General features: G+C 45.3%; 1 long non-coding RNA gene and 2 pseudogenes across 1 annotated transcript; all 3 read right to left on the bottom strand.

The window, feature by feature from the left end:
* Positions 1 to 4,632: 4,632 nt before the first annotated feature.
* On the bottom strand, positions 4,633 to 4,752 carry LOC116568291 (annotated as a pseudogene).
* Positions 4,753 to 12,325: 7,573 nt separating this feature from the next.
* Positions 12,326 to 15,465, bottom strand: LOC116600770. The gene is made up of 3 exons (XR_004289803.1): positions 15,392 to 15,465; positions 13,824 to 13,945; positions 12,326 to 12,539 (listed from the first exon to the last, which is right to left on the bottom strand). It is a non-coding gene; the product is annotated as an uncharacterized LOC116600770 (long non-coding RNA).
* Positions 15,466 to 41,026: 25,561 nt separating this feature from the next.
* On the bottom strand, positions 41,027 to 41,792 carry LOC116568176 (annotated as a pseudogene).
* Between the last annotated feature and the right edge of the window lie 30,297 nt (positions 41,793 to 72,089).

Raw genomic sequence — 72,089 nt, 5'->3', positions numbered from 1 at the left:
AGAGTGAGCTGGGGAGAAAGTTGTTGGTGAGGAGCCTTGAGGCATGGCCAGGAGCCAGGCCACATAGGGCCTTGTGGGGACATGCTAAGGAGTTGTTCCGAGTGTATACTAGGATGGATGCAAAGTTACTGGAAGGCTTGGGTCAAAATATGGTTTATGTGTTTTAAAAGGACCAGTCTGTCTACTGGAGAATATGAAAGGGCAAAACAGGAGCAGAGAGACCACTTAGGGTGTTAACAAAGAGGAGGAGAAGAAGTGTAACATAGTGGGTAAGCCCCAGGAGACAGACTGCTGGGGTTTGAAGCATGCCCGTGCATTAAGGAGCAGTGTGAATGTGGCCCAGCTAAATAACACTGCTGGGCCCCAGTTTCCCAATCTGTAAAATGGAGATGATAATAGTGAGGTCTGCTACCTTGTACACCTCCAGGTGGAATGACCCCCTGGAGCCCAGTGAAGGCAGTGTAAGTGGTATCACGTGAAGCTGTGTGACACAATGGTCTTAATAATGATCTCTGGGGCGCCTGGGTGGCTCAGTGGCTTAAAGCCTCTGCCTTCTTTTGGGTAGTTCCTGAGATACCTGTCCTTGTGCCCTCAGACAGACACTCTCTAGGGCTCCAAAGGGCTCAAATAAGAACCAGCCCAACCAGAAAAAGAAGCACCCGAACATATAGAAAAGCATATGGTTCAAAGGCATGATTCATCTTGATTTCATTGATTTCACCAATCCTAGAACGCAAGTCAACCGTTTAAAGTTAAGAAATTTGTTTAGGTCCTATTCTGTTAGGGTCCATGATCAAAGGAGGGAGACTGATACAAAGCGAAGGTCAAGCAAAGCTTTATCTCGTGCCAGCACCAAGAATCAAACCGACTGGTTGGGGCCGTCCCTTATGGAGAGAGCGACCCCTCCCAGCCTCACAGACTAACTTTTATAAAGCAAAGGCCATGTGGTTGAGCCTGGCCACACACAGCTGGCCAGTGAGATTGTAACACACAGAGAAAGCTGCACAGTCATGCTAGGTCACACGCGGGTGGCCAATTGAATTACAGTTCACCCCGTAGTAGTTATTTGAACTAGCCTGTCACCTTGGTCAGAAGTGGCGCCCAAAAGGTGGGGGGACCCACATTCTTTGGTAGTTAGGGAGATAGTATGTGCGCTTTACTGATTGGTTGTCTCTACCTGGCCTCACTTGTCCTTGTATTCTGGGCTCTGTTATCAGGGACTGGTTGACCATATTTTTTTACTGGTTTCCTGGGCTTGCTTTTAAGTAAGTTTCCCTGGCGGGGAGGCAGGATCAGTTTTAAGTTTTACTGCATAAATAACAAAATCACTGTTCAACTGAGATGGAATCACTCTGGCTAAATAGGCCCTTACAGTTCCTTTTTCTCACCCACTTAGCCCTTATGAATTGCTAAAATTGGAGGTGTCGGGGCACTCAGCAGGCCCAAGAATGAAGACACTAACTCCTCCAGGGTGTTCCATGGGCAAGAAGTGTGGGTAGCTCTGGGTAGCTGCTCTGCTCCCTCAGCCCATAGGTTTCAGTCGCTTTGCTATCTGGTTACTCATGCATGAGGTAATCTCCCCACTTTATTTGTTCTTGGATGTGTGAGCTATATAATTCCTTCTTCAAAAGTTATAAAAATGGAGCCCCAGCTAATAACTCAACATAAAAAGAGGTGCCATTTTCCCATTCTCAGTCTCGATAATGATTCCTGCCATGAGCCAGTCATCATGGAAATGACTCAGCCTTTCTCTCCTGCGTTAGTAAGGTTCAACTGTGTTTGGTCCTGACTCAATCTGGCTAGGAGCAGAGCAGGACTGATAGAAACTGTGCCCTAATGTGTTACTATGTTACTGTTTACTTGACTTATCCAAGACTCTGCAAACACGGTCATACCAGCCCCTTACCTTCCTTCTGAACTGGCTGCTGTCTTAGACCAGTTCATTCAGTGGGAGTTTGTTGCCCTCTGTGCTCTCCTGCCAAGGAGCTGAGGCTAGTCCTGAACTCAAAATCAGGCATCTAACTCTCTTTGCATTTCTAGTACTAATACTTAGTATCTTCTTGGGGGCCCTAGTGTAAGAACTGATCCAGACCCAGATCTCAAGTGAAACCTCTTATCAGATGACTATTACTGGTTGAAATTATCACTCATAGAGATCCTGGCAGTTCAGCAGTGAGCCAGAGTCCATTTATCTGACAAACATTATCGACTGCCCACCCAACAGCAGGCAGTGCTGGTCATCTAGGATGGAGAGCCAGAGGCAGAGTCCCTAACATCAGGGACCCCCAAGATCTAGTGTGGCAGATGGACAAGAAAAGAAACAGTTGGAGAGCAGTGTGATTATTAGTTTTGTAACAGGTCTTCAGGTGCATTCAGGGGGTACCTGACCCACACTGGTGCCCTGGAAAGAATTCCTAAAGGCAAGCATGCCTCAAGGCTTCTAGAAAAGTACACGGAGCCATACAATTAGAGAAGGGCCAAGGTGGGGGTGTTCCCAAAGAGAAAGGGAACAGCATGAAAAGCACGTGTGACCACGCCATCTGGCAGTGACCCAGACATCCATTTTCTCCCTCTTCCTGGGCTCACAGTCCCACTCATAGTTAAGTGTGACCCTATGACAGAAGGTGTGTAGACATGATGATGGGTGGGCTGACCCAGAAGATCCTCTCAAATGTGCCCTTCCCCAGGCTTTTCCCAAGTCAGGGCACATTCATGCTAGGCCCCAGTCAGCTAACTGGTACAGGTAGGAACCAGATTGCAGAGGGCTGCCTGCAGGAACTCCCGAGCTGAGGTGTGGGTGAGAAGCAATCACATTTGGTTTTTAGAATACAGAGATGGCACGGTGTCCGTGGGAGGGTTGAAACTGACCTGAAAAACAGTGCTCCTGGAAAACAGCAATATTTAAGAAATCCCCTACCCCTTGTTTCCCCAAATCCCCTATTCTTTGCTGTTCCAAGGCTAAGAATCAAAGGACCACCCCCGCCCTCGGGTATTTTAAGATAAGACCCATTTGCATCCTTCTTCAAGGCTCCTATAAGAATTAAAGACAAAGTCCTTGTTTATCAGCCTGATTAAAACCCCAGAACCCCTTCCCTTCCTTTTTTTTTTTTTTTATGTTTTTACTTTCCTTTGCCACCATTATTCTCCCTATTGCAATCTCCCGAATGAAAACATCTCTTAACTGTCTGTACCTTTGGTCTTCACTTGAATACCGTAGTGTTGAACTGAAGCTCACTTCTACTTGAGAGTAGACCATTATCTGCTCTATTTTTCTTTAACAACTTTTATAATATATTAACTTGTCATCAGTCGTCTGTGAGACTATAAACTCCTCGAGGAAAGTGCTTGTCTTCTTTACCATTTACCACTGTTTCCCCAAAGGTATAGACCAGTTCCTGGCACACAGTAGGCATTCAGTATTTAGAATAAATTATGGCACGGTGACACCCAGCCCACATGAGCTTTCTTTCTTTCTTTTTTTTTTTTTAAAGATTTTTAAAATTTATTCTTCAGAGAGAGAGGGAGAGAGAGCGAGCACAGGCAGACAGAATGGCAGGCAGAGGCTGAGGGAGAAGCAGGCTCCGTGCTGAGCAAGGAGCCCGATGTGGGACTCGATCCCAGGACGCTGGGATCATGACCTGAGCCGAAGGCAGCTGCTTAACCAACTGAGCCACCCAGGTGTCCCCCACATGAGCTTTCTGCCAACCTCCCTGGGCTCTTCCTGATCTTCTCTCTCTCTCCCTCTTTCTCTGTGCGTCTCCTTTTCTAGCCCCTTCCTGCTCACCTGCCTCCCTCTCTGCTTCCTCTTTTTGGTCCCTTTCCTAATCCCTCTCTTCCTCTTGCTTCCCCTCTCTCCTCCCTCAGCCCCCATTCTCCAGCCAGCCAGGTTGTTCACCTGGAAGTGTGCAGGGCCAGGTGAGAGAGTTCCAGCTATGGCAGGACTGAGCCAACCAAGTTCATGTCCATATCTGCTGGGTCAGGACAATTCTAGTGATTTTGATATGTCATTTGCCCAGGCTCTCCTTGAAAGTTAAAGATTTACTTAGAATTGGCCAAGTGGGTGTTTGGAAAATAATCAGTGAGTTGTCACGAAGCCTTGCACTAAGCAGGTTGCTGAGAGCTGGGGAGGAGACAGGACCTGGGTGAGGCCACAGCCTTCCAGGAGCTCCCAGTCTAGTTAGCCAGGGAGGTGAAGGCCCACCTGTGTTCCTTGCGGAGGAAACACAGGCAGTCCCAGGGTGTAGGTGGCACAAGCTGGTGAGTTCTGGAAGCCTGTCAGCTGCTTTTACCATTGGAGCTTGTGGCCTGTATGTGAACTACGGCTGCCAGACAGACGAGACCAGGGACTCAGCTGCAGAAGAGGAAGGTCTGTCCATGATTGTGAGGCTCCTTGGGCTGCTTGGATGGGAGTTTGATGAGGATTCCTTTCTCTTGTAGAACCTCTGCACCAGCTCCTCTTCTTGGCCCCTCCCTGAGACTAAGAAAAGGAGCCCGAATCAATGCCTATGGATTTCCTAAGAGTGCAGAGTCAGCACTGGTGGGCTGAACCTTCCACCAAGGCCACAAAAAGCCTCACAAAGCCAGTGTCCTACAGCTGGGTGACCTACTCTCCATCCTCCATGGGACAATGTGACTCAGCAGAGTGAGGTACAAGCCCTCCCTCTAGTTTCTTCATAATTATCAGCTGAATTGGGTTAACTGCCCAGAAGCTAATTAACAAACTATAGAAATGATCCCTGAAAGTATAGTCTTCCAGAAGCTAATTAATAAAACCTACAGTATCAGCCCTTTCCCCTCCAGGCTGGGGAAACTGTACTCATTAGCGTCTAAAGTTCTGGAGGCGAAGGTGAGGCGGAGCCAGCAGGAGGCAAGGGGAGCAAGAAGGTGGTCAGGCTGCACGGGTGTGCCAACGCCAGGCAGCCGGCGACCCACCCAGCGCGGAAACTGTTTCTACTGCGCGCAGTATTCCTCTTGTCCCTGGAATTCCTCTTGTCCCTGCTTCTGTAAGAAGGATGGGGGACACCTGGGTGGCTCAGTGGGTTAAAGCCTCTGCCTTCGGCTCAGGTCATGATCCCAGGGTCCTGGGATTGAGCCCCGCATCCGCCTGTCTGCTCTGCGGAGAGCCTGCTTTCTCCTCTCTCTCTGCCTGCCTCTCTGCCTACTTGTGATCTCTGTCTGTCAAATAAATAAATAAAATCTTTTAAAAAAAAAAAAAAAAAAGAAGGATGGGCCAGAATCTTCCTGGGAAATGCCTGGAAGAATCTCATGACCTCCTAGGGTGGGTCCTTATAGTTCTGCAATTCTGGGAAGACAGAGGAGGGAGAGAATCTTTTCCTGAGCCCTGGCATTTCTGGATGTACTTCAGGGAAGGAAAGCAAGGAGGGCGGCAGGACTGAGTAAAGCCAGTTGGTGTGTCCCGGGAGGCTGATTCTCAGAGCAAAGAGGAATGGTGGAAGGAAGGGGTTTTAAGAAAGGAGTTAGTGTGGGTTTTTGCTGGAGCAACTGCTGACTTCGTTCAGGAAGAAAGCCCCCATTCTATAATCTTAATGACTTCTGTCCTCCCCTCCTGAACAATTTCCCTCAAAGTACCCACCGAAAATAAGCCCACAGAGCCTTGTTCACTTAGTCACTCCTTCCTTATCGGTGATGGTCTACCTACTCACACTTCACTCCCCTTGCTGACTCATAGGTTGCCTTACAAGCTGCACTTCTACACCTTGGGAAGGTCATTTTATAACACCACAGCATTTCTTTGGCCTGTGCATGGTGTGAGTTGGTGTGTTAAGAGTGTGATAACCAAAGTTCATGGCCCAGGCTAATGGATATTTAAGAGAACAGTTTTGGTTCCATTTCCGGGTCCCCTCCCCCATCAATTGGGATATTTAGAAAATGTCTAAATAGCAAAAAAAAAAAAAAAAAAAAAAAAAGACTAACTTGATTTATTTCTGTCTACCAAAAAAAAAAAACCGACAAAAAAAGATTCTCTAGGTTCCACATTTCAATATTAAGATGTCTTATGTTACTGAAATTTCAATAACAATAAAGCAACACAATGAGTCCTGGAGGCAGGGGAGAGGGAAGAGGTAAATGTTTCTAGTTTTAAATGTCTGTCTGTGCTATGCCAGGCACCACGTGTGTTTTGCATACATTTTAACCCTCACAGGAATGGGGTGTTAAAAAGTGTGATGGATCTCATTTCACAGTTGAAGTAAGTAGGGCTCAGAGAGGCTAAGTGCCATGGACAAGTTCACATGGCAGTGGAAGGTGCAGTCAAGATGGGAGTCCGCATCTGCATGGCCAAGATCCTTCCCACCACCCCAGACTCTGTCCACAAAACCTAGTGTGCCTTTGCCTTTCTTTTTAGTATAAATGCAACCTATCTCTATTTCTGTGTGTGGAAAAGCAGAATTATCTACTTAATGATAAAAAAAAATTTTTTAGATGTAATTGGTTTATGATTTACAAACTTCTTGAATCCTTATGATTTAGTTCTTTTTTTTTTTTAAAAGATTTTATTTATTTATTTGACAGACAGAGATCACAGTAGGCAGAGAGGCAGGCAGAGAGGAGGGGGAAGCAGGCTCCCTGCTGAGCAGAGAGCCTGATGCAGGGCACTCTCCCAGGACCCTGAGATCATGACCTGAGCTGAAGGCAGAGGCTTAATCTCTGAGCCACTCAGGCACCCCTTATGATTTAATTCTTACCACAACCCTGTGGTTGGGTATCTCTGTTAGGGATTGTGGTAAACACCTGTTGTTTTGGTCAGCCCAGTATCCACCTGGTTTTTTCTGACACCCTCCACTCCTTAGGGGATTACTTCCTCTACCCAAGTCCAAGGGTTTTGTCTGAAGCTGACCCCACACACTGGCTTGGGACGGGGTGAGGGGTCTAGACCCAAACCTAGCCAAGAAGGACATATCATTTCTGTTTGGTTTGGGGGTGGGCACATCAGATGACCACACTGAGCCAATCAGAGCAAATGGGAGTCAGCTCTGGAACTTCAGAAGGAGCAGTGGGGAAGAGGCACTCTCTTTGTGGTGGTTGTGCAAAGCTGTAGATGCTGTTGATTGTCTTTGCCTGATTTGAGGACAGCTGGTCTGAGAATGGAACTGATATCGGGAAAGTAGAGCTGAAGAAGGTCCTTGATGACAAGGTTGGATACTCAGGTCCACTAGTGCTCTATGTCCCAGAAGCCTGGACTTTTCAGTTTATTGTGCTAATAAATTTGCTTTTGCTTAGTCTACTTGGAAAGGGGTTTTTAATCATTTTGTTATGTATTATTCAAGTTATTGCTCTCCATCATCAAAGGAAATTTGATTGAGGTCACTGTCTTCATCATTGTCAACATCACGAGTTGCTTGTTAATTGTGAATCCCAGGGACAAAAGAAGCATCTAGCCCCAGAGATTTCCTGTTTTGTTATGGGTCAGCAGGGTGTGGTGGTGGAGCGGGTGCATAATAACAGTATAAGGTGTTACGGGCTAAAAATTGCACTTAAATCCACTCTCCCTCTTCCCTTCTTTCTCCTCAATCTCCCTCATTGGAAAGAGTATGAAAGAGCCCAGAGAACTGACAGAATTGGGGAGGTAGCGGGGAGAAGTGGTTTAGGGACATTGTCTGTTAGAAAGGAAATAGAACTTCCATGCAAAAGGCACATTAGCCGATATCAGATGTGACATTAGCTATTTGGTGAGAGATGAGAACTGAAAATGCAGCTATAGGAGTCACACATGGAGGTGAAAAAGGTCAGAAGCATATGTAAGGAACCAAGTGCCGGATGCTAGCACTGATCCCTGGAGAAGACGATGAGTTAGCACCAACGTCATTTGAGGGAAAACTCATGCAGAAAAGTTTACCTTAGAACATAGAATGTGTCTTCAAGTATATATATTGATTTTCAGAAAATGCAGATTCTCGTTTAAGTCGTAAAACGTATTATTCCTGCATAACTCAGTTCCTTTGTCAGTTGAAGTAAATGTATTTAGGGCAAAATGTCCTCAGCAATTTTGACCATAATAAATAGTTTCCATTTTGAAAATAATTTTGCAACGTTAGAGAATTACCTAATTTTTATGTGTAATTTTGTATGGACAAAACTTGGAATAAAAACAAAACAAAATGTCCACTCAAATGATAAGACTGAAGTCATATGGCAGAGCAGAGCTTGGTCAACTTTTTGTGTAAATCAAGGGTCTTATATTAATTATTTTGAGAAGTCTGTGGGCTTGAAAGTACATCACATGATTAGAGAGTACAGTGATTGAAATTGCTACTGGAAATGTGTATGTAGGGATTTTGTTTTTCCTGGCTTCAAGGAGCCAACCCTCATTTATCTAGAAGGAGAGAGAGAAAAGAAATGGCGGGGCAGGGTGGAGGAGCTGGCGGTGGCATATTACACTCCTAAATTAAATGCAAGCTTCCTGGACAATTGTAGCAGACTGATAGTTCCATTTTGAGCCCACTTGATTTTTAAATCATTTCCCTACTTTCCCTTAGGTAAGCACCTTGCCCTCCGGGTCATGGGTTCTCTGTATACATTTATTGAGGATGAGGCTGATGATGACATCCGTCCTTTTTCAACAAAGTCCTCTGAAGATAAAGCTCAGATTGGCCGTGCAGAGTTCCAGGCCAGATCCAGAGCTGGGACCTACATAGGAGTGCCCTTGACATTTGAGAGGCAACGTTCTTCATAGCGCAGAGCTGTCCCTTCATTGCAGGATGTTTAGCATCCCTGACCCCTTCATTAAATGTTTGCAACACCCCCCAGTCACTGTGACAGCCATATCTCCATCCACATTCCCAAGGGCCCTCCAAGAGGTACTGCCCCCTTCCTTAGCTGATAACTGCTAGGGGATTTCCTCTTTGAATCTGAAGATGTTAGCTCTGGGAAACTCAGAGGGTTACGTGTTAAAAGATAAACTGAGACATGGTTAAAATTTTTAAAAGTTTATTTCAACCAAAATTTATTGCAGGGGGGCAGGACCAAACCAGAAGTTGTCAAGAGTACTTGGAGGACAGGAGTTAAGGTTGTGTGTTTGGGCGGACCTATACTTAGAAAAAGTGCAGGAGCAAAGAAAGGAAATTACTTGGTTGGCCATAGCTTCAAGCCCAGTTGGATGTTGGTGGTTGGTTGTCCTTAAGGTTTGGTTTCATAATCATGAGGTACTTACAGGCTTGGGTTTTGGTTTCTCTGCGTGGGCTGCCATGACACTAAAGCCACCTCAGTCTAAAGGCTGCTCATTTAATTAATTTAACACAAGAGACCTATGTGCCTAACCCACACTTAGACCACCATCCATTTCTGCCGTGGACATGTTCCTTATATCTCTTTGGTTGTTAAGCAGAAGTAATAGGTATCTTGGGGTCCCATTCTGACCACCGTCCATCTGACTTTCTTACTAATTACATACAAATATGTGGACCTAGTAATTAGAATTAAGACTTTGGAGTTATTCCATGAGAAGAAAATTTCCAGAAAGGCAGAAGCCTAGGAAGTTGTATGGAGCCAGAAAAATATAGAGAGGCAGCCCTTCCCTGGAACATCAGGCGGCTTGCAGAACCCTTCTTTGGGGGCAGTTGTGGTGAGGTGATGACCTTGGCTGATGCATGCACTTTGTACTAGTCCCACTCTGCCTGTTCCCAGTTGTGCTGTTTTATTTCCTGGTGATCCTGCTGTCTGGGGCCCCTAATGGCGAAACTGTCATTAGCTAGGCTATTGTATTACTGAGAAAAAAACCAAAAAACAAAAAACATTTGAAGGGTTTTTTAGAGGGATAACAGAACTTGGCTTCAGTGGGGGAATACGAGGGATGTCCCAGTCCAGGTCTGCTATCCCAAGAGTGTTAAGTTTGTGTTTTCCACAATGTTTGCAAGGCCACATGGCTGTCTGTTCCACTTTCAAGTACATCCAGATGAAAACGCAGCTGTGTTAAGGTGTCTAGTAACTGCTTTCCTCAGATATAATAATTTATCTAGAATGAGTGACCACTCAGCCATCGGGAATATAATCATTTGGACCACCAAAATCACTGTAGAGGATTCTTGATGGTCTCTAGAAACTTGGAGAATGTAGTGGAATGATCAAGAAAAGTACGGTCATTGGCATTCTGGATTCAAGCCGTAGATTCATTCTCCTGGCTGTGTGACCTTGGGAAAGTTACTTAACCTCTCTTATCCTACCATTCTCAGGTATAAAATAGGAACAGTCGTAATATCATAGGGAATTAGGACAGCGGGGGGTCATTGAGATGATAACATGAAATAAAGTGAAGAATTTGGCCCGTTTCTGGAATGTATTTATTACTCAATACGTTGCAATTATGATGATGAATATCACTACAGAAAGAAGAATAGGCACTTGAGAAAATAACCTTTTGTGGGGAAAAAAAAGTAAGAGGAGAGGAGAGGTGAGGCCAAAGAAGAGTAAACTCTTCCTACAATTACAAATTTATTTGACTAACACTAACAAACTATTGTTATATTTTAATCATATAGTTTCAGAGAAAAATAGAAGCACGGGAATGAAGCAAAAAATTGTGGTGATGAATATGGAGTTAAGTGAAGGAATGGCTTTAAGAAGCAAGAATTTGAAAGCCTTTGGGTTAAGATGCTAGAATTTATAGCAGGTCTCCTGGCCCACCCAGAAGCTGTGTTAATCCAGATTCTTTAGAGATCTAAGGGATTTCTTGCATTCCTTTGGCGGCAGTGGAGTGGACCTAGCCTCCATCAACCCCATTTAAAGGCAGAGCCTCAGAAGCCCCCAGATTGAACTGTGGATAACAAAGCCACCTCCAGGATGGAATCAAAGAGATCAGGGTTTGCCTCTTTCAAAGAGCAGGAGATAGCTGCTCACACAGGGTTAATGCCTAAAGCAATGCACCTAGACTGAACTTGATTTTAACTTGACAAAAAGAAAAATCTGCTGACGTTGTATTTCCTGTTAGAAATCCCTGTAGGAGGGTGGGTCTAAGGGTTCTTAAGAATGAATGATGGACATGAGACATGCTGCGCAGAGCTGGGCGTCAAGGAGGGAATGCCATTTCTCGGACTGCAACTCACCTATCATCTGCTGAGCCCCGTTTCTCCTTCAGGGCCCTCGCCACTCTCCTCTCTTCCAAGAAGCGTTAATTAATGCTGCCCAAACTGGAAATGGTGATGACGGTGTATTAATAGTAACTACAGTAATTCCCATTCATTTCAGACCCACCAGCTGCTAGGCACTGTGCTCGGAGCTTACCACAAAATATCTATTTCTTAACAGTCCAATGTAGAAACAGTCTAACGTGCCTTCGACATATCCTCTCTAATTCTTATAATAAGCAAAACAGGCTTCATCTTCATTGTTTTCCAGACTAGGAAATGTACTTAGAGAGGTCGTAGTATGCTGGGGGCCCCACAGTCTACTGCAGATGGAGCTGGCATTTGGACCTGACCTTCTTGAGGGCAAGGCTCTTACTGTGTCCAGCTTTACCCCTCACAACATGACCCCTTTGCCCATTGTTCTGCAGAAGGTCTTCAGCAAATACTAATTTATTCAGTGATTCAAATGAATATTAGCCATCTATCCCCAGAGGTGAGACTCTGTGACATGCCTTTGTGTGTACATCCTGGGAGTGGCAAAAAAAGGAATGTGGACGTGGTCTCTGAGGGCACCCAGGCACCAGCACCCACTGGCCCTGCTCTGCTTCCTTGAAGCCCCCTCTCCCACATCTCAGAGGATGCCAGAATTTAGTGTGGGAACTGGCCTCACAAGCTGCCTGGCCCTACGCTCTTCATTTTATAGATGTTGCCATCCATAAATCTATAGGTGTAGGGCCTTTAGGAGTGAGGCCCAGAGAGGTTGATGGAGTCAACTAAGGTCACACAGCCAGGCTGTTCCAGCCTGAGTGGCCAGGCTGGAACATGAATGTAGGCCACCTCCTAAACCTGCATCTAGCCCCTTTTCCATTACACGGCAGCAAGATAGGGTGTGAGGAAACATTAGAGCAGAAGGGGTCTGGTCTTTGCATAGCTGACCGTAGTGATGCTGTGTCCTGCCGTGGAACGGAGATCAAGTGACACAGGGCACTTGCTTGCCTGCCATGGTCCACTCAGGCAGCACTTAGCTGCAGCCCAAGGTGCATCTTGGGGCAGGCAGATGTCTGTCCAGATCATTTCGTCTGCCAAGAGTCAGGCCTCCGGCAAAGGTTTATTTTCTGAAAGTTACTTGTGCATGCATCCCTCCAGACCTATTGTGATGTCCCCCCGAAACAGGCTGCAGATCTGTGATCGATGTCTTGAAATTATATTTGGCTTTACTCAACTTATGTCAGCTTCCAGCTATTATCCCCGTCTAAACATCACAGGACAAACTGTAGGTATGGACATCCAGGTAATTATTTGAAAATGCTCAATCGGAAATCATTTTATTGGACGATTGACTTTTTCACAATCTATACCAAGTTTCAAGGCTTCTCAGCTTTTTCTTTCTGGAAAGAAATGGTCCTATACAATAGAAGATCAAAGATCAGAACATTTCTGGCTATGTGTTATTGGCAAGACCTGTGGAAAACAATAAGACTGTGAGAATTAGCCTCTGCCCTCAAGGGGTGTACAGTGTAGTTGTGGAAAAATAACAATAGCAGGCAGATACTGAATACTTCAAGGGGCCAAGTTCAGTGGGCCTGGGTCCCTCCTGGAGTATGTTATCTGTGACATTGAAAGCCATTTCTTAGAAAACTTTTCATGCCTGCACAGAGAGGCATGACTAGCCTCCCTCTCTCTCCCCTTCCATTTGATGCTTCCTTTTCCAAGAACACAAGGGCGCTACCTTTGTGAGCTGGCCAGGCTGCTCTGCAGCCAGAGAACCTGGGGTCTGGCTAGGTCCCAGCAACACCACACCCAGGTCTGTGCACCCTCTCCATTTCTCTGCTTTGCTCAGGGAGGAGAGGTGAGCTTGCTTGGTGTGACTCAGGCCAAGGAAGTGAAAAGCCCAGACACCGGTTCGTCAGTTTCTCCCAGGTCTTAACCCGTGCTTACTAACCCGGCAGCATGCATAGACTCTGAGACCTCCAGGCGGTAGCTGGGAGTCTCTGGGGACCCACTCTCTGAAACCTGGGAGGGACAAATATCACTTGATTTCATTTCAAGTGTCAGCAGTCTTTTTCTCTTCTTTTCCCTTCTTTCACTTTTTAGGGACTCTTTCAGCAGAGTTCTAAGAAACAGTACTCCTCCAGCTTAGTCCCAAGCTCAGCTCTCACCAGGATTTTTCAACATCTTCCTTGTTCCCTGGCCTCCAATTATGTGCAGTAAATAAATGCCATCACCAAATATTACCACCTTGTGGGAGGGGTGCCCAAGGTGGGCTCTTTAGACACAGCCTGTAAAGAAGCCCTGCCCGCCCTGTTCACTGTTAGAGGGACAGGGCAATGCGCAGTGGATAGCTTGGCCTCCTGCCCTGGAGGGCAGGCCTCCCTCCACGCTTCTCCCCTGCAGACTGCCTCCTGGTTCCTACACAAGGAAAGAGTCCCACGTCAGCTTATGAGCTCTGCAGCGAAAGCTGACTTCTCCAGTGCTGGAGAAAAATGGGATGGCACGATGCCTAAACTGTTGCTCCGTAGGGGCTTCAGATGGATGGAAAGTCCAAGACCTTTCTCTCTCCTGGGGCAGGAAGGTCTTTGAAGAGCCCCTTTCTAATGAACTTGCCCGGCGTGAGCTCTGCCTAGTTTAGCATTTACTGACTGCCACACATGTGCCGGGCACCATAGAAAGAAGGACGAGGGTGCAGCAGTTGTGTCCCCAGGGACCCCAAACCCTGTGGTTGCTGAGACCGATGTAATTACTAACCCAAGATGGCAGGAAGAGCCCACTCGAGCAGGGTCTGCTTTTCTCCTGGATTTAAGCTTGATGGAATCCTCAAAGAGGCACTGTCTTCTTTGATTCTCCTTCTTTCTAATACTGCTCAACCCCTGTGGGTTTAAGTGGACTGATAAGCAAAAGAAGCACGTTCAAACTGCATTGAATGAGCAGGTTACCCTGCTCTCCCCACTGGGAACATCTGGGAGACAGAGTGGAGTTTGCCTGGCCTTGTTCCCCCCACACACCGGGCAAGGAATTCCCTCTACCCTGGTGGAGGGCAGAAACTCTTAGCAAGCCTGGTCTGGCCTTCCTGGGGGCCGAGCACCTCCCTGCGGACAGAGACATCCCCCAGGCAGAGTCACAGAGTGCGCAGGCCTGGGGAGAGGGTAGTGATCATGGGTGGGCGTGGGTAAGGCATCACCCTGGCTGCCTCCTCCACCCAGGCCCAGGCCTGGAAACGCAGCAGGGAGGTGGAGGCCCAACATTCCAAGGACAGGAGGAAACCCAGCAGGCTGTGTGGGAATGGCACAATGAATACCTAACCCCAGCAAAAGGAATGTGGCCCCACTGGTGTTGGCCTCTTAGTCTCTCCCCAGCAGGGCAGGGGTGTTGCTCTGTACAGCTCTCTGTTTATGAACACGTAAGTGCTCAAGGAAACAGGCTTGAATGTATGTAACAACATTTGCTCAGTGCATCAGTGGCCTGAGTACAAGCTCAGTACAGTTCTAATACCAACTTTGCATGGGGCTGGACAGGAATGTCGGTGTTGTTCCTGCTTCCCATCATCACGTAAGTGTTCTCTGAGGCCGGGGCTCTCTTGGGCCTTCTGGAAGCTGCCCCATATCTGAGTATCAGGGAGGGCTCATGCCCTTGTTCATGCCCATCTGCCAGGGAAGTTTCTTGACTGAGAGATGTGTTTGCCAGGTGGCCAGTTTGTCTCTCTAACTGTCTGGGAACAGAGGCGAGCCTCCCTGGCCGTCTTAGGCCACCCTGACTCGGCAGGGGGTTGCAGCACCCTGTGTCCACTCTGGGGGGCTAGCCTTGGCCCATGTTTACCCGTTCCCTCAGGAAGTCACTCTGCCTGCTGCCAGGGGCCAAGGAGCTTATTCATATTTATGAGGTGCTTATTATCATTGAAAGAAATCAGCTCAGAACCTGGCGGGAAGGGATGGCTCAGCTCCCCAGGTTTGTTTGTCTGTATAGGCGGGCACTTGGCCAGCCCCACACACCGCAGCGGCTGGCGGCCAGCTCCCCCGCCCCGGGTTCTGAATGCGGGCAAGGGAACGTGCAGGTGTAAGGCCCCTTCAGCCTCACACTGAGGGTAGATTGAAACCACCAGGTGTCTTTTCAACTCTCCGTTTTCAACCACATCACACCTGACTGTTTTCATCAGGAGCGTTCACAGGACAAAGGAAAGGTACATCTTCCCTTGCTGACTGAGTGCTCACTCTGGGGCAGGGCCACCACTCCCAGAGCAGGTGAAGGAGCCCAGGGACCTTTCTGAGGTGTCTCTTCCCACTCAGACATCATAAGCAGTTACTTCCAGCCCGGCCTACCGAGCCTGTGGCACTCCTCTCTGCCCTTCTTCCTCAGGCTCACAAAGTCTCTTGGCATGAGAAGGCAGCAGCTGCTGGCCAGCAGAAAGATTTTGCCTGAGAGGAAAGCAGTCAGCATTAGATCCTAAATTCTGTATCAGATCAAGGGGACCACAGCCAGCAGAGTTGAAATCTTCTTTTCCTCCTCTGCTGGGAATTCAGGCCTCTCTGGTGCTGCTTGGACTGCCTGATAGTGGTTTATTTTTAAGGGGATATAGGAGCCTTCTGGAGAACTCGTTCCAGGGAGACAGCTGGGCACAGTGGGCCAAGCTGAACAGACCCTCAGGTGTGAGAGGCCAGCCATGATTCTGACTTCAGCCTGAGTCCTCAGCCAGGTTCCCCGGACACGTCATTGAGCCACAGGGAGAAGGGCTGGGAGGAAAATATAGATATAGAATCACATGTTCTTTGTTTTTGTTTTTTTTTAATTCCAGCTCTGCCTCACCATTCACTGAGTGACTTCGGGTGAATTACCTAAGCCCTTCAAAGCCGTCTCCCTCTGCCAAATAGCCCTCCATGTGTGGTTCCTAGGTCAGAGGGTTGCTATGAGGTCATGTGAGTTAATGTTCATAAACCACTTAGAATACTGTGAGTGCAAAGTGTTGGCTAAATGAAACCCAGAATATCTCTGAGACTTAAGGGCACAAGTAGCAGGACTCTGCGACCCTTTATCAGTGCATGAGGAGAGGAAAAAAGTGCTTTCCTACCACTTTCCACCAACCACTCATGTCTCTGGTGCATCAGAGGGCCGCACTCAGAACAGTAACTATAGGTCCAGGTGTACGGTCCCCAGGGATCACCTCTGGGGACACCGACGTCTGAGACTGACGGGTGGTCACTGGGAGAAAGCCTTGTAGGAGCAAGTGAGAGGGGACAAGTGGGGGTACATTACTGCTGATGTAGCCTCATCTACACCCGGTAACTGGTGAGACCTGAGGAGCTCGGTCACAGAAGCCCTAGTGTGGCTCCACCCAGAGCCAAAATCACTCTCTGAGCAGCTGGGAGCTCAGAGAATTGGAAGAGCTGTTGCCTGAGAGGTGTCTCAGGCTCAAGGGTTAGCTTCTTTCTACCCCCAGATACTAAGTTATTGCATTTAACAAACTTGTGAGTTCTTTTCTATTTCTACTTCTGTGGGGCTGAAATTTGACTTTTATAGTCCTCACTCACAGAGAACTGCCTTGCAGAGACTCTGTCTTAATAGGGTGTGGTTGTTAAAACCAACCAAGGAGATTCCTAGAAAAGGCATCACCAAAAGGGATTTTTGAATGGCAGCTGGAGTAGGAAGATACATGGGAAAATGGAGGACCTGCTATACTGGACAAAAATGTTAGAAGCCCCTCATTCTAAAGAAGAGCCAGGCCACTCACTCCATGCTTTATAAGAGGCTTATGGCTAGCCTTGCTGACTCCCTGCAGCCTTCAACTCAGCTCTGTTCTGCAACACAAGCAGAGACCTGGGGCAGGAAAGAGAAGGATAAGTTCTCACCAGAGCAGTTTCACAGGGGAAGGTTACTTCCTCCCCAAAGTGAGGTGGAGAGCGGGCTGTGCTCTAAGATGGAGGGGCCCGGCTGAGTCCAGTGGTGTGGCAGGTCTGGGAAAGTTCTTGGGGGACACAAGTTAAGTTCCTATCATGTGGAGGCATCCACGAAACTCTGAGGCCCAAGCCCAGAGACTGCTGAAGGCAGAAGACCTGCGGGAGCAGCCTGGGCCAAGGGCTGAGGAGGTTGCTTTCTGGTTGCTTGGCAACAAGTCAACTGGCCAGGTGGGCAAGGCCCACCCAGAGGAGAGGTTAACAGCCCAGACTAACGCTGGCTGGAGGAGGTATGACTGCTCCAAGGGGGCCCCCGTTTGGGGGCTTTCTTAGAGAAAAAGGGAAAGAGAGGTTTAAACTGGATGGGAGATTGGAATTTTGATGCAGACTGGGCTGGATGGGCAAAGGTGGCGGCTGGGACAAGTGCCACCTTATTATACTCATTCCCCACTTAGGTGAGATTCCTCAAACTGGTTTTGGGGCCAAGAATTCTAGGAGCTTTATTTTCCTCCTGAAATACAAAATCTGGAGAAACCCAGAAAATGGAGCGAAGAGTGGTTGCCTTTTTGAAGCAGAGTTCTGAAGACTCTGAAACATTCATCCATACCTGGAGAGCTGTTTCTCGAATGGTTGCTGCCTAGTGTATTAGTTTCTTATGGCCACTGTATCCAGTTACCACAGACTTAGTGGCATACTATCACACAACTTTATCACATCACAGTTCTGGAGGCTGGAAGTCCAACATGGGTCTCACGGTGGTAAAATCAAGATGTCCGCAGAGTTACGCTGAGTCTGCACATTACATCACTTCACCCTCTGCCTTCCCTCCCTCTTCCACTGTTAAGAACCCTTGATATTATATCAGGTTCACCTGGATAATCCAGACTCATCTCCGGGTCTTTAAGTCAATTGGTTAGCAACTTGAATTTCATCTATAATCTCGATTTCCCTTTGTCTTGAAACGTGGCATGTTCTGGGGATGAGGACATGGACAGCTCTGGGGAAGCCATCATTCTCCTAACACATGTGGCTTATGTATTATTGAATTCAATTTAATTAAACAAAAATGCATGTGATCTTCAGGATATCCAAGCCAAGATTCAGTCCCACTGGATCTCCTTGCCCCTGGTGGGTAGTGGGAGGCTTACTTGGAACTGAGAGGCAGTAGCCAAGAGACTGTTGGACTTTCATTCATGTCTGGAAGGCCACATAAAAGCCATTCCATCCCATTGAGGGCCCAAGCAGAGCTGAGTGGAACATGTACCCTGCACCTTCCCTAGAGGGAAGGGGCCCTGAAACCCCGGGGCTGCCACTCCTGGGCACTCACTGTCTGCTGACACCAGACTTATTCTTTCCACTCTAAGCATCTTCTGCTGCAAATGCCCAAAGGTCAAAATCCCCAGCAGCTTTAACCAGTTTCTCATGCCTGAGATGCTGCTGATACTGGGGACAAGGAAGATGGTGAATGCCACTACCAGTGTTCCTGAGCATTGAGGCTCACTGTTCTCAGAGAGCAGAATCTCCTGGTTAAAACCTGCATTTGTATAGGCACAACAGCTGGTGGGGGGGAGTGGTTTGCAGAGAACTGGAGCTCCCCTACCCGCCCTGCTCCCGCATCTGGCGGGAGGGTTGCAGATAGAAGAGTTCTGTAGAACTAGGGTGCCAGCACCCTTAACTGTGCCTGTAGGGATGGGGACGCAAACAGAATTCTTACATTGCTGGGTCGTCCCCCACCTCCCAGCTTGGGATGCACCAGCAGTTCTCATCCAGCCTCCAGATACAGATATGGGAGTGCCTTCCAGGCGTCCTGGGATACAGAGAGAGGTGCGAAGAGGAAGGTGCAGCTTCACTTTCTCACACGAGCACCAGTCAGTCGGGTACTTGTTCTCACGGGAGGGCCCCCGCAGCTTAGGTGGGCCTGGGGCAGGGGCAGGCACGGGTCCAGCAGAATGTTCGCACTAGTGCTGTCTTCCTCACCCCATCCCATCCCATCACTGGGCACCTGAGGACAGCACACCCTCCTTCAGACCACCCTTGGGGAAGGCCTCCAGGCAGCTGAGGCATCCATTAGTGAGCCCCTCCCCCCTGGGGCCCTGCCCCCCACCGCAACTCTTGGGCACAATGACTTTCATTGTCTTTCCTTCTCTTATGCAATAAGGCTTAACAGCTTGTTGGAAAGGACAGATGGTCTGTTAAGTCAAAAATCAGGCCCTTAGAAACATAAAAAGGTATTTACCCTTTTTGAGAGTGAAAAGGGTCCAGTTCTCCCTTAGAAACCTAAAACCACTGGGATCTTGACACAGTTTTTTTTCAGGAACATTCATTCCATCAAGATGAGGTCACTTTTCCCCAAGAATGGACCAAAGTCTTGCTTCAGAAATACCAAAATCGGCAAATCCACTCTCCAAACACATTTTCTAGAATGAGCATTATACTTTCATAACAGAAAAAATAATGACCTCTATTGAGACTTTGGCAAGTTTGTGACCACATTTATCATGATAAGCTAGCAACTCAGTTTTACCTTTTCAAAAGGTAGTTTTGGAGATCCAGTTGTAAGGACCTATTTAGAAATTGTCCCTGCTCCCCTTCCCCCAGGGGATTTACTTGGAGACAAGTCCCAGAAACCAGCTTCAGGTAACAAAGCCCAGATACAAAGGTGGGTCAGGCCAGGTGGAGACATCCAGATCAGTGGTGGGGAAGCATACTGTCTCCCTGGTTACTAAGGAGTATGGGCCCCGCCCTTTGGGAGCCTTTTGGGCACCAGTCCCAATCAAGGTGTAATAGGCTGGCTCAAATGTCTACTAGGGTAAATTGTAACTCAATTGGTCACCTAGGATCACTGTGGAGTTTCCTGTGTGTGTTACAGTCTCATTGGTCACCTGTGCATGGCCAGGCCCGACCGCATGACCTTTACCCTTAAAAGCTAGTCTGTGAAACAGGATTGCCCTCTCTTGTAAGAGGTGCATCCCTGAACGTTCGGTTAGATTCTTGATGCATGGTGTGAAATAAAGCTGTGCTTGACCTTCGCTTTGTATCAGTCTCGCTCCTTTAATCATGGAACCATTATTGGGGCATAACATATGGGGGCTCGTCCGGGATTAAACGACAAGTATTGAGCCAAGAATTGAGCCAGCATCAGAATTTCTGGGAAAAGCCTCGAGGTAAGATCTCACAGATTTTACTCTGTGGGATCCGCCGATCTCCAGGTGCTCTGTGAGATCAGTCGGTCTGTCTGGGTGGAGCTCCAGGTATAGTCCACCGGGGTGAAGCCGGACACGGCCATGCTCCACAGGGTTGGAGAGGATGCGGGGACACCCCTTCCCTCCACTGGTAGATCGCCAGGGGGTTCGAGTTCCCCTAGACAGTCAGGGGGTTCAAGTCCCCCTAAGCGGTCACCTAGGCAGTCGGGGGTTTGAGTCCCCCTAGGCGGCCAGGGGTTCGAGTCCCCCTGGACAGCCAGAAGATCAAAAAGTCCCCACCGGTGGCAGGCTCTGGGTAAGAACTGCTGGGCCTGCGGCTGTCTTGGTCTTGTCTTTTTGCTGTCTGCTGTGCTGTTTGTTGTGTTTGAAGGAATGGGGCAAGAAGAGTGAAGGAACTCTGACTTAATGGCTATAACTGGAGTCAACTGGGGTTAGTCTAACTTGAGACAGAGACTTTAAGGAATATTCCCAAGCAGCTGCCGAAAGAACTTTGTTTTGGGGACATTCCTTGCCCTCTCTGGCCCGACGGAGACTGCCTACCCCCTCCCCCTTGCTGGAGGGAAAGCATAGCATGTGCTCCTCTCTTGGAGCCAATGAGCCCTAGAACTGGGAACCCTTTCTCTGTGTTCTGGTGGCACTTTGTTCTGTTCTTCACTGTCGGGAAACAAGAAGAGTGCCCCCTGGACCTAACACTCCCCACTCCGGATCTTCCCACCCAGGTCTCAGGTAAACATTCGAAGTGGAGTGGGCCCAGGTGGAACGTAAATCAGTATTTGAACTAAGTTAAGTTTGTTGGATTAATTAGGATAAACATGTCTTTTGAGTTAACAGTAGTAAATGTGAAACTTCAGAGTTTTTACTTAAGGTCAAAAAAATCTGTGTTAAAATCTGTTGAAATCTGTTAGCAAAGAGATGACTAGAACTGATGGCTAATTGTCTGACTCAAAGTTTTAATGGGTAATTGTTAAAGTAGCTTTCAAAGTCTTTGCTAACCTGAAACTTCAACCAAATGGGATAAAATGCGAGAGCGCTGGTTGCTGGAACTAGGTTTGTGCTTTTGAAATCTGTTGGTTAACATCTTTTGTGCTTAATTGAATTCTGTTGTAACAGCCCCTGGCCGCTGTTTGAGCTAGATCCATTCGTAAAGAATGGAAGGGGAGACTGATCACCTCCCATTAGCCAGGGATACCCAAAGGGGAGGGTGTTTAAGTCTGAAGAGTGCCTGACTGTGTGAATGTGTCTGTATGGCTCCACCGCTTCGGCTACAGAGTCTGAGTGGGATGCACCCTGAGTCTTGTGGGGTGTCATATGGCATAACAGTCATCTACTCCATGGAGTAGCCTGGTCCGGGGTTTATTCGGACAGACCTTAGCTAAGACACTCCTAAGTTCCTGCAAGGGACGCGAGCAGGACAGCATCTGAAAGATTCCCCTCCCTTTGTCTGTGACATCATTTACGATGGGAGGGAAACCCAGAAAACTCACTGTCTTAGGAAGAAAGAAAAGGAAAGACTGGTATAGAAAGGCTGGTTTTCTCTCTGTGTAAAAGGGCAAAGTTTTCTTAGGTTAGTTGATCTGTAAATGGTTTTCTCTTTGCCTGCCCAGAGTTGTAAAGGAGATCTCTTTGGCTCATAAGGCTTCCTTGATATGCTAAGTTACTGATAAACCTTGGGTTGCATTTGGGTAAATGCTGTAATTGTTCTAGAGGTTCTATACAGTTCCTAGAGTTTAATGTTTTGATAAGGGTCATCACTTGATTTTTAACCATATCTATTCTGAGTTTTTGTCATTTGTAATTGTTTTAATTATCTTTTAAGATGAATCCACCTTAAAGGAAATTCATAGGGAAGACTTTGATATGTTAAAATCCTGGGAACTGAAATGGGTAAAGATTTACAGAAGTAAGGGCTACATTCAGACTAAACCAGAATTAGTAACATGGGACTAGATGAACTGAGAGGTTGTAATGTTGTGTCTCTTAATGTTTTAAACATTACTGATTCTGTAATGTTTGCTCCTCTAGACTAGGGAAACTTTTTCTTAAGTTACCTGTAACTTACAGAGATGTAAAGATGTTCATTTGTAAACAAAGCAAGGCATTCAACTTTTCTCTCTATCTGAACCCTCTGAAACCAGAAGGGCTCAATAAGTATTCTTCCTTGGCAATCAGTCATTTGCATAAGTTCAATAAGAATCTGTTCTCCTTGTAGCAGGACAACATTGAACACTGGTTATTTTACCAAGGCTTTGATGGGAATGTCATATTTGAAAAGACTCAGATATGACCAGACAGCTTAAAGGAACTAAGGTTGACTTTACAAAACCTGGAGCTGTAAAGCCCTTTGGAACTGTTGGCCTGATACCTTGCTTAGAGAGTTCCCAGCAGCCTCACCAGGTGAGTAAAGAATGTCACTCCCTGGTAGGAGCAGGAGCCTCAAGATACTTTGGGTACCTCAGGGGGAGGAATTTGCCCAAGTCGACAGGTATTGCAGGCATGTCTGATGGCAAGTACGTGGCTTGGCTTTTGGCCCAGAGAGGCTACTAAAAGTTCAACCTAGAGATTCCTTATAAAAAGTTCCAGCAAAGCAGACTCTAAAAGATCTATATGATTACTCACTGTTCTTGCTGAGCTTATGTAAATAATTAGGCCAAGTTTGTTAAACTGGACTTGTTTTTCAAACGAGTTAGTCCTGATTTGGCTATCTCTGGAAATGAGGGTGATTTTAGAGAGAAAAATTATGTTTTAATAACATGGCTTTATGGGTGTCAAATTCTAGATTAGATTGTTATTAAATGTTTGTTTACCTAAGCTAGACAACTTAAGGTAAATTTCAGAGAAGTTGCACGATAACTCGTGTAGACAGTCTTGCTTTTGCCAGTCAGTCAGCCCCAGATATAAGGAGGAAACTTCAGAAAATTGAAGGATTTGAAAGGAAGAATCTGACTCAGTTAGTGGGAATAGTAGAAATTTAGTAAGCCAAATACATCAGGGCACTCATTTGGGGACACGCAAGTTTAAAGAGCTTATGGGCAAGCAGTTTTAGGTTTCTAAATTAGGGCATAAGGCTCAAGATGTGGTTGATAGATGTGTTCAATGTCAGGTGGTAAATGCAGAAAGAACTAGAATGGGAAGGGGAAAAAGAGAAAGAGGTTGCTATAGCAGAAATGACTGCTCAGTCTGTGCTCCAGTCACTGCAGGCATTACAGTCTGTCTTAAAAGAGCCCATTCAGGGATCTGGACTGCCCACACTGGGACCAACTCGGAGGTGGAGCCACATCCTCGCCAACCCAGGGACTTAGTTTGGATGTGCTGCTGCCAAGTGGGAAGCTTGGAGCCTCGCTGGAAGGGACCACTTACTGTCATCCTGACTACCCCCATAGCAATAAAAGTAGACGGCATCAGGGCCTGGATTCATGCAGGTCACGTCAAACGAGCCGAGGACGAGAATACCCCCCAGAGGTGGATGTCGCTACCAATGGACCCCGCCAATCGTGGACTAAAACTAAGACTCAAAAAACAACGAGTTCATTAAATTCATTTTTGGCCCTGTTGTTAAGATATAGAAGGGAGGTATAAGCAATTGTGAATAAAAAAGGAGGGGCTTAACTAACTTACTGTTTCTGACAAAAGGAGGAGGGGGGCTCTGCATAACCTTAGGAGAGAAATACTGTTTCTGGGTAAATCACACTGGAGTCCTTAAAACAGTCTAGCAGCCATTAAAAGGAGGGTATAGAACTGGCTAAAAAGTCAAAGATTTGACTAGTCTCCAAAGAAAAGGGGGGAATGTAAGGACCTATTTAGAAATTGTCCCTGCTCCCCTTCCCCCAGGGGATTTACTTGGAGCAAGTCCCAGAAACCAGCTTCAGGTAACAAAGCCCAGATACAAAGGTGGTTCAGACCAGGTGGAGACATCCAGATCAGTGGGGGGATGCATACTGTGTCCCTGGTTACTAAGGAGTATGGGCCCCGCCCTTTGGGAGCCTTTTGGGCACCAGTCCCAATCAAGGTGTAATAGGCTGGCTCAAATGTCTACTAGGGTAAATTGTAACTCAATTGGTCACCTAGGATCACTGTGGAGTTTCCTGTGTGTGTTACAGTCTCATTGGTCACCTGTGCATGGCCAGGCCCGACCTCATGGTCTTTGCCCTTAAAAGCTAGTCTGTGAAACAGAGAAGGGTCGCCCTCTCTTGTATGAGGTGCGTCCCTGAACGTTCGGTTAGATTCTTGATGCATGGTGTGAAATAAAGCTGTGCTTGACCTTCACTTTGTATCAGTCTTGCTCCTTTAATCACAGACCCATTATTGGGGCATAACACAGTGTGTGACAAAGGGTATGCTGAGAAATAGTGTCTGTTTTTCTGGATTGATTAGGAGGCTATTCATTGCCTTACCAGAAAGATTTAAGTCTCCTTTACCTTGACCTAATTCATGGTGTTATGATGGGTTTTGTGTATCCTTGGACACCATTTCTGGTATGTGGAAAGATGAAGGTATTTTTTCAAATAATTTTTTTATGAGAGAGCATGGAGGGTGGAGGGGCAGAGGGAGAGGGAAAGAGAGAATTTTAAGCAGGCTCCATGCTCAGCATGAAGCTTGTCAGAGGGCTCAATCTCACAGCCCTGAGAGCATGATCCCAGCCGAAATCAAGAGTCAGACACCCAGACATCCTGAAGGAGTAAAGTATTATAGCAGATGCTGTCCATGTCCCACACACATCCCCTGGACCACAGGTCCTGCCAAGTACCAATTGCCCAAATCTGCATTTGGGCTCTTCCTCCCCTCTCCCAATTCAGATCTTGGGAAGGATGCATAACCTACACTTCCTTGGGCAACAGAGAGATTGAGAAATTAACCTTTGCCCAGCATGCACTCAACCAGGGAGTCATGATTTAGTAGCCTGTAGATAACCCAGCTACTAGCCCTTGGGAGGCCAGCTACTTTTTCAGATGAGTTAGACCCCTTTCCCCAGAGTTTCCCTTTAGGCTTAAGTATTAATGGCTCACTGTGCTAGATGCTTTCTTGGCTTCCTTTCTTCCCTGGATTCCTTCCCACTCCCCTACAGGTATTGCCTGTGCTTCCCCCAAAACTATTTCCAGTTGAATCTGTCTCAGGATCTGCTCCTAGGAGAACCAAAACTGAAAGAGGTACAAATAAATAAAAATGATCAGAAACAAGTAAAATGCCTGAAACATTATAAATATTCAGATAAATGTTTGTCACATTAAAGAGACAGCCATACAAAGTGTATTCTCAATGTTTAGCCCAGAACTGAGCACTTAGTAGACACTCAAGAAAAGTTTGGAAAGGGGGGAAACAGCCTACTCAAGCTTAGGCTAGGTAATCACCCAGTGGGGATATCATAGGGAGGTTGAAGAATCATTGCTATGTGGATACAACCTTGAAAATCCACAGATTTAGATTCTATGGGCGTGGTATTGCCACAGTGGTTGTGGGGGGCCTTCAAGGTGCTAAGAATGGTGGCTAGCCTGGGATTTTCAGTTAGCCTTTCTCATTTTCCTATTGAATTTCCTACAAGATTTATTTTAAACAGCTTTATTTAGATATAATTTATCATAATTTTCACCACTTTCAGAGTTGGACAACTATTAATTACCATTCAATTCCAGAATATTTTCAACACCAACCACCCCGCCCAAAACTGTACCCACTAGCAGTCACCCCATTGTTGCTCTCTCCAGCCCCTGACAAACACTTCTATTTTCTCTTTCTATGGATTTGCCTATTCTTGACATTTCATATAAATGGAATTGTGCAATAATGTGGTCTTTGTGAATGTATTCTTTCATTAGGCATAATGTGTTCAAGGGTTGTCTGTTGTAACACAAATCAGCTCTTCATTCCTTTTGATGGGCAAATAATATTCCATTGCATGGATATACCATATTTTGCTTATCCATTCCTTAGTTGATGGGTATTGGATTATTTCTACCTCCTGGCTATTATGAACAACACTGTTATGAACATTCATATGCAAGTTTTTGTGCATTCAAATGTTTTCATATATGTACATGCACACACACATACACACACCCCTGGGAATAGAAATGCTGGATCATGTCATAACAATGTTGAATTTTTTGAGCACTATTTCACATACTTACCAGGAATGAAGGAGGGTTCCAGTCTTTCCTCAGCCTCACTATTCTTGTTATTACTTGTCTTTTATTCCTATATCCATCCTAGTGTGAGGAAGTGGCTTCTTCTTGTAGTTTTGATTTACATTTCCTTCATGACTAATGATGTTGAACATATTTTCAAGTGCTTATTAAATATTTGTATATCTTGTTATGAGAATGTCTATTCAGATCCTTTACCATTTTAAATTGTGTTTTTTGTCTTTTGTATAGTTTAATATATTTTAGTAGCAAACTTTGAGTAACAGCACAGAGGACAGACAACATTAAAAACATGTACTTGCATGTAAGATAACTCAGAAAAGCATAGTGAATACATTATTTGTCTTTTTACTCTTGACTTGTTGAGTGTTCTTTATATATTCTGAATATTGGACCTCTATCAGATATATATTTCGCAAATATTTTCTCCCATTCTGGGGTTTGTCTTTTTACTTTCTTCGTTAATGTCTTTTGAAGCCCAGAAGTTTCCAATTTTGATGAAATCCAACCTTTCAATTTTTTTTGTTTGGTTTTAGTGGCACATGTCAGAAACTGTTGCCCAATTCAAGGACATGAAGATTTATACCGCTATTTTCTTCTAAGAGTTTCATGGTGTTAGTTCTTGTATTTAGGTCTTTGGTCCATCTGAGTTAATTTTGGTACATGGTGTGAGGTAGGAGTCCAAACTCCTTCTTTTGTATGTGAATATCCACTTGTCCCAGAACCATTTGTTACAAAGACTATTTTTTTCTCTCATTGAATTGTCTTAACACCCTTGTCAAAATCAATGGACCACAAATGTAAGAATTTCTTTCTACACTCACAATTCTATTCTCCTGATCTATATTATCTATCCTTATTCCAGTGTTACAGTGACTTGATGACTATACTTTGCAGTTTTGAAATCGAGCAGAATAAGTCTTCTAACGTGGTTCTTTTTCAAGATTGTTTCCCTTGCATTTCCATATACATTTAAATATCAGTTTGTCAATGTCCCTAAAAAAGCCAGGTGGGTTGTTGATAGGGATTATGTGTGAACTGTGGATCAGTTTAGGGAGTGTGGTGATCTTAACGATATTGAGCCATTCAGTCTATAAACATGGGCTATCTATCTTTCCATGTATTTAGGTTTTTGGTTTTCTTCAACAATGTTTTTTTAATTCTCAGTGTACTGGGACTGTACTTCTTTTGTTAAATTTGTTCCTAAATATTGTATTCTTTTTGATGCATTAAATTCTTAACTCCGTTTTTTATTTTTCATTGTTAGTGTATAGAAATGCTACTGTTTTAGCATTTTTTAATGTTAAATTTTAAATGTTAACGTCTGCATTTCTCCCTTCAAGATCAAGAGTTGTCATTTCCAAGGATTATCTCGTCCATCTTAAGGCACGGGACTCTTGGAGGCCTGCCACGGAGTGCTGCAAGCTGGCTGCAGTCCTTGAGAAATTCCTGGTGGTGGGAAGTAAAGCATGTGATTTACTTAGTTCAAATAAGGCAGGTTTACAGAGCTGTGGACTTTAAAAATGAGAAGTTCTTGAGGGTAGAATACAGACCTGGGGATGCTACGAATAAGTTATAAAGTAAAATACTAAACTCAAAGAGCTGGTAGTATAATGGGGGCAGGAGAAATGAGTGTTCAGAAAAAAACACGTAAGAAGCCTCCCAGGGGAAACAGGTATGCACGCTAGCACCAATTTTGAACATTGACTACGAAATTCAGAGCTGGAAGGGATTGTGGGATCACCCGGGCTCCTCCTCTGAATTTACAGATGGGAACACTCCTAGAAAGGGAAGTGGTATGATGTGCTATACAGGAGGAAAAGCAAAGGGTTTGTAAACAAATGCCTGAGTCATTACTAGCAGGAGACTTTGGGAGATGGCCCTTAGCCGCTGGCAGCCTCACTTCATCTGTAAAAGGAGGAAAATGTTGCCTGCCTTGTAGGGTGGTCGTAAGGAATCAGGGAGCCAGTGAGTCACCAGTCTTTCCTGGCACTATGTGCCAGGCATTGTGCTTGGTGCTGGGGACAGAGTGGGGAACAAAAGGGACACAGTGCATGACCAAGAATGGATTTAGGACGAAGCTTACAAGGCTCACTGTAAGTGCCATGGCCCTATTGCATTTATTTCTGAATCGTGAGTGCAGATGCCTGGTACCTTCTAGATACTCAACAGGTCTGTTGAACTCAACAAATTTTCTTTTCTTACCCCAAGATAAAGGAGTACTTTAGACACTGAGGGGAGGACACAGTTTGCCTGGAAACAGCAGAGCACTTCAGGAGGAGGGGAAGACCAGTGTGGAGCTTGGCAGGAGACTAGGTGCTGGGCCAGAGGAAGAGGCACATCATCAGTCAAACTAGGATTCATTTTATTTTATTTTTTAAAAGAAAGGTATCTTATGATAAAAACAAAAGAAACTTTCTGGTCTTTTTTCCAGTTCTAGTGACATCTACAGGTGAATGTATTTTCTCATCAAATATATCAGTTATTCTCAGTCACATAAACTAAGTTTTAAAAGAAGGAAATGCAGTGTGTGTCAGCCTCACTCTGAGAACAAATAAAAGCAGTTCTGTGCATCCTATCTCAAGTTTGAGCCCATCCTAACTGGGATAATAAGAATTCTGAGGGCAACTTGTCTGCAGAGAGAAGGGAATCACATCAGTCTCCAGAACAGGAGTCCAGGCCCCTGTGAGTCACTATAGATTTCTGCAAGGTGAGGAGCCCTCATTCTCCTAGCTGGGCCCACCACAGCTGGGGGCGAGCAGTGCCGCTGGAAGGAGGCAGAGGGAGCAGGAGGCAAGCAGGGCTCGGGGCGGGGGGGCGGGGGGGGGGAGATACAGCCAACCTGCCATCCTTTACCAATCTTACCCTCACACAATGTGCTGTTTCTTTCTTTTTTTCTTTTTAAGATTTTGTTTATTTTTTAAAGATTTTATTTATTGATTTGACAGCGCAAGTAGGCAGAGAGGCAGGCAGAGAGAGGAGGAAGCAGGCTCCCTGCTGAGCCGAGAGCCCGATGCGGGACTCGATCCCAGGACCCTGGGATAAAGCCGAAGGCAGAGGCTTTAACCCACTGAGCCACCCAGGTGCTCCTTACTTGTTTTTTTGAGAGAGTGAAAGAGAACATGAGGCGGGGCAGAGGGAGGAGAAGCAGACCCCTCCACTGAACAGGAAGCCCCATAGCGGGCTCAATCCTAGGACCCTGGAGTCATGACCTGAGCCAAAGGCAGATGCTTTACTGACTGAGCCACCCAGGCACCCCACGGTGTGGTTCTAAATCCTTTTTTGTTTAGACTTGTCCAAGCTTCCTAATAAAGATGTCATGAGGCAGAAAACTGATGATCCCATACAGTCGAGAAAGAGACTGCGGTGGTTGGGGGTCAGTGCAAGCTGTAGGGTTAGCTACACAGAGTGCTCTCAGCTCCGCTGTCACCCAGGGCTTCATTAATAGTTGCCAATGGAAGGGAACTAACTGCCTCTTGAACTTGGTCAAAGATGGTGCCTGGAGGTAGGGATTGAGTAGTAGGGAAGACCAATAGAAAGAATTTTGAAGGTTTTTTTTTTTTTTTCCCTAGAGTATAAACTTCCAGTTCTGTGCTAGCATTCATTCCATTCCGTGCCAGAACGGCTAGGGCCGTGTTGCTAGGAAATTAGCGGCTGTTAGTCTGGACGAGTTTAGATAAGAATGTGTCCTTCATACAATGCAAACAGGGAAGGGCTTTGAAGAGTATGAAACTAGTCTCTGTCTAGTGCTACTTAAGGAAGCACAGTGCAAGGCTGTTTTACTCAGAGCCAAGATGGAGAATCTTTCCCAAGGTGATCTAATTCCCAGGGTCAGGTGGCAGGCTGCGCTGCCCAGAGTCTCCTTCCGTCTGCATGCCTTGACATGGCTCTCCCTTACCATGGCAGCCTGGCTTCTGCCCCTGTGCCTGGGCGCCTGGAGCAGAGTGTTGGCAGCCCTGGAAGGAAGGGGATGCCTCTTTAGAAATGAGCCCAGGAAAGCTAACTGGACCCTAAAGAATTCAGCTTTAGCCCTTAGGAATGCCCCCAACCATCTCCAGCCTCACCTCACCCCACCACTCCTCATCCTCCTCCCCTGCTTTCTCTCCAGAGTACTCAGCTCCAGTTCACCTCCAATGTGTGTGGGTTCCGGTTTTTTGTTTTTAAATATATATTTTTTTTATTTATTTCAGTGAGAGAGCAAGTGCGTAAGAGCTGGGAGGTGGGGAGCAGAAGGAGAAACCACTTCCCTGCTGAGCATAGAGCCTGCCAAGGGGGTGGATCCCAGGACCCTGAGATCATGACCTGAGCCAAAGGCAGATGCTTAACAGACTGAACCACCCAGGTGCCCCTCCAGTGCTTTTTAATGACTGATTTGTTGAGTCTTACTCTCTCTCCTTTCTAGCTAGCATGGAAGCTCCATGAGGGCATGGATTTTTGCCTATTTTGTTCATAGCTGTTTCTCTGGTACCTAGAACAGTCTCTGGAACATAATAGGCACCAATGAGTATTTGTTAAATGATCAAATCCATTAAGCTCTTTGATACTCTGTTCATCCAAAAATCTGGATTTGTTTCATCTAAAACAACTTCTGCTGAGTAACTTCTGAATGTCTGGAATTATTCCTGGGGTTTGGGGTTTGGCATCTGGGGGGGGGGTTGAAAAGAAAGGGAAAGAAAGTTCCTTCTGAGGATTGGGGAAAAAGACGATAGAACCATGGTGTTCTTGGTGGACGACTTCTTTCCATGCAAGACGCTCACACGCTCACTGTTCATTTGTGCTTCAAACCAGCCTTTCCAAGTAAGTAAACTTAGCTCGGTTTTCCAGAGGAAGAAATGGAGGTTCATAGAAAGTCAGTAATTTGCCCGAAACCATGACTACAAAGTGGTAAAGCCCAGGACTGTATAAAATATACAGGTACCACCTTCAGCAGCCGGCCGCCGGCCCTCCTTTCTCCTCTTTGTCTGTCCAGCTAGCTGCTTTCCAGAGGGGCAAAGCTGTTCTGCCTACCAGGGTCCGACAGAAGTCCCGTCAGGGAATAGACTGTCATGTAAATGATTGCAAACATGTGTGTTTGTTTAATCTGCCTTGGTTTGAGATTTCTACTACTCTGAGCTCTAAAGAGCAGAGTGATTCATCGTAATGCTTACTCGTAGGATGAGAGAATGTATATGGAGGAAGAGAGAGACAGTCAAGTTTGGAATCAGATTTCCCAGCTAACTAAGGTGGGGATTCTCAGAAGGATTGCTGCTGGATCAGCAGGCTCATTTTTAGGGAATTCCTGGTTTGCACTATACGTGAAGATCAAATTTGTTTCCAGTCAGGTTTAGGCTAAGAGATTCTTAGTGATGTAATCCCTGTTCCAGGCCACCCGAAAGGCAGCCCTCTAGCCCCCAAACTGCAGACTGGGAACACCAAATATCTTGTGATTGAGCAACTGAGGACTTCAAATAAACCTCTCAGGGTCTGGACACACCCTGTGGTCGAGCTCGCTGGCCTGACATCTTCCTGAAGGAAGAAATCCTAGTCCTGAGAAAGTACTGTTTGTCTGTGTGTGTTATAGGATGGCTGGATGTCCAGGACAGCGGTGTTGGCCTGTCTAGCACAGCTGGGTCAGAGGAGTCAGGGGCTTTCATTGCAAATAAATATCCTCCAAGCAAGTACTTAAATAGTAATATTTTCTTATAATAGAGTTTCTCTTAGATCTTATTCATACTAGGGTTTTTTCCCCCCTTTACTCCTTTAGTGTGTGAAATAATTTTAAAACTTTCAAAGTTAATTTCCTTTACTAGGCTCTCAGGCAAAAACCACATCTGTTTTTAGAAAGGGCCTCGATGTTTGCTCACACCCTGACGAAACATGCTCCTCCTTAGATCTGATAGGAAGGCTAACAGCATGTTCTAAATACAGCCCCGTCCCGGCTTCCCAGGCTAGGGACCCACAACCCTGCAGGCCAGAAACTGACAGATGAAAAGATATCCTATGTCATTAGGAAAATGAGAATTAAGGCCACAGTGAGGTATCACTTCATGCACACTAGGATGGTTAGACTAACAAGACGGAGTAACAAGTATTGGGGAGGCTGTGGAGAAGCTGAAACTCTGAAACATGGCTGGAGGGAGTGTAATACTGAATGAATGCGGGACTTCCTTTGTAGATCATGTGAAGAATTGCAAAGTGACCCGCATGGATCTCAAATTTAACACAGCTGGACGGGAGCTCTTCATTTCTTAGGGAAACCCTGTCCTCTTGCAGTGTACCTGGTCTCTTGTCAATGGAATGACACCCATCTAGCTGCTCAAGCCAAAACCCAGGAGTCATCAAAGACTTCTCTCTGCCTTCATTCAATCCCTCAGCAAGGCCTTCAAATACTCTGTGCCCTGTCCTGCTTGCACTGCTCCCGTCCTAGTCCAGACCCCACTGGCTGTGTCCTCATCCACCGTGACACCCTCCAAGCCAGTCTCTCTGCTCCTAACAGTCCGTGCTGCACTCAACCGTGAGGTACATGACGTCCTTTCACTGCTCTGCTGAGACTCCGCAGTGACTTCTCAATGCACTGAAAATAACCCCCAGAGATCTAGCCATGCTGGCAAGACTCAACATGAGTGGTCCCCTCCCCACTTCTGGCTTTGCCTTCTGCACCGCTCCCCATCTCACTGTGTCCCAGGCACCCCAGCCAGCCTACTTCCTGTCACCCGACAGGCGGAGCTCATTCCCATCCCAGACCTTTGCGCTGGCTGCTCGCTCTACCTGGAACGCTCTTCCTCGAGAACACTGCATGGTTCCTTCTCTCTACTTTGGTTCAGTTCAAACAGCTTGTCCTCACTGAAGACCCAACTCCTGTCCTGAGTTACCATCTATTTATCTGTTCTAGATCCTTTATAACACCTGATACAACCTGAAACCATCTTGTGTGTTTATTGACATGTCAAGTACTGTCCTTGTTCTCAACTGTAATACAAGCTTCGGCGGGGGGCGGGGAGGAAATTTGGTCATCCCCAGCTCCGAATGCCAGGCATGTAATCGGCTCTGAGTAAACATTTCTTACACAGATGACAGCATGTCAGCACTGGATTCAACTATGTTTGTCTTGTTCTGAGTAGAATGTAAGGAGGTTTAGAAAACTAAAAATAATACAATTTGTATACCAAGCTAAGAAAAAATGAAGATAGGCTACTTCAGTGAACTCTTAGCTTTGCAGTACCTGAGGGCTCTGTCCTTGCAGTGCCTCCTCTCTACCCACACTCACCCTGTGAGCTTCCCCTCCAGTGTATGGCTCCAAGCACCCTGCTTTGCTTACACCCAGCCCAGATATCTGCCTGAAACTCCAGCTCACTCTTCCTCCATGGTGTCTAGCCAGCCCCTCAAACTTAGCATGTCCGAGTCTACCATGCTCCTATCTCGCTCCCATGGTCAAGGGTTGACCATACACCCAAAACAGGCCCCTTTCTCACCTGCCCCCGCCACCAAGCAACTCAAGCCCCATCACCTCTGAACTCCTACAGTTGTCTCCTAACTGGCCTCCTGGGTCTGCCTTTGACTTTTCTGTCTGCCCTTGGGAATTATGTCACTCCTCCCCTCAGAACCCTGGGACCCTTTTCTCAGAATCCTCGGATGCTTTTCACCTTATGTGCCACACAGCCCATGGGCATCAGTGGCTCTTCCTCCAGGTACAGTCCTCGCTCCTCACTCACGGCTCTCCAGTCACACCAACACCCTTGCTGTTTTTTCAGCATGCTCAGCTGAATGCCCAGCCCACTCCTGCCTCGGGAATTTTGAACTTACCATTCCCTCTGTCTGGAATATTCTTCCCCAAAGATCCACACAGCACACTTCCAACAACTCCTCAGGCTTTGCTCAAATGGCATCTTCTCAGAACGTTTTTCTCAGATCTCCACTCTTTTTAAAATTCTCCCACCATCTTGCCTTTCCCTGATTTATTTTCTACTTCTTTACCATACTAATATAATATTACATACATGCATATATAACTTATAATATTACACATATGTGTATGTATAGGCAATTCTTTATAATTCTTTATAATATAAAATATTGCATATGCATATATATAATATTATATATATGTAATACATAGACAATATTACCAATATGCATATGTGATTTTTTTTACCATGTATCCCTCCACTAGAATGTAAGCTTCCTTACAGGAACTTCTGTCTGTTTTGTTCAGGATAAGATCTACAAGAGTGCTTGGTGTGTGGTAGGCACTCAATAGCTTTTGTTGAATTTATGGTGTTGATGAAGCCAAGAATGAGACAAGAACATAAACCCATGCTGTGAGGTCTTTATACTAGTTAGTACCGGGCCACTGACTTGCCCCTCAGCTTTCCAACTGTCAGTGACACACAGGAAAACAGTTCAGTTACGTGAGTCTGAACACCTGTCTTTCAGATCAGACTGTTCAGGAAAATCATAAGTCTCCCTGATACTAGGACCAGAGAGAAATTTCTCCCATGAGCCCTTCTGAAGAGGTTATATATTGTGAGAATTTCCTCCACCAGAATATTTAGAGAACTATGGCAAGGCTCATAACATTTCTCATTGCATTCTCCGATGTGGTTGAGGCCTTATGCCAGAGCGTAATTAAGTAAAAGCAGTTGCACACAGGATAAGAACAATGTGGTCCAGAATCACAACTTTTTATTAATCTATATTGTTCCAGGAACAAATCTTCAGTACCCAGGAACAGGCATGTTTCATGGGTCTTGGGACTGCTTCTCTCAATCAAACTTCTGTTAACACTAAATGGCAGCGAGTTCAAGCATGCATCTGCTGATAAATTTGCAGGTAATTTATGAGACAGGCTTTTCTGGAGTATTATGGAGGTTGTGCCATATGGCTTTGGAGATGCCATCATGATCCATGTAAATAGCACATCTTGGAGCCATGCAGTGCACAACCTGCACAACTGTATGAGGCATTCCTATTTATGAGGTTGGATAAGTATATACTATATTGGCTTTAACCAGTAGCCAAAGCAAATATATTTATAAAAGTATAAAAGTTAGTTTTGGTAACTGCTCCAATTTGACTATCTTATGACTAGCAATCCCTGAGAGCAAGGTAATTCAGTCATCTACCTCAATTTTATTTAGACTTTATTTATACTTACAAAAGTTCCAGGGCCAAAAAAAGCACATAATATCTCGCTCACTACAGAACTGTGCTAAAAGAAGCAGCCATGGGCAGGACCAAGACACTCCCTTAGAAATAACTTAAAGTTGGTTATAAAACAAGGAATGTCCACAGAATGTTTGTCTGAAAACTTTCAAAGCAGGTAAAACAATCTATGTCCTTCCCCATATGTCAGCTATACAATATCTCAGTAGCACTCCCATTGATATGCTCACTTGGGGGTGTGGTTTGCCCATCAGTTTACAAACTGTGAAATAAAATTGAGGTGGATGGCTGAATTACCTCGCTCTCTGGGATTGCTAGTCATAAGATACTCAAATTGGAGAAGTTACCAAAACTAACGACTATGGTAAGTTTTCCTACTAAAAAATTTGATTCTATAAAATTTACTATACAGACATTCACTCCACTGGGCATCCCAGTCAGCCCTTCAACCCAAGGGTGATTAGCTTGCCCATTACAGGAAAATTGGTATTTCCCTGTGTTCATGTGTAAGAAGCACATTTCTCGAATTTTTGTGATGAGTCAAGGACTTTCATAAGAATTAATTTTACATATCCTCTGTCCCCCAAAGATATGCATTTTTGGTCTTTCATTTATTGGAGGATATGAGGAAATTGCATGGTAATTAAGCTAAAAAATATGGAAGTCGGTGATGACTAAGCAAACACCTCAGCTTTCATAATCATGGCTGGCTCAAGTCTCCAAGAATGCAATCACTGGGGCAGGGGTGGAGGGGGGGATCAAATCCTTCTGGAGAGCCTACCATGTGCCAAGCTCTAAGCTAAGTACTTTCCCAAAGCCGTGTCAAGATCGGAGTGGACATGACCTTTGACCTCAAGGAGCTCCCAGTCTGGCGGTCCAAAGCTACCTAGCATGCTGAGCCCACTGGGGCTGACCTGTGTGATCCCTGTGGATGGGAGGGCTCCAGGGGCTCCAAAGAAGGGGAGCTCCGAGTTGGTCTTGAGGAAGAACAGGATGTGGAAAGTTGGGGTCTCCTAGAGGAGAGGGGCTCACCAACCTCCTACCTCTGAGTATCTTAGGATCTCTGTTAATAGAAAGGAGGTTGAGCTTGGACACATTAAGGCTACTGTATTCATATGTCTCTTTGCTACAGAAAGCAGCTTCACCTCCAGCCTAACTGATACACCTGTGGCTTCCCTCTTACTAACACATCTAGCCCAATATGACTCAGCAAGAAGGTAGAGAGCCAGTGACAAGAGGATCCTTGTGATGAGCCAGGCATTATCCTAAAAATAAACAAACAAAAAACTGTAATTTCCCACGGACTCTGCCAAGCAGGATGTATCACTCACTTCTGGAGATAAAGATCCAGAGGTACACAATTTTCTGAGATCACACACAGCTCGTAAGCAGCAAAGACCAAGAACCCACATAGATCTGTCTCTTCCTGTGACTCACATGTAATCGAGCATAGACAGGGAGAGCCTTACAGCACTGTTGTCAGGTGTCACCTGGGTCTGTCTTCACTCCAGGAGGGCAAGAGTTAGAATCCCTGACGTTCTAATGAATTCATGCAGGAGCAGGTGACCTGGGGGGAGGCAGGGGCAGCATTCTTTGAGGACTAGAAAGGCCCACGAAATTTTCCAGTCTAATCACCCCATTTTACAGATGAGAAAACTGACGACTGGAGGGGTTAAGTGGTTTGTCCAAAGCTAACTGATGCCTAGATAGATCATGGCTCTATTCAGCATGGTATGCTGTGCACCTTACCTCCATGGCCTTCCTGGATGAAGACAAATTAGGGAAGGTGCGTGTTTTCTTTTAGACTTTCCTCCTGTGTCTCTGTGTTTAAGAAGCGCATAATGAGGGAAGCTGCTCTAGGTTGATGGAGGAGCCAAGGACAGAAATGTGCTTCAGTCACTGACCCTTGACCTATACATATGTTTATGTAGGCTATCTCTTTAACCACCAATGGAAAACTTTGTCCTCGTCAAAGAGAGCCCAGGCCCAGCCAGCAAGTAAGGAGGGATTTGGGGGAAGGGGCAGGAGTATAGGTGAGCATAGGAAGGAGGAGAGCCACTGGGAAAATCAGATACACATAATAGGGAGGCTATCCCTGCAAGCACTCTGGGACCCTAAGGACTATAGCCAAGATGGTTTGCATGTTGGAGCTCAGCACTGCCTTCCAGAGGAGGCAGTTCAATGATGAAATAAGAGCTCTTTTATCTGTTTAGGGAGCTCACTACACTCCGTCACAGCTCCTGACTTGAAGAAGCTGAGTCTGGAGTTGGCCTCTTTCTTAGATAAATGCGGAGATTTAGTGCTTTCTCAAGACTTTTTTAACTAGTTCTGTATGGGCGTATTTCCCTTTCCTTAAATGGATCATTAGGAAATATTGGACACACATCAGGAATTCAATGCCTAAATAAACACATTTCTACCCACACAGATATCTTGACTCATTCTAATACAGGCAACTTCTAATAAATAAGAGATTTTCATCACCTCAGACGCTGACTTCTCACCAGAACCTAAGTAAAGATCTAGATGGGTCTTTGAAGAGTCCCTGCTGGGGCTACTCTGACAGGTTACAGATAAACAGCAGATAAACAGATAAAAAATTTTTAATCCTCTGTGTTTTCATTTGCTGGTCACTTGGGATGACGTCTGTGGATCCTATTATTATTCCCACCAGATAGACAGGCAAACTGAGGCCTCAGGTGACAAAGCACTGGCCCAAGTTCACAGCGAGAAACCATCCCTTTCCAGTGCCTTCTCCCACTTTCCTGCAGCACCTACTTTCTCGGCACATAAGTGAAACACCACAGATTGAAGAAGAAGGGAAAAGCCACCAGGGACCCTTTGTTCATCCATTTAAACAATTTATACTGAGTGCCAGCTGTGCATCAGGCAGCATCCTAGTGCAGGGGATCCGGCGGTTAACAAAGCAGAGAAGACTCCCATGGCCAGCTATCTGGGTCCTTTGATTCCTGGCCCTTTCTGGCTAGTCACACCTGATATTTACGTCGAGCTTACCGGTTTACAGTGTGCTTTACCGTGCCTGGTCTCCTGGGTCCCTCAGCCGGCTTCAGAAAGGCTAGGTGTGTTGCCCACAGGCTCGAGGTAGAGTTGCAGGCGCATTCCTACTGAGCTGTCCTAACAGCGCCCTCTCCAGGAGCCCTGAGGCTCCCTGAACTTTCTCCACAACCAGCCCAGGGGCAGCCAGGAAGCCGCCCTCAGTCTGCCCCCACTCCCAGCCCCCAGGACCTACACAGTCTAGTGGGGTTCCTGAGAGCCCGGTGCTAGGGAAGACAGTCCCCCCAACACCAGTACATTCAAAACTGTCAAAGCCAAAGGATGTGACCACAGGCAGAGAAAAGACCCAGGTGTTGGTCCCTTTCCCTTGTGACCTGCGTGTCACTTGGAGAGACCTGGGCTGGGCCGATGGTATGCAGGGGATAGAGATGGGGTTGATGCAGTGTTAGGCTAGGGCCTGGGCATGTCCAAGATTCATACTTATTTGCTCTAAAAGCAGCTGTGGCTCTCTTGCTGGCAGGGACCTCTGAGGAAGGCAGGGTCCCTCTGGACTAGGGTGGGCTCAGTCTCTAGGAGGCAGGAAGTGGGGAGTGAACACCCAACACACAAGGGACAGTAAGTAGGTTGTGCCTGAGATGTTCTGATGAGACAGGGGTGCTGTTGGATCCTGGTCCATCCATGACAGCTGTGTGACCTTGGACAAGGTGCTTAACCCCCTGAGGCTTGGAATCTTCTAGCTCTAGAGAACAGGGACACTAATACCCACCCATGTTGTAAGTTAGTTCTCTGTTTTAAGTTTTTCATTGTTACCTGAGAGACTTTTCCGAGTATGCTTTTCTCTTTTCCAATTAAGTTTTTTCCTTATCTGTAGAAAATCTGATGATAGCTATTTTGAAAAACACAGAAAAGCTTAAAAAAGAATAAAAATTTCCTAAGTTCCCAACACTCAGAAGAATTACTGTTAAACATGTTGACTTCTTGGTATACTTTAACGTAACACACACAGTCACACACACAGACACACATGTATGTCATAATAATTTTGTGATTGGGAATGTATTTGTTTTTTTTCTCTTTTCACTTAACATATTTTGGGCATTTTTTTCACATTAAAAACTCCTAAAAACATCATTTTCAAAAGTTTCAAAATAATAGATTTTTTCAATCATTAATATTGTACAGAAGTCTGTTTTTAATTATTTCATATTTTTCTGTTTATCTCCAATTTTGCAGATGGATTTATCAAAACACACAACTTTTTTTAAAAAGAAAAACTTAGTAAATTTACTCAAAGGAAGCTTAAATAATATAGAACTGAAAATATTGGAAATTTATAAACAATAAAAATGAAATAAATATAAATTAACCGACTTCACAAACATTTCCAGTTAAGCATCAGCATCATACAAATATATTCATTTTTTTCTTTTATATAGGATAATACATACATAACACATCATAATTCTTGTAAAACAAAATAAATCAGACATAAAAATACTCTCAACTTTTTAAATATTGTATGAACTAAGCTTCAAAACAACATTCAACCTGAATATAACCCCCTGGTTTAATTTTATAATTTATTGTGCCAGATGCTTCCTGGTTTTAATTTTTTAAAACAGTTATTGGTATCATAACAATAACAAAGGCATTTTTGTATTCACAGTATCCTTGTGGACAAAAAAATTTTAATATTATTTGCTATGACATTTTTAAACTTTCAGAGTCTTCTCAATGTGAGAAAAATCTCTGCACACATTTCGTTGCCTTCTTTGTTTTTAATTTTTTTAAGGATTTTATTTGAAAGAGAGAATAGAGTGTGTGAGAGAGAGCACAAGTTAGGGAGAGGGCCAGAGGAAGAGGGAGAATTAGACTCCTCACTGACTGGGGAGCTGATATGGGACTTGATCCCAGGATCCTGGGATCATGACCTGAGCCAAATTGCTGCTGCCTTCTGAAGCACAATCTTGATGACTGGTCCTTGTAGTCCCTAGTAATACGTCCTGTCTTATTCTTTTTCATACAGTATACATTATATTCTTATGCAATATGCAGTATTATATTAAGACCCATTAGCTCTTAAACAATGTTACCAAATAATTATATGAATCAATCTCAAATGCTGCAAAAGTAACAATCTTCATAGGGCACTTTTCTTCATGGAATCCGAAGTTATTCCTTTTGGATATTTTTTTCCACTTCAATGTGAAATAGATTGTTAATGTTTCATTAGTGGTTTCTTTCTTTCTTTTTTTTTTTTTTTTGTTTTTTTTTTAAAGATTTTATTTATTTATTTGACAGACAGAGATCACAAGTAGGCAGAGAGAGGAGGAAGCAGGCTCCCCACCGAGGAGAGAGCCCGATGCAGGGCTTGATCCCAGGATCCTGGGATTATGACCTGAGCCGAAGGCAGAGGCTTTAACCCACTGAGCCACCCAGGCACCCCTCATTAGTGGTTTCTTGATGTGGCTTTATTACCACATAAAAAAGAAAAAAGAAAAAAAATGGCTTGCATAGATCAAAATGTTCATTTGAGACATTTCTGGAAGTCCGCATAGTTCAGGAATGCTTCAGATGACAAAGATGAAGTCTCTGAATGAGGCTGTAATAAGTAAGGATTTTGCATCCTTAGCTACACTACCACTGTATCTTAAAACCAAAAGTAAAATGATTTTCCTATTCCCACAATCTACTTAATTCTTGTTTTAAAATCTGAATTTTAAATGATTTTTGGGGTAATGATTCTGACCACCACCTTTATGATGTTTGAAGCCCCGTTAAGCCAATAATCACATGTTTTTCTAATTTCCTTCTAAATAGTGACTGTGGAAGCAACAAGTCCACCCAGTAGCCCATCGAGATATATTTTCCTTCCTGAAAGTTCGTGATGAACACAGGAAAGCTCCTATCATCACCAGATAAGCTACAAGTTCACCTGTATTTCTCATTCTTTGGAAAGTTAAAGCTATATTCAAAGTCTCAAATTAGTGCCGAGCTAAATTTGTGCCTTTGTCTCACCACTCTGAGAAACCTCAGGGGAAAACACCCACTATATTTTGATGATGGGCTTCCTGCTCCTGAAGAATCACTGGAATTAACGAAATCTGTTGGATTCTCATGGGGTAATTGTTCAGACAGGTGGCAGACACAAGACTCTGCCTTGTCACAGCCCCCACTTCTAGGTAACTGTTTTCTGTGACAAGGATTTGGAAAAGGATGAACTTTTATTTTTCTTCCACAGATCACCTTATGTAGTTTATCTGGGCATTGTGTAGCTTTCCTAACTGTTCTATTTATGTAAACAGCCAACTATTTTGGAGATCTCTTAACCTTCATTGTGTTCTTAGTAGAGAGCTTAGACATTGCTTTTGGTTTTATTGGTTTTGTTTTGTTTTGTTTTTAACATCAATGGAGTGATCCTCAGTATTAGTACAAAAGTTCCGTTTTTTAACATTGTAGGCTCAGATGCCATAATTTCTTAAGTACTAGCTTCTCAGCCCAGCCTGGGAGTTGATGAACAGCGCCCAACATTCTAAAGCAACCCTTTGCTCCCCGCAGGGTCCCACTCCAGGGCCGGAGCTGCAGGCAGGGGCAGCCGTGGGCTCGGCCAGACCGCTAGGCTGGCCCCGCCCCACTCTGCTGACCCCGCCCTTCTCAGGTCATAAACATCTATCTGATGGAAGGTGAAGAGCTAAAGCAAATGAGTATTTCAAGAATATACTGCCAATTTCCTGCCCATAAAAGTTGCACCGATCTACCTTTTATCAGCTGGTGCTAAAAAGAAAGATATGATAACCTTTGTAACTTCCTCATGCCTGTTATTCTTACTTGCTGTTTCAGCGATTAACAGTAAAACCCGTAAAAGGCAAGAAGGTCTGTGAAAGATGTCAGGGAACCACAGAGGGGACATTGAGAAGTTGGCCTGAGTTCCCAGGCTGTAGTGACAGCAGGAAACTGATACGTTAAAAGCTTTTAAAAAAGGGCAGGGATGGAGGTTTTCACTCCTGAGCTACACAGAAGCGACAGTAGCTCCACTTCCCTTGCCCTGATGTCTGAGTACAGTGCTGGGCACTCAGCGGGGCTCACTGACACGAGACTGGGGGAGAATCTCAAAGTGGATTTAAAAGTGGCCGCCAGGGACGCCTGGGTGGCTCAGTGGGTTAAAGCCTCTGCCTTCTGCTCGGGTCATGATCCCAGGGTTCTGGGATTGAGCCCCGCATCGGGCTCTCTGCTCGGCGGGGAGCCTGCTTCCTCCTCTCTCTCTCTGCCTGCCTCTCTGCCTGCTTGTGATCTCTGTCTGTCAAATAAATAAATAAAATCTTTAAAATAAATAAATAAATAAAAGTGGCCGCCAGCAAGAGGAAGGGACGTGGGACAGTAGAATACTGGGGTCTGGTCCGCTCCTGGCTTAAATAGGAGCAAGTGTCAGGTAGAAGAGGCCTAAATGCCTTCAGATAACCGGCTCCCAGCAACCTTGGTCTCATTCTCAACAAAGAATAGAAAGGAGGGGATCATCCATGCTTTTGGGACCATGGAACCTAATCAGCTTTCCATCAAGCCATCAGCAAGCTTTCTTTCTCACAGCACCCATTTAATGCCTCACCCTTGGGCTGGGCCCTGCAGGGTTGCAGATGAGGTGCAAACTGGATGTGCTTAGGAGGGGCCAGACCAGCAGGCCCAGGAAAGCACTATGATCCACACAAGACTGTGGAATGTCAGACTGTCCCCTGGGTGCAAGACGGTGCAGTGGAGCCCTGAGAACAGGGGACAGATGGACAGGATGGAGACTTCATTGGGGAAGCAAGGCTGGAGCCTAGGAGATCCCGGAGTGGCCATCCCTTGCCCTTGCTTCTGCGAGGTGTGAAGAGCTGACCCTGCTGAGAGGAAGGAAAGCATCGCTTGCCACTTTCTAGGCCTCTGCCCCTCCCAGCAGCCGCCAGCTCCACACATCAATGCTCAAGGGCCACAGGTGAGAAGCAAGGGCAGAAAGGAGCAAAGAGGGTGGACGGGGACAAACCCAGCTCCAGCTCCAGCTCCTTCGACCAGGCAGGCTGGCTTTTGCAGCTGGCTCTCGAGCTGCAGAAGTGGATCTTCAGGTTCACTTGCCCCCTGGCAGGGAGGGGCTGGGAATGCATCCAAGTATGGCTCCTGAGAGTCCCTAGGATCAGATAAAAACCCCAAGCCCAGCTCTGCTGCGAGGGTCTGTCAACATCCTCATAACTGGATAGGCGAAGTGCTGACATATTTAGCCTGCTTAATCACCGCCCCACCCCGTGGAGAAAAACTGATTTCAGGCACTTGAGGACAGAGAAATAGCAGTGACCTTTCTGCAGGACTGATGATAACTCGCTCCTTATAAGGAGCAGACAAGAGCCCCACGCTCATGGCTTAGGAATTTGTGTATCCGTGTGTGTTCTAACCTTACCTGGCAATGGGCCTCCACACCTGAGCTCAGCGTTTCCAGGACAGCAGAATGGAGTGGGTTTCTCTTCTCCCTAAACCGAGAGAGTATTGATTGCTGCAGGTAATCCTAACCGTAAAGTTTCCCAAACAGCACTATAATTGGATTAAATTTAACCAATGAGCTATTAAAAGGAAAAAAAAAATGTTTTCTATGGTTTGAAAAACAACTAACAGCTATATAAAGTCCTACCTTACAGTGGATCATTATATAACCCTAAAAAAAAAGGGGGGGGGTGTCAAAATTCACAGTGATCCAAAGCCAAACGTGCCTCTGGGAGCTAACAGTAACAAGCCCTCAGTAATCTTAAGTATTCTTTACATATAGTGCCTCCCCTGCATCAGACACTTCACTTATGATCTGTTTATTCCTACATTAATCTAGTAATCATGCCCATTTTACAGATAAGGCTATTGAAGTTCAAGGAGAGGTTTAATCACTTGCCTGAGTTCACCTGGCTCGCAAGTGGAAACCAGAGATTTCAACCCAAGTATTTCTGACTCCAAAGCCAGCAGCATTCTTTCAGTGGGAGCCACAAACCCCTGCATGACTTCCCTAGTGTCCCTTCTGGGTTGTGCAGGGTGAAAAATGAAGAGGGCCACTCATACTTGTCCTGTTCTTCATGAAGACTTCCAACTTTGAAAAATAAAGGAATGTTGGACTTCCTCCGAAACTGTTTTTCCTTCCAATATTGGGTTGCTCATAAAAACACGGAACCAGAAAGACAAATCCCTGAGCGCTCTCTCTGCTTAGCGTTGAAGGAACCCACCCAGCGGGGCAGCCTGAGGTCTTCTTATGAAATGCTTCATGGCTGAACTGCCCTGTCCCTATCCTCTGGCTGCTACTAACACCCACACGGGCTGCATGCCTCTGGCTCCTGGAGCTACTCAGCTGGGCCAGACATACCCCCATATTCCATGCGCCTGCCCACACGTTCCGACACCTCGACCCATTCTTTACTCAAACATATATTCATTATTCATGCAACCAAATATTTCATACACATTATATGTGCAAGCACAGTCTTAAGGTCTTGGTGGGTAAGACAGAGATGGTCACTGCCCTCTGGGAGCTGACATTCAGGAATGTGGAAAAAATAACCAACTAGTTAATTGCTTGACTACAATGATGTAAGTCCTGCGAGGATTGCTAAGTCGTTGGGAGAGTGCAGAAGAGGGGGAGGGAGGGAGGTCCTGCTAGGACTGAGGGATCAGGGAAGGTCTCCCCGGGAAGAAGACGAGATGGCTGGATGCACAGAAAGAGTGGTCAGTGGTACAGTGTGAGGCCAGAGAGGTGAGCAAGTTCTGATCCTGAGGCCCCTTCATAGATCTGGACTTGATCTTTGAAACGATGAGACTCCCTTATAGGGTTTAGGTGGTGACTGGTATGTGTGTATAAATCAGGGAAGAAAAGAATGAGGTGTATGTCAACATGTGTATCCTAGATCACGCTGAGAATTAACAACTGCCCTTTGGCTTTTGGTCCCTCTGAAACAGTAAATCTGTAGTAACTTAAAGGCTGTCACTCAGAGGGGAGCATAGGAAGTGTTTGTTCTTGACAATGGTGATTTAAGCTCAGGAAGGGGAAGGATTCCCCCACCCCTGCCAGCAATCTGAATCTGGATGTTCTTCCTGCATAACCACACTCAGAGGTAGACCCCTTGAGGCCCATTAAGAAAGGTGGATTTTGGGGCAGAGGGTAGGGGAGAGGTAAGGCAAAGAGTACAGTGGTGCTGGGACCCGATCCCTTTGCCGGGTTTGTCTTTTCCCGGGGCCCTGGGAAAGCATTGAGCGACCTCCAAACAGCATTCTCAGATGAGACCCGACATGTCTCCACTGAAGCCTGAGGCCTTTGGTTCTGGAGCCTTTTTCCTTAGCAACAGTGAAGTCTTTGCCCCAAAGGACCCTCAGAATTCTCCTCTCTCCCTATCCTCCTGGGACCTAAATGCCTAGAAGGAAGCATACCATTCCTGACTGACTCCCTAGGAGGAATGTTTATGGTGGCAACTCAGAGCTAGCTGGGGCCTAGGCAGGGCATGGAAAGGAAGAGTTGCAATGTCAAGAAGGACTTTTTGATCAGTCGCATGGTGGGAAGGCAGCAAGGCCAAAAACCTCTTATGCCTGCAGCATGGCCCCACCCAGAGAAAGTTCTGCCTTTGGACGCTCGACTTGTCCGGAACTGAGGGAGATGGAAACACACACAGACACACACTCCCTACGCTTCTTGGTTAAGGGAATGTTAAACTTTCTTTAAAGTGTTGTTCTTAAAATTATATTGGGAGGCCACATTTTTTTTTTTAACTTGTGAGAGTATGTCCCCACATCTCAATAAACTGTGATTAAAATAAAAAAAAAACTCCCTCTAAACATGACTAAATTTAGTGTCAGTGACCAAACGTACACCAACTTGCAACATTAGCAACCTCGCTGTGATGCCTGTTCTGCCAAGCCCTTTTCCTAGTATTTTGTACGTTACCACACATCTGAAAATTTTCCACGGCAATTGTCCCCTCCAGAAAAGTGCTGGGAGTGAGTTCCCAGGCAGTGTTGCTCACATGAGAGTCTGGGCAGCATGCAGTGCTGCTATCACGCGATGAAAAGAATGTGCGAGAAAAGAGATAACCTCTGAAATGGGGGCGGCGGGGGGGGGGGGGGGAGGTGGGAGTTTCTAAACAAATGTCAGTTCTGCTTCACAGCCATTATGAATGGATAACCAATTAGCAAAAGGCCAAATATACGTGTGTGGCATTGCCCTGGGCAGTGGCCTGATCCAAGAGCCTCATGTCTCCAGATGGCCTCCAGCTCTGTGGTGTCCAAGCCAAGCCATTATAGCCACAGTCTTTGCCTGGTGCTGGGGCTCTGAGCCCAGCCAAGGAGATAGGTTGAGATAGTGGCTTGTGTCTTGCCTGGGGGGATCAGGAAACTCTTCTAGAAGCAGCCAGCCCTGCTTGTTATCAGTTGTGGGCTTTGGCCCAGTCTTCTCTCCTGGTGTGGTCTTTATTTCTGTATCTCAAAAATGATGGCAACAACTCAACAACATTTGACTGAGGACAGACTGTGTGTCAGGCTGAAATCCATATGAGTTAGGATACTGCCATCCCTTCAGTGACAGTGAAGTCGTGGATGGAAGACATTAAGTACCACATGTGAGGTGACTCCAAATATTAGAGCATCCCCATTTACCCAGTGAGCATTTAAGAGAGGATTTCATTGATGTGAATATCAAAATGTGTCAGGATAGAAATGAAAGAGACAAACTGCGCATAATAGTTAATATAATTTAATTAGACATACTTAAAATCATACACGCTATTTGTTAATTTATAAACACTGATTAACATGTTAATAGTTTAAGTGAGGCACCTGGGTTGCTCATCGGTCAAGTGTCTGCCTTCTGCTCAGGTCATGATCCCAGGGTCCTGGGATGGAGCCCAGCATCAGGCTCCCAGCTGAGCAGGGAGTCTGCTTCTCCCTCTACCCCTCCCCCATTCTTTAAAAAAAAAAATGCTTTTTTTTTTTTTTTTTTAAGTTTAAACTCAATTAGCCAACATATAGCACATCATTAGTTTTTGGTGTAGTGTTCAATATTCCTGATTGATAAGCTAATAGTTTAAGTGATATATTTAAAAGTCATATCCTGTTTATAATACAGACATATGGCCTTTACCCAAGCACAATGCTATTCATTAGTCAAACCCTTCCAGCAGGCCTTCTGCTTCGGGGTCTTAGTAGTCAAATCAGCTTTCAGAGCATATCAGCTGCAGATCCATCTGGCTTGCTTGACCTTCAGCACTTTTTAAATCTAGGTATGATGTTGTCATTGGAACATCTGCCCCAAGTTATAATAATTCTTTCCTTATTTGTGACTTCAGACGCTAACCACTTACTTTTAAAAGATCGTATGTAGTAGTATTGATTTTTAACATGGTCTTTATCTGGTTTGTTCACTGTGGCCTCCAACATTCAACAGGTGAGGGGCCAGATCCCCAGGAATAAGTGCCGAATGTGTGTCAGATTTCTCTTTCCCCTACTCTCCTTTGTTGCCAGGAACCTTACACAGGATCCCCCATCAGCATAGCTTTAGATGGCTTACGACTAACGTGTCTTCATTTGGGGGTTCAAAATAAAGTAATTGAAGAAGGACTTTGTATTTTGTCAAGATTCTACAACAGATGCCCCTGAGGTCTGATTTTGGAGGGAAAAGTCATGATCGTATTTGCCATTTGCAGTAAAAGTTAGAGGGTACTCGAAGTCCCAGCTGCCATCCTCCTGACCAGTCATTAACAACACAGCCTTGCCTTTCGTTCAGTTGAGGCAGATTAGAGCCTTCCCAAAGGGATCTTATAAGAACCAAAGGAAATCTAAGTGCTCAAGAGAGACTGTGGCTGCAGAGCCCCTCCGGGGGTCTCGGTGTTACCGCTCCTTTCTGCATTCCGCATACCGCAGGCATCTTCCTGTGTCTTCTCAGCTTTGCTCCCCTCTACAGCAGCCACTGTGGGATGGAGGTGAGCGTGGGGATGATCGGAGAAAAGGCCACAGTGATTTGAAGGAAGGCGAATGGACTTCAAGCCAACATCTGCCTCTCGCTGGCTTTCAGGCTTTCGGTACATCGCTTCACCTGTCCAGGCCTTGGTTTCTTCATCCATGTAATGGGGATACATCCTTTAGAGAATCTTTGAAGATTCTCTCTGAACACTAAGTGGGATTGCATATCCAAGATACTCCACCCAGGACCAGTGTGTGCTGAGGGAAGGGTTGTTGGGCCCGTCAGCAACTACCACGTCCCTTCTGTTCCCTTGTGCACGTCCCGGGGTGGACAGTGAATGCACAGGGGAGGGATGGCTGCCTCCCCCTTTTCTAGGGATAGCTTAGCAAGACAGTAGTCATAGCGACTAGTCTGGACCACCCCATTTCCTTTATTCCAGGGAGGTTAAAGTTTTCTTTGATTTGTTATAAAAGAAATACCTTCATCAAGGGGTGACCTCCAGGTGTTGGGTTCACTTCCTTGATGAGCATCTGTTCTGGAAAGAGCACCTGTCACCATGGTTCAGAGTTATTCCTTGATCTTTGGAGATGAAGCCAGCATATAATTCTTCTCCCCTGCACAGGGAATGTTTCCCCAGGCAGAGGAAGGAGGAAGGCTTCCTTGGGCCACCTTTGCCTCCTGAACCGGCCACACACATTCCACAGGGCCCAACCAGTCTTAGCTCTTCCAGGGCCCGAGGATAAGCAGAGTCCCTCTCTGCCTGTGATCTGCCTTCAGTCAGGCCCAGCCAAGCAGGACAAAAAGTTAGTTGAACTCTCTCTTAAAGGAGCCCATCTTTGTTGAAGAGCATACCTTGATAGATATCTAGGGATAGAAGGTGAGATCCTGAATCAAAAACATCCCGAGTGCCCCAGTCGCTGGTGAGCTGCAGACAGGCACATCAAATATTATTTAACTGACACTTGAATCTTAATTAATGTTTAAATGATCTAATTAATAATTGAATCTTTCCGAATTAGGATTTAGCAGGAACTTGGGGGTGGAGGAGGGCAGAACAAGATTTCGTTGTGGCGGGGTTGGCGAGAAAAGAGGACAAGCCATATGGCTGGGGGACAACATGCTGTTAAGAGCAAGGCAGTCTACTTAACAGTCTGTGATCATTTGTTCTGCTGTGATGTGACCCTGTGGCACCTGCCTCGCCCCTCCAGGAAAATCGGTTTCACGGGCATTCACACAGGTTTGGTGGAAATCCAGGGGAAGGACTGAGCTCCACATATGGGTTGCCCTCATGTGAAACCAGGCCAGCATCTACAGAATAGGAAGCAGAGTTAGAAACTGAATTCGTTGGGGACAGGAACTCTGAGCCAAGGCTGATCATGAACAAGCCTCCTCAGAATTTACAGATATCTGAGGGGATGATTTGTTTTTTTGACGAGTCTGTGAATTGGTATTTGAGCTCAGCCAGATATGTCTTAAGGGACAAAGTGGGATTCTCTGGGTGTCGTGCATATGCTACATCCTTGACCAATTAGGCCACCTTGTCCCTGCGTTGTTGGGGCAGCCTTGCCAGGATCTCAGGGGGGTGTCCCCCTAAAGCAGTGAGCTCTGTCATGTGTCATCTTAGAGATAACCACCCTCTTCCTAGCCTGTCTCCCTCCCAGAGCAGACTCAGGCCCAGCAGGCAGAATTCTTCAGCAATCCCTCCATCTTTTGTTGTGGGCCTCCAGGATTCATTAGGCTTCCATCTATCCTGTCCCTCTGAGAGGGAGGTGGGCAGGTGGTGGCCCTCACTACCATCAGCAGGGGATATTCAGACATCCCTCCTCCACCTTCAAGATGTACAGAAAGAGTCCCAGAGAAGTTCAGTTGCAGAGGGACACTCTTCTTATGAATAACAGCACCCTCCCGATCCCACCCCTGACTTCCAAGTTCCAGGGACGAGTTAGCCAAAAGAAGCGTGTGGGACATCTTTAGGGTGTTTACTTCTCTCCTCTGCCAGACACAGCATTATCTGGGCTCTCCATATCACCCAGATGTCTGATTCCTAGCCAGGGTCTCTCCCTTCTCCAGACATTCTAGATGGGTTTCTAGAAGTCGCCATATTGACCATGTGACCCCTTGGCCTTAGACCTGTATTTCTCCCTCCCAACTTCCCCTCCTTATCAGCTGCTTCCTTGGGGAATATTTAACAGTGAAGAGCCAGGGCCCCACAGGCTCACATTTGTCTTGTCTCTCAAAATCTCAGCTGTATCCCTAGCTGAGGGTTTGCCCTTATCGGGATCCTGCAAGATTTCTGCCACCCAGGTCTTCTGACCTGCCCTTCTACCCCTCACCATCCTTCCTGGGGACATTCCCCCATCCCCTGTCTCTCCCTGCCAGGACACTTTTTGGCAAAACCATTGGCCTGAACTGTTGCTGGACCTCTCGGAACATGAAGACAAACATATTGAGAAAGCCCTAGGTTTTAACTTATCCCTCTCCCTACCAACCAACTTGCTCCCTCCATGCCCAGTGGCTGGGGCATTTTTAGTGTCCCCAGAGCCTGGCCATGGTCTCTGACACATCTTTCTGCCCCTTAGGAAACTCCCCCTTCCCACTACCTTTTGGATTCTGCAGAATGTGGTCTTTCTATTTTAAATAATACTAGCTAAAATTTACTAGGCACGTTATTTGTGCCAGGCACTGTACTAATCACTTTACATTCATAGTCTCATTCAGTTCTTACAACAAGCCTTTAGGATAAGAGATATTATTACTCCCTCCTTTTACAGAGGAGGGAACAGAGGCACTAAAAGGCTACATAACTAGAAAGGGCCAGAATTATGGTTAAAACACAGCTAACTCCACATCTGTGCTCTTTATGTCTAAGTTATATAGCATCTTACTGTGCCTTATTATGTCTCTCAGTTATTTTCTTAACTAAAGAAAGGAATGACTAACTTCCTGCCCACTCCGTGAGAACATATATTTCTGTGGCTGATTGTCCTTAGTCTGGCATATGTAATGTGTATCAAGTAGTGTTTGGTGGGTGGATGGATGGATGGATGGATGGATGGATAGATGGAGGAGTGGGTACATGGGTGGACAGATGGACAATGGGTGGGTAATAGATGATGGGTAGATGGATGAACAGATGGGTGGGTATTGGATGATAGATGGATGGATGGATGGATGCGTGGATGGATAGATAGATGAGTGGATGGATGGGTGGAGGATGGATACTTGGATGGACAGTTGACAATGGGTGGGTAATAGATGATGGGTAGATGGATGGATGAATGGATGGATGAATGGATGGATGGATAGGTGGGTGGAAAGGTGGACTTCCATGTGATCTAAGATCTTTTGTGCAGAAGAACATTTTAGAATACAAGGAATGCAGATAATCCAGAGCTGTACCCTCTCTGGCTATTTTGTTGCTTTTTTCTTCAAATCCTACATGTTCTTCTGTTTGCAGTGAGAGGACTTTCTCCAGGTACTTAACCCCACCGAAAAAATAGAGCCGCTATATTCCTACTAACAGTTACTTCCACCTGTATTTATTTTCTTAGATGCTTCATGCTAGCTTTGGAATTCAAAACAAATTTGCTCAAGGAGGCTCAGTTTTTAGAAAAACTAGCTGTTCTCTGATCCTGGTAGGGGCCTGTGACCCAGACCTGAGCCAGGAGCATCAGGCTGTGGGATGGGTTGTTTACGTCTGGAAGTCTGAGGCACCCCTACTGTGCAGAAACAGGGAAATACACAGCACTACAAAACAAAGGCTAGGACTGGGTATGTCCCTTTCTTTTAACCCAGAGCAAGCTCATGGAAAGGGTGAGCTTGCAGGATAAGAATAAACTGGCCTTCAGGCCCATTTCCTACTTCACTTCCAGGTTGCTACCTACCTTCCTTCCAACCTTCCTATAACTCTCAGACCTCTCTTGTTGTTCTGTTGGTTCCTCACGACAAACTCATTCTTGCTCAAGTGTTAGCGAGTTACTACTTCCCTTTCCCATTACAATGAAGTTATTCAGTAAAAGCCAAGTTAAAGCTTGGCTCAAAGGAAGAGTTGCTCAAATTACACCAAGCAAGTGATATCCACTGAGCCTGTCATTCAGGCTAGCCTGTTCGTTTGTGATTTAGTTTTATGCATTCTTGTATTAACATTAAGTCAAATGGGTCTGGAGAAGAACTCAAGGCCAAGTCTTTTCCTCATTGACTCTGGTGTCTCTAGAGAGGTTCTACCTGTCCTACTCAGAACCAGAATTTAGGGCACAAATATACTAACTGCACTCACCAGCCAGGACCCCCAGGCCATGTCTCACTGCCAGGTCTCTCTCCTCCTAGAAATGGCCTGTCCTGCCCCTTACAAAGGTCTGTCTGCCCTTTCAGGGTGACCAGTAGGCCCTGGCCATGAGGTCTGAGCTGCCATGTGCCTCTGGGAGGACCTGATGTTCATCCTCAGGTATTTATCATTCAGGTAGCGTCGGGCTCATGGGCAAGTTTTTAATTGACTAATACCTGCATTTTGACCTGGGCATTTAAAAAAAAAAAAAAAAAGGAAAGGAAAATTATATTTCCCATCTTTAGTCTCACTCTAAGCTTTTCCCACAAACTCTACATGCCCAGCTCTAATCTTTTTGCCTGATTATGATCTAAGATTACAAGTAAACTCTGTGAACTCTCTGCATGAAAAGTTAAATAACAAATAAATTAAAAATAAAGCAAGTTCTTCCCCTAGGGCTCCAAATCATTTTTGTCATTGAAATGACAATGAGGGATTTAGCTGTCATATCTGATCAGCCTATTTAATGTGAAAGTGAATTAAGTCTTTATGCCCCATGAACTGTGAACAAACCTGCCCAGTACAGGTGTGTCCCAGTTCCTGGCAATCTTTCATGCTGGGGCCCCAAGCTTCTTTTTAATTGAGGTGGGAAAAGGTTTAGAAGCGGGGAAGACCTGCTCCTGGCAGGGAGAAACCCATCAGTGTGGTGCCTTTGTGAAGACGGGACAAAGATGTCCTGTCTCCCGGGTGGATGGATACAGTTTCCTGGTCCCAGCACTCAGCGAGCAGAGAGCAGGCTGCTTTTGCCCCAACTTGGCCCCTCATTCCATGGTGGCAGTGGTGGTGGTGGTGGTGGGTGAGGCAGCCGCAGTCCCTGCCTGCACAGCTCTGGGAGAGGGTCTCTGTCCTGCTCTGAAGGGCATTATGGGTGCCTTAGCTCTTGGAATATCTGTGTTAGCTTTGCCCCCCAGAGACCTGAGGACCGTGATGAGTGACTGATGGACCCATGAGGGTGGCGGAGCTCCCAGGCTGGCCAAAGGCTGTGTCACCCCTTGCTTATTCAGAGGCATTCATCATGCATGTCCACTCATGAGCTAACGCATGCAAACTGCAAATTTCTCTGAAATCATTCAAGACAGCTCTTAGATACCAAGGGAATAATTGACAGAAACTCAAAGCTAGAAGCATCCTTGAGAGGCCAAGTGGGTCACTCCCAGCCTTTAGGCAAAACCACCTCTACAGGATCCTAGCATTCCCAGCAGCTCCCAGAAAGGTGGCTGGTTTGAGACTTACTTGGATAAAGATTTTGGTTGGGCTCTCAGGGCTTCCTGAATGCTTCCTTAATGATTTTTTTTTTAAGATTTTATTTGTTTATTTGACAGACAGAGATCACAAGTAGGCAGAGAGGTGGGCAGAGAGAGAGGAAGGAAAGCAGGCTCCCCGCCGAGCAGAGAGCCTGATGCGGGGCTCGATCTCAGGACCCTGGGATTATGACCTGAGCCGAAGGCAGAGTCTTTAACCCACTGAGCCACACAGGCGCCTCTGAATGATTATATTTTTAATTATACTATGCAATAGAAGGAAAATTCTCTATAAAACCAGATATCACCACTCCACCCCACCCCTCTCCTCCTCCTCCTCCTCTTCCTCTCTGGTCTGTTTGCAAGGAGCCACTCAGAGAACATGGTTAACAAGCAGGAAGGTGTTGGAGCGAGTGCTCAGAAGCCACATCTGTGAGGGAGTAGAGGAAGCAGGACTGGGCAGGGAGGGGTAGAGGCTACACCGCAGTGCCATTGTCTCAGTGGCCACCATAACCCCAGAGTCACCCAGCAGAACGTGCTCCTTACTCCTGCATCAAAGCCATCTGTCTCAGGAAAGGATTGATTGGTGCAGGTGTTTAGCCCACTCCTTGGCCTCATTAGTTTTGGCCAAGGGAGTAAGCAATTATGACTGGCCAGTCCCTGGTCACGTGGCCACCAATACCAGGCTGATGGGAAAGCTTTCAACAACAATATCTACCACACACCTCTAATGCTGTCCACCTCTGAAAATACAAGTGCCTAACAGCGCCTAATAGGAGACACTCAATAAATGATCATTATTGTTCCCTCCATCAGCATCATCAGAACTAATACAAACTACTTTTCCCTAAAGTCTTGGGGCAACTGAATGCTGATAAAATCAACATTGGCTCAAACCTCAGCCCCAGATTTGAACTGAGCCTGAACTTTTCTGAAAAACTGAGAATGTGTAGCAAACACGTTCCTCCGACAAATTTGATCTTTGGGTGTCCTTATACTTTCTGAGCCAAAATGGGCCTGGATCATGGGAACCTTCATAAGGATGCTTATCTCCCTAACAGCTTCAGTGATCTGAGCTATTTCCCAAGAAAGACAGTCACCAATGTTTTTCTGACCTTTTCACAGAGCCAAAGCATTTGGACGAAGTGTAGAAAATTCCTGTGTCTGAGCTGAGTACCAGCTTCTTGCATGGTCTCATTCCTAAGGATGAGTCTTGCATGTCTTGTATGTCCTTCCTCACCTCAAAACCAAAAGCCTCTCCAGAGCCTCATGAAGAATTAAGAACAGAGAGTTAGAGAGTTCTGGGCCCTCAGTGACAAGCTCACCATCCCTACTTCCCTGCTCTAGCACTACACTGTGGCCAACTAGCTGTCCTGATGTTCCCCAAACTCCAGGTATCCTGCCCTCTGCATCCATAACATTCTCTGCAGAGAGGGAATGCTTCTCACCCATCCCTCAAAATCCCATCCAATTTCTGGTCCACCCCAAGGTTCTCTCTGGGAAGCTTTTCCTACCCTTTCAACCAGCTGTGATCTTAGACTATCTTTTAATCTTTTTGCCTTCTGCTGTGTTAACTGGAATGATAAGCTTCGTAATTCAATTCAGGGATATGAATCCAGAACCAACTATGTGCTGTGGCAGGCACGGAAGACAGAGAGGCATGAGATAAGATTAGGGGGGCTCTTAGGAACTCTTACATGTGTCAATTGATGAATTTCCGTGATTTTAAAAAATATTTACTTCTTCTGGCCCATATTTCAGATAATTCTGTTGTTACCTGCTCAGAGCTTTGCTGTGCTCAACTTCAAAATAATAGCTTTGGGTACAGGGTCACTGAAGATCCTTTCTCACTCAGCAATCAGTCTCTCCTATATATTCTATAGTCACCTTGTCGGCAGTTCCAGTGAACATTCTGCTCCTCTTATTATCATCCAGTGATAGTGATTTGGTGCAGAAGTTGGAAATTAATATGTAATTAGCATACCTGTGTTCACTGAATGTGGTCAGCCTGGTGGTCAGGGCAGCCACTTCATCTCTCTTAGACCTCAATCGCCTCATCTGTAAAATGGGATAGTTGCAGTAAAGGCCACTATGGCCCCTCCCAGTGCTGATGTTCTTTATTGATGCCCATTCTCTCTGCTCCCACAAAGAGCTCATTGTGTTCTATAAGACATGGCCGCCAAGCATGGAAACATAGACTCAGTCACGCCCAACCTCACCGAGGGAGATGAGCTGACTTTAAAGTGGCTGCACACTGGTCTAGAAAGCTTGAAATGAGGTCCCTATCCCCCATTCTCAGTACAAGTTCGCTGTGGGAATCCATGGATCGGATTGAACCTCTGGAGTGGAAAGAGCCGTGGCTAACACTTCTGGATTGAAACCCCCCTCCTGACTTCACCTCCTACCTCCCTTTGCCCTGCTTGCTGCCTTCATCCTGGTCACGCTCCTGCGTGGGGAACGAAGCACTGTCTGCAGCACCATGCGGGCTCTTGGCCAGACTCAGCATGCGTGCTGTTGGCCAGGTCTCCATCGCCCAGAGGACAGGATATTCAGTGTGAAACTCGGTCACTTAATTCCAGTTTTTCCAAAGAGCAAAGAAGCTTTTTTTTTTTTTTTAAACTGACTTCCTTTTAGCCTACTATATTAACCATCCTTTCCATCTTCCTGTGAGATATGTTGGTGGGTGCCCCACGCTAGAAGGCTTTGCTCCCACCAGCTGAGCTCTGTGCTTACCGAGTCAGCCGTGCTCGTCCCCCCGCCTGTTGACAGTAGTCTTTGTCGAGGAGATGATGTGACTGACCTGGATATTGTATTAATCAATAAGTACGAGTGCACAGAAGAGAGCCATTTGTTATATAAAAACCAAAGTAAATGCTCAGTAAGGAATAAACAAAACTAAATTCCTAAAGATATTTACAATTGATTTTGCTGTATGGAATAAATGTTGATGTTTGGAAACAAATACGAAAAATACAGAAACATTCTCCACTCAGATTCTTGCTCCACTTTGAAGAAGCCATAATTAGCAATTGTAGGTGACACATTCTGACTGTAGTCTATGTAAAAGAAAAACACAAATGTCAATCAAAAGGATCCATTCTTGGGGTGCCTGGGTGACTCAGTTAAGCATCTGTCTTTGGCTCGGATCATGATGTCAGGGTCCTGGAATTGAGCCCTGTATCAGACTCCCTGCTCGGGAGGAAGTCTGCTTCTCCCTCTGCCTCGCCTCCTGCTTGTGCTCTGTCTCTCTCTCAAATAAATAAATAAAATTTAAAAACAAAAGCAAAAGGACTCATACTCAAAAGAAAAAAGCCTTAACTTGGTATCAAAACACTGACTAACGTAGTAGATTTTAAGTTAAAATACAATACATAAGATATGTTTGACTCAGTTGTTACTTTTCATGTATTAGACCTAAGAAGATTTCAACTGAACGTAGATGGACAGTGTTCTACAGTCTAGGACCCAAGTATTTTATGGAGTTTTTCAGTTCACAGCTTACATTGAGATCTTGGAGTATCTCCATAATTTTATTATTGTTATAAAAAATTTCAAGCACATATAAAGGTTGAGAGAAAAGTAGAGTGAACCTCCATTTCCCATCATCCAAATTTGTCATCCATGCTTCATCTACTTTTTTTCCCTTTCTAATATATTCAAATTTTAGATAGTGGGTTTTTTTTTTTTAATCCCTACTTACTTTAGTAGATATCTCTAAAAAATATAAAGATAAAAAATATTTTCTTATCTAACCACAGCACCATCATCATGCCTAACATACTTAGCAGCAATTCCATCGGGTCAAAATATACTTTGTGCATACTAAATTTTTTAGAATGTCCCCAAAATGTCTTTTTATTGTCAGTGTGTTCAATCGTGTTACAAATACAATGTATGCATTAGATTTGGTTATGTCTCTTTTCTGTGTGTGGGTTTGTCTGTTTTTGTTTGTTTGTTTGTTTTTTAGAGAGAGGCCGCGAGTACATACATACAAGGCAGAGAAGGACAAGGGGGAGGGAGAGAGAGAATTGTAAGCAGGCTCCACATTCAGTACGGAGCCAGACATGGGGCTCTGTCTCCTGACACTAAGATCATGACCTGAGCCAAAATCAAGAATCAGGCACTTACCTGACTGAACCAGGCTGGCAATTGTGTTTTTGTGTTTTTAAATTCAGAGCAATATTCCCTCATTTTTTTTCTTTCTGCTACCGTTGAAGAATTCTTGCTTTCATAAAGAGAGATGTGAGAAGGTCAAAGAATAGTCATTGACAAGGGATTAGTGGTAAGGAATCTCGGAAAATGCTGGAACAAACCCATATTTTTTCAGAATGGTCAGTGAGCCGATGCTCTCATGGCCCAGAGAAAAGTTTCTACTCTTCTCTAACTGAAAAAATGAGCAAAGATCTGCAGTGAGGGTTGAAAGATGAAAGTTTTAAAGTTCTAAAATAGGTTTATTCTATCAAGAACAAGGTTCAAGCTATCAAAGATATACAAACCAAGACTACAGTGAGATATAAAATCACACCTACTGGGCTGGCTACAACACATTTATAATATATGATAATGCATAGCCTACTAAAAATGCAAAATTGTTCACTGAAATTGTGCATTGGAAAACATTCCAGCAGTTTCTCAAAAGATTAAACACAGAGCTTACCACAGGACCTAGCAATTCCACTCCTAGGTTCATACCTAACAGAACTAAAGACATGTCCACACAAAAACTTGTATATAAATGTTCATAGCTGATTCCATAATAGCGTGAAGGTGGAGACAACCCAAAGTCCACGACGAATGGCTAAGTTAATGTGCTATATCCGCACAATGGACCATCTTCACCATAAGAAAGAATGCAGTACTGATACGTGCTACAACAGGGATGAACCTTACACGTGTACCAAGTGAAAGAAGACAGTCCCAAAAGACACATATATGAATCCATTTATAGGAAATTTCTTTTTTTTTTTTTTTTTTTTTTAAAGATTTTATTTATTTATTTGACAGAGATCACAAGTAGGCAGAGAGGCAGAGAGAGAGAGAGAGGAGGAAGCAGGCTCCCCGCTGAGCAGAGAGCCAGATGCGGGGCTCGATCCCAGGACCCTGGGATCATGACCTGAGCTGAAGGCAGAGGCTTTAACCCACTGAGCCACCCAGGCGCCCCTATAGGAAATTTCTGAATCGACAAGTCTGAGAGACCGCTGATTCGTGGTTGCCTAGGGCAGAGAGATGGGAATGTTAGAGGCGGTCGTAGCTGAGGGCTGTAGGATTTCCTCTAGGGGTGATGAAAATGTTCAGAGTTTGTGGTGATAGCTGCACCCCCTTTGACTATACCACAAGTCATGGACTTTTACGCTGTAAAGGGTGAATTGTGTTGTACACGAATTAGATCTCAGCAACTCGTGAAAGCATATCCATACCCACAAAGGTTCAGGAGTCGGTTTTTAGGCAGCTTTGAGCATGCAGAAGGACCCTACCCAGAAGGGTCCACCTCCGCAAGAGGCCTGCCTTATAGTTCTTGGAAATTATGACTCAGCACCAGTGCGGGCCACCAACAGAGAGGGCACGGTCCCTCCCCGACTGGTCCCTCCAGTCTTCTGGAGTGGGTGGGTCCTGGGTTATGAACTAGACAACCTCCTGACCCTGGTTTCAGTAATCCCTGAGAGGAAACCCAAGAGGGTCATAAAGGAAAGTTCATGTTCATTTTCACCCACCTGATTCCCTGCGGGGCTTACCGCACTTCCTCTCGGGCCCGCCCTGACCCTTATTTCCTGCCTGCCTTCATGGAAGACAGCGCAGTGGAAGTCCAGATGCTTCACACTCAGGAAAGTAGAGAGAGAGGGAGAGACTGTTGGTCAACAATGCCCCCATGACAGCCTCCTTGCCCCCTGAGAGAGTGGGAATTACCCAGACAGGAGGCTGAAAGCAGGCTTTTCCAGGCAGTGGGTGAAGATAAGACTGTTTCCACTTGGGTTCAGGCTGGGGCTCTGCGTGTTTGGTGGGGCTGTTGAGCAATTCTCAGCATGAGATTACAGCCCAGGAGCAGTGGGCTGCTGGGGCAGACGTTGCCTTGCCTGATTTTGAAATCTTCTTCAGGCTGTCCAAACTGCTGCTCTTATCAGAGATGGAATCTGCCTGGCCCACGCATCTCCAATTATCCCTCCAGGCACAGGATCCTGTGTCCATTTGGCAAAGGCACAGGCCTCAGGAGAAACGTGAGCCCACTGAAATTGCATAGCAAGTGGGCCTGCAGAAAGGCCTCTGGGTCTGCTGTTTATAGGGAAAGCTCCATTTACGGAAGGGCAGCTGTGGGTGGGCCAAATTCCCATGAGGCTTTGAGGACTCTCCTGGGACAACAGCAGGCCTTCCAAGCCCTCTCCCTCCCTGCTTCCATTGTTTCCCTCTTCTCGTTTCACTCAGAGGAAGAGTAACCACAGGCCACAGCCCTTTCTCGTAGCTCCAAGGGAACAGGTAAATAAGCAGAAAACAAACCTCAGTAAGAAAGAGTGCAACTGGCAAAGTACATGTATCCAGGGAGAAGAATCCAGAGAAAACACGAAGTGGTTGTTTGGAGCCCCCACCTTAGGTGCTGAAGAAGGGCCCTCTCTAACACTAGATGGGCTGCCCTTGCATCTCCCTGTTCTTGTCCCCAGCCCTGGACCCCAGAAACCAACACGCAGGAGCTGGTCATCCTGGGTACCGTGGCCTTCAACATGTCCCCTGTCCCCCACTCGCGTCCTTCCCTCCCACCAGCACCCAGGCCCTGCAGTCGGGAAGGTGGGGGCTAGAATCCTTGCAGGGTGACTGTGGGCAGGTCTCAGCCACGTGCTTCCCATTCCCGCCCTGCCTGTCCTGGGAGACAGGGACAGGAGTGCTAACCGCGCTCACCTCACAGTGCTGTGGCGAGGGATCAATGAGAAATGTGTGTGCCATGCCCAGAGTTAAGTACAAGAGTTTCCATTGCTTTTTTACATTCCCTTTTCTCGCTCTTCTTCCACTCTTTTCATTATTCCAGTCTTTCCTTCCTTCCCCTAATGTTAAACTTTGCCCGACCCAAGCCTCCGCCTCAGTTTCGGTTGTAAACTGGGTGTGTGCCATTCACAGCTGGCTTGCCGGGTGCTCTGTGACCTCCCTCTGACCCCCCTGCCCAGCTGCTGCTTTGGGCTCTGCCTCATGCCCAGGAAAGGGGTCCCGGCAAGGTTCCTCACATCGTCAATGGTAGCCCCCCGTTGTCACTTGCGGTAATTCTGTGTACAACCCCATGATGTTGATGATGTTCAACCCCATGTCAGCTGTGGAAGCCAGGGACTCTTCAGCAGTAGCCTTCTCAGGGCCTGAGCATCGTCCTCCAGAGACGACAGGCTCCTGTGAGGGGCACAGCTCTAGTTTGCTTCCTTTTCGACTTTGTCAGGCCCTTGGTGCCACAGGGCAGTGCACGCGTGCTGTGCCTACTCTCTGGACCCATTGCAGCCCCTCGGAAGCGTACAAGCAAGCATGACGGGACTGAGGGGAGGGGGTCTTTGGTCAGTTCTAGAATTCCATAAATAAAAATCCAACCTTTTGCTTTGGGGCCCACACATCACACTGTAACATCCAACCCTTGTGGGTCCCCTCCAGTGGGAGCAGAGTCCCTGGGGTGGGGGTGATTGTCAGCCCCTACCCGGTGCCTAGGGAATGCCTAGGCTCTGTAAGGGAGCACTCACCAAGAAGGTTTTATGCACTGAGGCTCCTGCCTGTCACCACAAGGTCTCCTGACTATATGGCAATGTCTGTCCAGCTGCTGCGAGGCAGCCTGCCCTGCCTTGGCTTGGCCCCAGTCCTGTAGTGAGGGCCTCCGTGGTTGATGGGGGTCACCAGCATTTGGGTTCTCCGAGAAACAGAACCAACAGGATGGGTAGACAGATGACAGAGAGAGTAGAGGAGGAAGAAGAATTTTCCTCCTACCCTTCTAAATTCTTAGCTGGGATCTCCACAACAAAAGACAGGTTAGCAAGAGAAAAATAAACATTTTTTTAACATGTATGTCTCACGTATACATGGGAGAAATTCAGGGATGAGTAATTCAAAGAGATGGCTAGAATTTGGGCTTAAATTGTGAAGTTACCACCTTCACCTACACCAGAGGCAGAAGGTGTGGGGAGGCCGGTTACACGGGGTGGCCAGGAAAAGGACAATTTAAAAAAAGCAGTTATGCAGATTTATGTTGGTATCTTCACCCCAAATGAGTCTCCAATGGTTTAGTCCCATTTCTCTTTCTGCTACTGAGGAGACATCCTTAGAAATGGACATCTCTTTATTAATGTAAATTTCCCTTACAAAAGGGTAACTTCTCTGTTTTCAGAGCTTCTCCTGTCTATGTTGTTTTTCAAAATAATCAACTCAAAAAAGTCCCAGTGCCAAAGAACGGTATTTGGGGGCGGCATATTCTGTTGTCCTACAACAGGTTAAAAAAAGCTGTCTTCCAGCCTTCCAGTCTCTTGTTAGAGCCTCTTTGGCAAACCCAGCCAGGGGTCAGAGGACAAAGGAGCCTGTCCATACAAATCTTCAGCCTTGTGGTACACAGAGAGATTGGAAGAAGGGGCAAATGGAGAATACCCAGTGCATCAGCCCTCGATTAAACAATAAAAATCACATTCTTTTATTTTTTTAAGATTTTATTCATTTGTTTGTTTGTTTGTTTATAGAATGTGTGAGTAGGGGAGGGAGAAGGGGAGAAGGGGAGAGAGACTCTCAAGCAGACTCTAAACGTGGAGCCTGATGGGGGGCCTGATCTCACGATCCTGAGATCATGACCTGAGCCAAAATCAAGTCTGATACTTAACTGACTGAGCCACCCAGGCACCCCCAAATCACATTGTTTAATTTAGTGTCCAAATCACAATTCTGAGCCCCTATCCCGCCAAACTATGATCTGTTCTTCTCAACCCCCAGAGAAGGTATGTGCACCCAAGTTTTCCTAGAAGTAGTACACAAGTCCCAAGACATTGCCTGCTGCTGGCTTTGGCACAAAGCAGGCTGTTGTATTCTATTTACTCTTTTTATATCCTAGGTCACATGGGCTTAGAGAGGTTAATTTGAGGGATTCTGGGAACTTCCTGGACACCTGACCTACAAAAGTCACAGATCTGGCTATCTTCTAAGTAAAACTACTTCTATGTCATGAATGTAATATACTAGATTTCTAGAGTTTTTAAGAAGAAAGAACAGTTTCTGGGTTATTTTATTGAACATTAAGTTAGGAGATATGTCTTTATCTCCTAGTCAGGGGATGATGATGTATCAGATATCTAGGTTCTATATGAATTAAATATAAGGAGGACAAAGAAGTCTGCAAGTTAACAAAATATTTGATTCTAAGTCATGGAAAAATTCTTTGCTTTCAAAATTTCATGGTCATTTTGGATAAAACTTGGGTCATGTCTTAATCCAAACAGTATTGCCTATCCTTAAATGGAACAGGTTTTGTGATTTTGTGAGCTTTGCAGCCAGATTATTCACTTAGAGCTATTATTACTAATCTTGTCTTGAACTCAAATACTACATGCTATTGCAATGAACTTGTGAAATTCGTTGGCAACTTCCAGGCACTCACTCCCAGAGTGGAATAGATTGGTGCCTGGAAACATTTCGTGTGCTGAACATTATCATTCTTAAAGGCTTACTACCAACATTTCAAGTCTAGAGCCCCAAATCATGCTTTTAAGAATTCTGGGCATATAGTCACTGGTGACAGTTCTTAGAACTACTTTGGTGGCTTGGGACTGTACATCAATCAACTTCCACTTCTTTCACCTCCAAAAGGAAGTAATGAAAATCTGTATAGTTGATACTCCTAGCCAGACTGCCTTTTTCTTTCTTTTTTTTAAAGATTTTATTTATTTATTTGACACAGGGAGAGAGATTACAAGTAGGCAAGAGAGGCAGGCAGGGAGAGGGGAGGAAGCAGGCTCTCCGCGGAGCAGAGAGCCCGATGTGGGGCTCGATCCCAGGATCCTGGGATCATGACCTGAGCTGAAGGCAGAGGCTTTAACCCACTGAGCCATGCAGGTGCCCCAGACTGCCTTTTTCTTAAGTTTTTTTTTTTTTTTTAAATTAAATCCAGTTGTTGTTGTTTTAAGTAAGTTCTGTGCCCAACATGGGGCTTGAACTCACAACACCAAAATCAAAAATCCCGTGTTCTACCAACTGAGCCAGACAGGTGTCCTGCCAGGATGCCTTTTAGAATGTTTTTGCTGGAAGAGGAGATGCTAGATGTTTCCAGCATCACCTAGTGCTGTTCAGAAACTTTTTGGGTGTGAAAACATTGGGGGATTGTATTAGAACACTTTTAACTGCAAGGAACTGAAAATCTCAGCTCAAAGAGCCTTATACAACAAGGAACATTTCTTATTTTACAAAACAAAAAGCTCTGTGGTAGAATGGCTCCCAAATTAGCAACATCATCAAGAACCAAGTTTCTTTCCACTTTTCTGCAAATTCTTACTGCAAATCTACTGGCTTGTCCTCAGATTATCAATTTGTGATTATAAAATGGCAGCCATGATGGCCAGTATCACGTGAAAACCAAAAATGTCAAAGAAAAGAAATATCCCTTTGCCGCTCTTTCAGAAGGAACTAGTCTTTCGCAGAACCCTCCCCCTCAGGATCCACTCATTTCTTATTGGTCAGAATTTAATCACATGCTCAGGCTTTATTAATAGCAAAAGGATGGGGTCACTTGCATTGGCTTCACTGCATCAAGAACCACCCTCTGGAGGCTGGGCGTGGTCCCAGCCCACTGGAAGCACAGGGTCATCACCAAGGAGGGTGGGCACCAGGTCCATGGCAGAAAGCAACCTAACAGTACTGACTGCAAAGAAAGTCACATGCCTGAGAAAGTATGGCAGGTTTGAAGATTCAGGTAGGATGGAAGGTGATGGACAAGTCAATAAACTCAGGGCACGGTGTTTTCTCAGGGGTGCTCCCCTCTGGTACTCACTCTCTACACAGGTAAGGAGAGCTCTGTTCTAGGAAATTGGGTGGAATACAAAGACAAACCTAGTGGATGTCTTTTCAGTATATGCTTGCAAATGTAAAATAATTTTATACTTTTAGCTATATAATTACCTTAAAGTATAGATCTAAAATGTATTTAAAAAGATGGAGGGGGTAGAATTCTCAATGTCAAACACTCAGGTACACTCTACCTGTACTATTTTTCCCAGAAATTGTCTTCTAGCTACTCTGACTCATTAGACAGCTATATATCAGACCACTTGCACCAATTCTTAATTAGGAATAGGTGGTCCCTGCACTTATGAGGAAGCTAAAAGCTCTTAGGTGAATTTTTCACATTGTCATAAACTGTCTACAGGTGAAAGGAAATGTTTGCTTTTCTGGGTCACGCCTAGTCTTTCCACCACTGATAACTGGGGGACTGTTATTTCATACAGTCTAGACTTGTTATCCTACCCCAAGCACACACCTGTCCATGTGTGACTCAGCCACCAGAGACCCAGTAGACAGCCACCTGTCTCCCTGCCAGTCTGCTCTTTAAAAGCCACTGACAGCCCCCTTTTTTTCTGATTCTTGTCACTTCTATCACTTAAGGTAAAACTTATGTTGAAACACCGTATGTTGTAAATGTAAATGTAAAACACGTTATGTTGAAAATTGAAGAGTGGGTTTTTATAATATTTAGGTATAACCTAGTAATTTTCCAGAAACATGGGTTAGTAAGACAAATGAGTCATCTCTCCAGCCAAATTACCAATCCTTTCATGAGTAAAGGCAACATATTCTCAACCAAGAAGCTTTGGCTGGGCTCAAGAGGGTAGCAAGAAAATTCTACCTTGAAAAGGTCAAAAATGAAACATTTTTGCTGCATCCAAGTTGCCAGTGGGGAACATTATTGTTCATTGGTGGCCCTCATGATGTCATTGTCAAATAAATGAATGTGTTCACCAATAGCAAGTGGCCTATCCACAGGCCTATTGGGCTAAAATCCTGCTTGTGGCAGGCTGTCCTTCCTTCAAGGCCCTAACAGGTTCTAATCTTTTACAAACAGTTTTTCCTACTCTCCTAGGAAGGCAGAACTGTATAGAAGTTAAAGGCTCCAAGCTAGAGTTCCTGTGTTCAAATCCTGGTTCTGCCACTTACCTTCTGGGGTCTTAGGCAAATTATTTCATGACTCCATGTATCTTGTCTCATCTGCCAAATGATATAAGGGTGTCTATTTCACCTGTGTGTTGTGACTCTTATGTGTAAAGTAGTTAGTATATAGCAAATATTCAATGAATGTAAAGTATTATTATTTTTTAAATATTTATGCCCTCTAACCCAGAAATTCAACTTCTCAGAATTCATTCTAACAAAGTTCTCATGGGTTTATATTTTAAAAAACCTATGCCCAGGTGGCTCAGTCAGTTAAGCATCTGACTCTTGATTTTGGCTCAGGTCATGATCTCAGGGTCATGTAGTCAGGCCCCCTGTTGGGCTCTGCACTAGGTGTACGACCTGCTTGGGATTCTCTCTTCCTCTCCGCGTTTGTGCTCTCTCTCTGTTTCTAACAAAACAAAACAAAACACCAGCAAAAAACACAAATATTCCTTCAGCATTTTTCATAACATCAAAAACTGGGTATAGTCTGAGTAATCAAGAATAGGGAATTGGTGGAATGAATTATAATTTATTGTCCTCAATGTCCTCAAAATGAAACATTATTCAATAATTAAATACCAGTATATCTCTAGATAAGACATGGAGTGATGTTCATGAGTTATGGTTAATAAGTGATAAAAACAAAAATGTAAAATAATATGCAAAGGGGTGTGGTGTTTTATAAGAAGGATGAAAATATGTATGTGCAACGAAACAGGTATACCAGATATTAATAGTGTCTAGGATTTTAGACTATTTTTGTTACCTATACTTTAAATTTTTCTGTAATTCTAAGTAATCCATGTAAAAATTCAATGAGTCCCAAACTTCTTTCACTATTCCTTTCCTGTCCTTGGCTGATTGACCTGACCCTGGGTCTCTCTCAGGGAACAGAATAAGGCTGTTCTAAGAGTGGGTATCTGGTCAGGGACAGCTGACCCTCGGGTGGGCCCAGTGACCCAGGAGATGTGAGGGGCTCTGCCCTACGTGGGGATAATGAACATCAGGCAGAACAGCTCTTTTGGGATCTAGACAAGAGAGTTAGGAAACGGGGTAGGCAAGCTGGCAGGTGGAGAACAAAGTAGGCACCTTGGAGATGGGCCAGAAACTCTACCATAAAGGGAAACTGTGGGAGAAAAGGAGAGGAGGAGGTTCCCTGTGCTTCCTCCAACTCCTGGTGGATTGCCCATTCGTGGGTCAGGTTTAACCCACAGGTATCCTTAAATCAACCTCAATTTCTGAGGGCATTTTCAAGTGAATCTTTGTGTCTCCCAGCAAAAACAACTGACTACCAGTTCTGCTTAGCACTGTCTTTCAAAACGGATCATGAATTTCTTGAGGGCAGGCAGTATGCCTTCTCTGTCATGCACATGTAGCTTACAGCTCGGCATAAGTTAGTTGTTCATCTAATGCTTCGTTCATTTATGTCTTCACTCCAAATACGTAATATGCATTTAGGGTATGCTAAGTATGCTTTTAAGCACTGGGGCTACAACCGTGGGGAAAAAAAAAAAAAAGACCAAAAATTCCCAGCCTTATGGATTGGTAAACCATAATACATAAAATATATGGCATGTTAGGTCATGACAAATGCTAGTGAGAAAAATACATCAAGAAAGAGATGACTAAGGGAAGGAGGATAGGCAGGAGTTGCAGTTGCAAAGATCATAGCCGGGGAAGACCTCTTAAGAAAGAAGCATTTGACGGGTGCCTGGGTGGCTCAGTGGGTTAAGGCCTCTGCCTTTGGCTCGGGTCATGATTCCAGGGTCCTGGGATCAAGCCCTGCATCAGGCTCTCTGCTCAGCAGGGAGCCTGCTTCTGCCTCTCTCTCTCTCTGCCTGCTTCTCAGTCTACTTTGATCTCTGTCTGTCAAATAAATAAATTTTTAAAAAAACTTTAAAAAAAGGAAGAAAGAAAGAAAGAAAGAAAGAAGCATTTGAGCAGAATCCTAAAGGAGATGAGGGGGCATGCTATGGAATTATTTGGGGGAAGAGCTCCCAGGCAGAGGAAATAGCAAGTACAAATGCCCTGGGACACAGAGAGCCTAATGCTTTAGAGAAAGAGCAATGGCACAGTGTGACTGGAAGGGAGTTTATGGGGGAAGACCATGGCTTGTGGAAAGGGGAGAGATCAGGAAGTAGGCTTTTGCAGTAACCCAAGGGAAAGGTGATGATAATACAGCAGAATGTGGAAGTGATAGCAGTGGTCAGAAGAGCCAGACATGATATGCTAGAGAGATAGGACCCCAAACAAAGACTCTGGCTTCCCTTTCCAGTTTCAAGGCTACCTCTCAACCCATCCCTGCCTGGAGCAACCATTAACCTTTCTTGTTTAACATGACTCATGTTGGTTTTAGACAACAGGGACTTTCCCTGGGTTTCTGCCTTGTTAATATTCTTTCTCAAACTACTCCCACCTTTCCTCCTTTCTGACTGTTCGCCAATTGCCTAAAATAATTGAATTGTCCTTTTTGCTATTTCCTTATCAAGTGTTTGGCAAGCTCAAATGAAATAGCAAAATTTCCTTTTAAAATGAATCCACGTATTTTCTTTGATGATGAAAAACAGACTCCTCATAGCCTGGGAAGGGAATAGAACAGGTGGAAGGGAAGGGAGACAGTCAGGGATGCTCAAGTCCAGTGTTCTTGGTGCAAAGTCGCCCTTGGGTTGAAAGTTGGGAAGACCCTCGGAAAAGTGACTAAGGTTCCTTTCTATGCCATGAATCACTGCTATGGAACATCGACAGCATCATGTGAACTCCAAGACTTAACATGCTTCCAAATATAGCTAATAAATTACTAGGGAGAACCTTAGCCCCTTGAAAAACATCTCACTGAGGCTGAACAACATTAAGTTCTGTGAAATCAATAACCAAACCCTCCTCTCCCTCCTTCACCCTCTACCAACTGAACACTGTTAGTCCAAGGACAACCAGATAGCTCTGAAAACATATATTGTCCCCACCTTCCCAGTTATGACCAAAGCATTCTGATTATGAATTAATAACAGGGAGAAAATTATGCTCAAAGCCATGCCAGGAATAGAGCTGTTGAATTTCTGAGTCAACTAGAATTAGAGCCATTATTTGCTAGAATGTGTGGTTTAATTGCTTAAGGTCATTTACAAGGAGCTGTACTAGAGGCTGACAAACTTTGTTGGAATTATTGGAATTTTTTTCAAGCTTGGTCATGTTGGCCTACCTCACAGAAGAATCAGATAAAATGTCAGAGGTCTGACTGTCCCAAGTCACATTTTTTCTTCCTTGCCTGTGCTCATTAGTTTTTCCTCAAGTCCATCGGTTCTGGGGTCAGATGATTGGGTTTTGAAATTTAAATTCACCACTAACTGGTCTTTAACAAGAAGCTTAACATCATGCGACAAATCTTTATTGAATACCTAGTGTGTTAAAGTACTGTAAGCACTGATGAGTATACATCAGTATACATCAGTATACATTGAGCCTTGGTTTTCCCGTAAGTAGATGGCACTGATATCCTGTCCCTTAACACTAAATTGAGTGGGGAGTAGGATTAGCAGGAGAATTGAGATGTTTGGTGAGCAGCCAGCACATAGTAGGTGCACAGTAAGTGATATCCATTATTGCAATTTTAAGAAAATATTTAGATTTTAAAAGGGGGTAAGGAACATTTTCTCAATCTACCACCCCTCGAACTGGCAGCTAAGAAAACCTGCTTCTCTTCGAGAAGGTAGTGTAAGTTGACTTCACTATTTCACAGTCTTCAAAATGGTCTCTCGTTGGTTCATGCCTATGTTTCTATGATTAATTTTATGTGTCAACTTGACTAGGCCATAGAGTACCCAGGTATTTGGTCAGACATTATTCCGGGTATTTCTATGAGGGTGTTTTTCAATAAGGTTAAATTGATAATTTAAATTGGTAAAAAAGTTTGCCCTCCTTAGTATGGATGGGCCTCATTTATTCGGCTGAAGTCCTGAACAAAACAAGAAGACTAATCCTCTGCCAGGTAAAAAAGAATTCTTTCCTGCCTGACTGTTTTTAGAATAGGACATCAGCTTTTTTTCCTGTCTTCAATCTTGAACTCATTTATTATGCTCATTTATTCCTTTATTTATAAATCAGCTCTTTCTGGGTCTTGAGCCTGCCAGCCTTTGGACATAGACCAGACCACTAGCTCTCCAGGTTCTCAGGCCTTTGAACTTGGACTGAAAGTAAACCATTAGCGCTCCTGGGTCATGCCAGCTCACTCAAAAAGGCTTGGGACTGGCCAGCCTCATAATCACATGAGCCAATTTCATATACTAAATCTCTTTAGATAGATAGATAGATAGACAGACACACAGACACACAGAGATATATACATATATACACATACACCTATATATATACACCTACAGATAGATATATATATCTATCTGTATGTATATATATCTATCCTTTTGATCTTTTTCTCTGGAAACATGTTTCTAATACACTTCCTCAATTGATTTTCTATCACTCCCCATAATCTATCCTGTACTCCAGCTGGGATAAACCCATAATACTCCTTAGCCTACCATGCTCTCAATTGTCTTTCTGTCTTTGCACAAACTTTGCCTTAAAGCCCTCCTCCACTCTAATCTTTAGGGCCAACTCCTACTCACTTGTCAAAACTCCATTTTAGTACCACTGAACCCAGAATATAATGCTTTTGAATCAGGCGCTTCTCTCGTAGCCCCCACTGCTCACTTCCTTCCAGCACCTATAACCTGTCACATATCATAGCTGTGCCTTTATCTGGCTCCAGCAATAGATGGTGAGCCTCTTGATGGCAGGGGTAGTGATCTATTATTCATGATACCTGGCACCATGTCATTTGCACAGAAGAAAACCAGTAAATGTTTGTTGCGCAAATAAAGGAATAAATGAGCATGTGAACAAAAGAAAATCTCTTTCTCCAATGAGATATAAAGCACAAAGTTTAAGAGAAAAGTCATTCTAGAATCACTGAACCAAATAAATGAACTCATGTGGTCGCTAGCCACTGGATTCAAAATCGTACTGAATGAGAGCGTCAAGCAAAGCAGTAAGGGTTTGGAGGAGACATCGAGGAGAGAATTCTCTTTCAGAAGCCAAGACAGCATATGGGCACATTTTCATTAGTTTTGTCTGAGGTAATCTTTCTAGAGAGATTCAAGTTAAGTCCTTCTTCAGGATTTTTGAAATTAAAAAAAAATAATAACCATGGACAACTTTTATGAGTGAAGGAGGTTCATAAGCCCCAATAAAAGAAAGCAATGCACCTTCAGATCCCCCACTGAACATGAGATTTTTTCACATTAGATACCTACTACTATAACCAGCTCACCTGGAAATGCCCTTTTGCACTTCAAGATGGAAACTCCATCCTTCCTCAGAGACTGTCCTAGCGAGAGAGGGCATAGAAGGCAAGGCCCACACAAAGCAGTGCTAAGGGATCAGTGCTAATTAAACCTTCCACAAGCCACGGCTGTTTGTCCTGAGATCCAAAGGGAGATACTGGCAGATCTGGGTCATTTGTGACGGCTAAAGTTCAGCTTCAGAGGGAAGCTGCAGTGGTGTCTCACTTCAGAAGCTCTGTTGATGGCATTATAGGCAGCCACGCCCAATTGGTTCCTAGTAGGGCTCAGTGAAACTGAGAAATCAGAAGACAAGAGATGAAAGAAGTTCCCAAGTTGAGAGTCAGGGCCAGGTATACTTTCGGACGGATGAGGGACTTGTAGGGCAGGGAGAAGAGAGCCCAGGAATCCTGGGCATGTCAGGCGAGACTAAGGAAGAGCCTATGATGGAGAGAAGACCGCCTACTTATCCTAGCCTTCTGGAGAGCCCATGTCTTGTCCTAGTTTCTGCTAACTCAGAGAGGTTGGCCTAGAGACTACAGTCTCCACTTGACATCCAAGGGCCGGTATTGGGGAGCGCAGCGAGAGGAGTTAGTGTGCTATGGACAGCAGATGAGCAGAGGCCTAGAAGAAATTGGAATCCACATGGAG

Source organism: Mustela erminea, chromosome 10, assembly GCF_009829155.1.
Source record: "Mustela erminea isolate mMusErm1 chromosome 10, mMusErm1.Pri, whole genome shotgun sequence".
Taxonomy (NCBI): Eukaryota; Metazoa; Chordata; class Mammalia; order Carnivora; family Mustelidae; genus Mustela; species Mustela erminea.
This window is presented reverse-complemented; position numbering and strand designations above follow the sequence as displayed.